General features: G+C 41.1%; 2 protein-coding genes across 5 annotated transcripts in view; one reads left to right on the top strand and one right to left on the bottom strand.

The window, feature by feature from the left end:
* LOC128706512 (NADH-quinone oxidoreductase subunit B) overlaps positions 1-20844 on the top strand; it is a 26301-nt gene extending 5457 nt beyond the window's left edge. Inside the window, exons 2-4 of the mRNA XM_053801402.2 lie at positions 1005-1201; positions 6535-6726; positions 20339-20844. Coding sequence (XP_053657377.1) covers positions 1005-1201; positions 6535-6726; positions 20339-20560 — 611 coding nt within the window. The 3' untranslated portion in view covers positions 20561-20844. The remainder of the gene's footprint in view (positions 1-1004; positions 1202-6534; positions 6727-20338) is intronic.
* A 13285-nt stretch (positions 20845-34129) lies between these two features.
* Chrac-14 (DNA polymerase epsilon subunit 3 Chrac-14) lies at positions 34130-65347 on the bottom strand. 4 transcript variants are annotated; one of them, XM_053801405.2, is made up of 3 exons: positions 65248-65347; positions 56254-56538; positions 34130-34427 (listed from the first exon to the last, which is right to left on the bottom strand). In XM_053801405.2, exons 2-3 carry the CDS (start codon positions 56522-56524, stop codon positions 34252-34254), a joined length of 447 nt encoding a protein of 148 aa, XP_053657380.1. In that variant the 5' UTR covers positions 56525-56538; positions 65248-65347; the 3' UTR covers positions 34130-34251. The 4 variants fall into 4 exon arrangements, with proteins under 4 accessions (XP_053657380.1, XP_053657378.1, XP_053657379.1 ...); XM_053801403.2 differs by having other exon boundaries at positions 65252-65343; XM_053801404.2 differs by lacking the exon at positions 65248-65347 and adding an exon at positions 65053-65203.
* Between the last annotated feature and the right edge of the window lie 6742 nt (positions 65348-72089).

Raw genomic sequence — 72089 nt, 5'->3', positions numbered from 1 at the left:
AATCAGTAACATAGCTCTATGTAGGAGTGAAGGGGGGTCAAAGATATAAATAGAATAAAATTAATTCAGTGAATATGATAACAAATGTATGTAGTACATGTATATAAAAAATAATTGGGTTAAAGTTCGGTCATATAAAATAAATTCTCAATACAGTCTTTTTTACAATATTAGGTAACATTCAAAATTATTACTCAGATTCTCGATGCAATGACTCTTCCAGGTAACAAAATTTAGTTCAATATATTGTAGTATCAATGCTTTTATGGAGGAACCAAAGCAAAACAGTAAAGGCTAATTACACAGAGAGAAGTTGTAAATGATTTGACTGCAGGCTCTTTTATTACACATCCTTTGTTCTTTAATTGGCATAGAACTTTTATAGATGTTCAGTCAAGCATGAGGGATAAATGTAAAGCAAGTGAGAGGCTCTTGATCCAAGGAATTGGACCTCTCCTCCAGCCTTGGATTGAACTTGATTGCCTCCTATTTTCCCAGGTGCTGTATGGAGTCTATGGGTTTAGCACTTCATGTTAACCCTTAAACTGTCCAAACGTAGATCTACGTTGACGTGCATAGCACTCTGACCTTTATTTTCTCCATTTGACAGCATGTAGAATTGGACATAGATCTATGTTCAAAGCACTATGCACATGAATGTAGATCTACGTTTGGACAGTTTAAGGGTTAAATATAATAATAATTCATCAGTAATAATAATAATAAATCTTTATTTCTACTAGTACATGTACAGGGTATACAGGCCTAGCTGACAGCAATGACTTACTACTAGATAGAAAACCCCTTGAATTGGGAATTGAACCCAGACTCTCAGCGTGTGAAATGAGAGATTTTGCCACCAAGCCGCAAGCCACCAAATTCTCTAGAACTGATAGATCCTAGTCATAATACATTTTGAATAGAAAGAGGTTGGTAAATATTATTTCCAAATTAGTGTGTTGTTAAAAATGAAACAGAGGTTAACGTAAGTTATGTGTACACAGTTTGGCATAGAAGTGTGCCTCAGGTGGCACGAGCTGTGAATGGAGCTGTTGTAGTTTCTGCCCGACATCAGAGTGCTGCTGCTTCCTCCAGCCCTGCTCCTGTGAAGTATAAGCCTTATTCACCTTTCCAGAACACTTCCAATGTTGCAGAATATGCAGTGGCTAGACTTGATGACTTAATTAACTGGGGACGCAAGGTTAGTAACTTTCAGAAGTAGAACTATGCTTATATTGTCTTATCAACTTAAATTATTTTAACATATGCAAAGTGTCTTGGCATGCATTGACCATTTTTTGAAGGCTTGCCTAGCCTTGCCTAGTAATTACCTGTTTGTAATTTCAGTACAGGTTGGCCATTGCTAATCTGGCATCGTTGGGACCTGTAGTGTGCTGGATTAGTGGGTTTGCAGGATTACAGAGTGGTTAGGTTAGAATACACTTAATAAAGTTAACCAAGCTGAGCTGTTTCATATACTATTTTGGCCTTTCTTTGATTAGTTTATCCTGCAGCATGTAAATGTTCATTATTTCTTGTTCATTTATAAAACTGCATTGCTCAAGACCTTTTAGCAGTTCATCTGTCAACTGACAGGTGAACTGCACAATTTCTGAGTCAGTATAATGATGAAATTTGAGTCAGTATAATGATGAAATTTGAGCCAGTATAATGATGAAATTTGAAATTATGCTAGCCAAAATTAGTACCGGATTACTGATGGAACCGGATAACTGATTTCCGAATTAGTGATGGCCAACCTGTACCTATTTAAAATTTAGCTACAGAAGCAGAGTTAAACATGTGTCCCCAGACCCCACAACCAAAGGGGCTTGGCCCCATTTACTCTTCTGGAAATCTTTGGATATTTGCTGCTACTTGGGAATTTTCAGAAATGACATACAGTGAGGCTTAACATGCATGTAAATCTCTTCTGGTGATGGACATGTGAGGTGGTGATGAACAGTTAACCAAGCTTCGGTCTTCAGTTTTTGATAGTATTATTATTTTGCTTCATGATTTATGATGCAGGTTCACTGAGAGTACTAACTTATATAGGGAAGGGCCCTGCTTTATGGCATTTCACCTTACGACATTCCGCTAATACGGACATTTCAGGTCATGACCAAAACTCGCTATACGGCTTCCCCCACCTGACTTTCTAATATGGTCACCGTACCTCACCCAGTTTGTTTACATTCTCCGTGAGCTCCGTGTCTCTCCATTATGTCTGGAAACTTTACAAAATTTCAAGTCAAGTTATTTTATGTATTGTACATACAGTGGACCCTCAGCACATGCATCGGATAACGCCAAAATCGGATAATGCCTCGCTTTGGCATAAAAAAATTGGCTTGGATAACACCTAAAAACTTGGTTAGAAGCTTTCGTCCCAAACGTGTCCGCACGGCTCCCTAGGCGAGCCTGGCCACTCAGTCCGTGTACCAGCTAGTGTGCCATTGTTTACAAAGCCAGTGAGGACGATTCCGGACGTATGTGCGATATATTTTGTTTTATTACATTGTTTTTGGTGCTTGTAACTGCTAAATAAGCCACCATGGGCCCCAAGAAAGCTTCTAGTGCCAGCCCTATGGTAAAGAATGTGAGAAACACACATAATTTAAGAAAAAGTTTGTAGAAAAATACGAAAGTGATGGTGGTAGAGGGTGGTAGTGATGGTGGTAGAGGGTGGTAGCAATGGTGGTAAGAGGGTGGTAGCAATTGTGATGGTGGTAGTGATGGTGGTAGAGGGTGGTGGTAGAAGGTGGTGGTAGAGGGTGGTAGTGGTTGTGATGGTGGTATGGTATGATAAGGCATGGTGAGGCTGCCAGTTCTGACAAAAAAAAGCGGCTGAAAAATATGTGCAGGACTTTAAGGGGTATATAGAGGCTGAAAAATTAAAACCCCAACAAGTGTTCAATTGTGATGAAACAGGCCTGTTTAAGAAGAAAATGCCAAACAGGACCTACATTACTCAGGAGGAAAAGGCACTCCCAGGACACAAGCCAGAAAAGGACTTGTTACCTGAAGTCTTAATGGAAGGAGATTCCCCTTCCAAACAATAGAACACCTTCATCCTCTGCCCTCCTCCTATCTCATCACTTATCAACAAGTCCACAATAAAGGTAAGTATGATGTTATTATTGTTTTATTCTTCATGTATCATTGTGTAGGGAAATGTATATTTCATGTAAAAAAATTATTTTGTTTAATACTTTTGGGTGTCTGGAACGAATTAATTGGATTTCCAATATTTCTTATGTGGAAAATTAATTCGGTTAAAGCCTAGCTCTCTGGAATGGATTAAAGGTGTTAACTGAGGGTCCACTGTACTCTGATAATTAAGTGTACCTGTACCTAAATAAACTTACACACTGTGCTGGCATACAGGTATACATTAAAATCACTATGTCTTGAGGATGCCACATTAGTAATGATAGTAATAATAGTATGCAATAATAATCACATTGAGGTGCATTAAACTTTTTTTTTTTTCAACAAATCAACCGTCTCCCACCAAGGCAGGGTGACCCAAAAAGAGAGAAAAAAAAAATCCCCCAGAAGAAAATACTTTCATCATCATTCAACACTTTCACCTCACTCATACATAATCACTGTTTTTGCAGAGGCACCCAGATAAAACAGTTTAGAAGCATATACAGTGGAACCCCGAGTTTTGGCCGCCCTGAGTATCGGCCACTAAGAGTTTTGACCACTTTGTCTTGAGTTTTGGCCAGTGCCCCATGTTTCGGCCGGCGTACCAGACCTGTCCGCCTGCCCGCGGAGGCGTCATGAGCCAGTCTAGCTTTGTTTATCCTTGAGTGAACATTACCCTGCATGCTCATCCAAACATTTCACAATAAATTCATTGTGTTTAGTGCTTGTTTATTGATTGTGACTGTGAAATAAGCCACTTTGGGCCCAAAGAAACTTCATAGTGGCAGCCCTTTGGTAAAGAAAGTGAGAAACACAATAGAATTGAAGAAAGAAATTGTTGCAAAGTACCAAAGTGGAGGAGGAAGAGAGGGGAGAATGTGCCTTCTTCAGTGATTCGGTGATTCTGTGATACGTACGATACTAAAGCAACATGAGTCGATAAAGGCTATTGTACCAGCCAGCGATAAAGTGTAGCATTAACAGTGTAGCAACAAGTTAAGCGATTAATTGACAGAAAAAGGACAGCACGAAACTGACTCCTCCAATGTTGTTGGAGTTATATAGGGCTACCTCCTCCTCCCATCTCCTCCTCCTCCTGTCTCCTCCTCCTCCTCCCATCTCCTCCTCCTCCTCCCATCTCCTCCTCCTCCCATCTCCTCCTCCTCCTCCCATCTCCTCCTCCTCCCATCTCCTCCTCCTCCCATCTCCTCCTCCTCCCATCTCCTCCTCCTCCCATCTCCTCCTCCTCCCACCTCCTCTTCCTCCCACCTCCTCTTCCTCCCACCTCCTCTTCCTCCTACCTCCTCCTACCTCCTCCTTCCTCCTCCTCCTTCCTCCTCCTCCTTCCTCCTCCTCCTACCTCCTCCTCCTACCTCCTCCTCCTCCTCCACCCTCCACCTCCTACCTCCTCCTCCTTCTTCCTTCCTCCACCTCCTCCCTCCTCCATCCTCCTCCTCCGTCCTCCTCCTCCTCCACCCTCCTCCTCCATCCTCCTCCTCCACCCTCCTCCTCCTCCTCCTCATCCTACCTCCTCATCCCACCTCCTCCTCTTCCTACCTCTTCCCCCTCCTACCTCCTCCTCCTCTACCCTCATCCACCTCCACCCTGTTCCTCCACCACCCTCTTCCTCCTACTTCCTCCTCCTCCACCCTCCTCCTCCCACCTCCTCCTCCTCCCACCTCTTCCTCCTCCTCATCCCACCTCTTCCTCCTCCTCACCCCACCTCCTCGTCTTCCCACCTCCTCCTCCTCCTACCTCCTCCTCCTCCTCCTCCTACCTCCTCCTCCTCCTACCTCCTCCTCCTCCTACCTCCTCTTCCTCCTACCTCTTCTTCCTCCTACCTCTTCCTCCTACCTCTTTCTCCTACCTCTTCTTCCTCCTACCTCTTCTTCCTCCTACCTCTTCTTCCTCCTACCTCTTCTTCCTCCTACCTCCTCTTCCTCCTACCTCCTCTTCCTCCTACCTCCTCTTCCTCCTACCTCCTCCTCCTCCTACCTCCTCCTCCTCCTACCTCCTCCTCCTCCTACCTACCTCCTCCTCCTCCTCCTACCTACCTCCTCCTCCTCCCTCCTCCTCCTCCTCCTCCTCCCTCCTCCTCCTCCTCCTACCTCCTCCTCCTACCTCCTCCTCCTCCACCTCCTACCTCCTCCTCCTCCTCCTCCTCCTCCTCCTCCTACCTCCTCCTCCTTCCTCCTCCTACCTCCTCCTCCTCCTCCTACCTCCTCCTCCTCCTACCTTCTCCTCCTCCTCCTCCTCCTCCTACCTCCTCGTCCTCCTCCTCTTACCTCCCCCTCCTCCTCCTCCCCCTCCTTCCCCTCCCCCTCCTTCCCCTCCTCCTCCTCCCTCCTCCTCCTCCCTCCTCCTCCTCCTCCCTCCTCCTCCTACCTCCTCCTCCCTCCTCCTCCTCCCACCTCCTCCTCCCTCCTCTCCTCCCTCCTCCTCCTACCTCCCTCCTCCTCCTACCTCCCTCCTCCTCCTACCTCCCTCCTCCTCCTACCTCCCTCCTCCTCCTACCTCCCTCCTCCTCCTACCTCCCTCCTCCTCCTACCTCCCTCCTCCTCCTACCTCCCTCCTCCTCCTACCTCCCTCCTCCTCCTACCTCCCTCCTCCTCCTATCTCCCTCCTCCTCCTACCTCCCTCCTCCTCCTACCTCCCTCCTCCTCCTACCTCCCTCCTCCTCCTACCTCCTCCTCCTACCTCCTCCTCCTACCTCCTCCTCCTCTACCTCCTCCTCCTCTACCTCCTCCTCCTCTACCTCCTCCTCCTCCTCCTCCTCCTACCTCTTCCTCCTCCTACCTCCTCCTCCTCCTACTACCTCCTCCTACCTCCTCCTACCACCTCCTACCACCTACCTCCTCCTCCTCCTACCTCCTCCTCCTCCTACCTCCTCCTACCACCACCTACCTACTCTTCCTCTTCCTCTTCCTCCCAACTCCTGCCTCCTCTTCCTTCTCTCTTATTATTATTATTATTATTATTTCTATTATTAATGATAAAAGAGGTTTTGTGTGTGTGTGAGGGACTTGGACTTCCAGCAAACATACGTGAGCGTGTTAGGAGTGAATGGATACAAATGGTTTTTAGGACTTGATGTACTGTTGGAGTGTGAACAAAGTAACATTTATGAAAGGATTCTGGGAAACTGCCAGGCCGGACCTGAGTCCTGGAGATGGGAAGTACAGTGCCTGCACTCTGAAAGAGGGGTGTTAATGTGCACCTCTGGCAAAACAGTAATGGAGTGAATGATGAAAGTTTTTCTTTTTTGGGCCACCCTGCCTTGGTGGAAAGTGGCCTATGTGTTAATAAAAATTTTTTTTTAACATTTGCATATTTCTGTATTATATTTGCCTATTTACTATATTTATTCATATATTCTAGGGTTCATTGTGGCCATTGACCTTTGGTTTGGCCTGTTGTGCAGTAGAGATGATGCAGTGCGCAGCTTCCCGGTATGATATAGATCGGTTTGGAATTGTGTTTCGAGCCTCTCCCCGTCAGGCAGATGTTATAATTGTGGCAGGAACACTTACCAACAAGATGGCACCAGCCTTAAGAAAAGTCTATGATCAGGTTTGTTTTTTCACTTTTTTTTTTCATATTCTTAATTTGTTACCTCATTCCTTGAGGAGATAGCCACATGTGTTACATCAGTCCTAGGTGAGACAGCCACATGTGTTGCATCAGTCCTTGGTCAGACAGCCACATGTGTTGCATCAGTCCTTGGTCAGACAGCCAAATGTGTTGCATCAGTCCTTGGTGAGAGCCACATGTGTTGCATCAGTCCTTGGTGAGAGCCACATGTGTTGCATCAGTCCTTGGTGAGAGCCACATGTGTTGCATTAGTCCTAGGTGAGACAGCCAAATGTGTTGTATCAGTCCTTGGTGAGAGCCAAATGTGTTGCATCAGTTCTTGGTGAGACAGCCACATGTGTTGTATCTGTCCTTGATTGAATTAACCAGTGTAGAATTTATAAAGGATTCTGCTTAATCTGCTTTCAAGGAAAAACCATTTAACATTTTTACTGATTTTTCTTTTACATTACTTAGGAATCAGTGTAATTTTATTCATATTTAACCCTTTCAGGGTTTCCGACGTACTAGTATGGATGACAAGAAACAGATGATTGCTGATGTTATGAATGAAAAGAAGTTGGATGTCCTGGCCCTAAGCGAAACAAAGCTGAAGGGGGTAGGGGAGTTTCGGTGGGGAGGAAATGGGATTAAATCTGGAGTATCTGAGAGAGTTAGAGCTAGGGAAGGGGTAGCAGTAATGTTGAAGGATCAGTTATGGAAGGAGAAAAGAGAATATGAATGTGTAAACTCAAGGATTATGTGGATTAAAGTAAAGGTTGGATGCGAAAAGTGGGTCATAATAAGCGTGTATGCACCTGGAGAATAGAGGAATGTAGAGGAGAGAGAGATTTTGGGAGATGTTAAGTGAATGTATAGGAATCTTTGAACCAAGTGAGAGAATAATTGTGGTAGGGGACCTGACTATGCTGCTCAGTTCTATTCACCGTATTACAGAATGGATATAAATGCTCTGGAAAACGTACAGAGGAGGATGACAAAGATGATCCCATGTATCAAAAATCTTCCCAATGAGGATAGACTGAGGGCCCTGAATCTGCACTCTCTCGAAAGGCGTAGAATTAGGGGGGATATGATTGAGGTGTATAAATGGAAAACAGGAATAAATAAAGGGGATGTAAATAGCGTGCTGAAAATTTCCAGCCAAGATAGGACTCGCAGCAATGGTTTCAAGTTGGAAAAATTCAGATTCAGAAAGGATATAGGAAAGCACTGGTTTGGTAATAGAGTTGTGGATGAGTGGAACAAACTCCCGAGTACAGTTATTCAGGCTAAAACGTTGTGTAGTTTAAAAATAGGTTAGATAAATACATGAGTGGGTGTGGGTGGGTGTGAGTTGGACCTGACTAACTTGTGCAGTCTGGTGCAGTGCTCCATCCTTGAGTGGAGATGATCAGACTGGGTGGGTCATTGGTCTAATCTGGAGGGGGACATGGACCTGCTTCGCATGGGTCAGTAGGCCTGTTGCAGTGTTTCTTCTTTCTTATGTTCTTATGTTCTTAAAGTAGGAGAAACTTTTAGAGAGGGTGTGGTAGGTAAGTTTGGGTGCCAGGTGTAGGTTTGGGTGCCAGGTGTAAATGATAATGGGAGCCCTTTGATTGAACTTTGTATAGAAAGGGGTTTAGTTATAGGTAATACATATTTTAAGAAAAAGAGGATAAATAAGTATACAAGATACGATGTAGGGCGAATTGACAGTAGTTTGTTGGATTATGTATTGGTAGATAAAAGACTGTTGAATAGATATATCAGATCACTTTTTAGTTGTAGCTACACTGAGAGTAAAAGGTAGATGGGATACAAGGAGAATAGAAGCATCAGGGAAGAGAGAGGTGAAGGTTTATAAACTAAAAGAGGAGGCAGTTAGGGTAAGATACAAACAGCTATTGGAGGATAGATGGGCTAATGAGAGCATAAGCAATGGGGTCGAAGAGGTATGGGGTAGGTTTAAAAATGTAGTGTTAAAGTGTTCAGTAGAAGTTTGTGGTTACAGGAAAGTGGGTGCGGGAGGGAAAAGGAGCGATTGGTGGAATGATGATGTAAAGAGGAGAATGATGATGTAAGGGAGAAAAAGTTAGCATATGAGAAGTTTTTACAAAATAGAAGTGATGCAAGGAGGGAAGAGTATATGGAGAAAAAGAGAGATGTTAAGAGAGTGGTGAAGTAATGTAAAAAGAGAGCAAATGAGAGAGTGGGTGAGATGTTATCAACAAATTTTGTTGAAAATAAGAAAAAGTTTTGGAGTGAGATTAACAAGTTAAGGAAGCCTAGAGAACAAATGGATTTGTCAGTTAAAAATAGGAGAGGAGAGTTATTAACCCATAAACGGTCCAAGCAGATCTACGTTCACATGTGTAATGCTCCAAAAGTAGGTCAAAGTTTTTTTTACACATTTTCAAATGTAAAAAAAAAAAAAGATTTGCTTTTTTTACATACTTTCAAATGTTGAAAAAACGTATATATACGTTTGGACTGTTTACGGGTTAAATGGAGAGTTAGAGGTATTGGGAAGATGGAAGGAATATTTTGAGGAATTGTTAAATGTTATTGAAGATAGGGAAGCTGTGATTTCATGTATAGGGCAAGGAGGAATAACATTTTGTTGGAGTGAGGAAGAGCCAGTTGTGAGTGTGGGGGAAGTTCGTGAGGCAGTAGGTAAAATGAAAGGGGGTAAAGCAGGTGGTATTCATACGATAAAGATAGAAATGTTAAAAACAGTTTTGGAATGGTTGGTGCTATTATTTAATAAATGTATGTAAGAGGGTACGGTACCTAGGGAATGGCAGAGAGCATGCATAGTTCGTTTGTATAAAGGCAAAGTGGACAAGAAAGAATGAAAAATTATATGGGAATAAGACTGGTGAGTATATCTGGTGAAGTGCATGGTAGAGTTATTATTGAAAGAATTAAAAGTAAGACAGAGAATAGGATAGCAGATGAACAAGGAGGCTTTAGGAAAGGTAGGAGGTGTGTGGACCAGGTGTTTACAGTGTAACACATAAGTGAACAGTATTTAGATAAGGCTAAAGGTTTTTATGGCATTTATGGATTTGGAAAAGGCGTATGACAGGGTGGATAGGCGGGCAATGTGGCAGATGTTGCAGGTGTATGGTGTAGGAGGTAGGTTACTGAAAGCAGTGAAGAGTTTTTACGAGGATAGTGAGGCTCAAGTTAGAGTATGTAGGAAAGAGGGAGTAAAAGTAGGCCTTAGACAAGGATGTGTGATGTCATCGTGGTTGTTTAATATATTTATAGATTGTGTTGTAAGAGAAGTAAATGCGAGGGTCTTGGCAAGAGGCGTGGAGTTAAAAGATAAAGAATCACACATAAAGTGGGAGTTGTCACAGTTGCTCTTTGCTGATGACACTGTGCTCTTGGGAGATTCTGAAGAGAAGTTGCAGAGGTTGGTGGATGAATTTGGTAGGGTATGCAAAAGAAGAAAATTGAAAGTGAATACAGGAAAGAGTAAGGTTATGAGGATAAAAAGATTAGGTGATGAAAGATTGGATATCAAATTGGAGGGAGAGAGTATGGAGGAGGTGAATGTATTCAGCTATTTGAGAGTGGACGTGTCAGTGGATGGGTCTATGAAAGATGAGGTGAATCATAGAATTGATGAGGGGAAAAGGGTGAGCAGTGCACTTAGGAGTCTGTGGAGACAAAGAACTTTGTCCTTGGAGGCAAAGAGGGGAATGTATGAGAGTATAGTTTTACCAACGCTCTTATATGGGTGTGAAGCATGGGTGATGAATGTTGCAGCAAGGAGAAGGCTGGAGGCAGTGAAGATGTCATGTCAGAGGGCAATGTGTGGTGTGAATATAATGCAGAGAATTCGTAGTTTGGAAGTTAAGAGGAGGTGCGGGATTGCCAAAACTGTTGTCCAGAGGGCTGAGGAAGGGCTGTTGAGGTGGTTTGGACATGTAGAGAGAATGGAATGAAACAGAATGACTTCAAGAGTGTATCAGTCTGTAGTGGAAGGAAGGCGAGGTAGGGGTCGGCCTAGGAAAGGTTGGACGGAGGGGGTAAAGGAGGTTTTGTGTGTGAGGGGCTTGGACTTCCAGCGGGCATGTGTGAGCGTGTTTGATAGGAGTGAATGGAGACAAATGGCTTTTAATACTTGACGTGCTGTTGGAGTGTGAGCAAAGTAACATTTATGAAGGGATTCAAGGAAACCGGCAGGCCGGACTTGAGTCCTGGAGATGGGAAGTACAGTGCCTGCACTCTGAAGGAGGGGTGTTAATGTTGCATTTTAAAAACTGTAGTGTAAAGCACCCTTCTGGCAAGACAGTGATGGAGTGAATGATAGTGAAAGTTTTTCTTTTTCGGGCCACCCTGCCTTCGTGGGAATTGGCCATTGTGTTAATAATAATAATAAAAAAAATAGTACGGCTTACGCACCAGGGTTATTGACGTACTAGTACGCGTAAATTCTGGCGCCTTCAAATCTAGCGAGAGAAAGCTTGTAGGCCTACATATGAAAGAAAGGGTCTATGTGGCCAGTGTGCACAGTATAAAAAAAATCCTGCAGCACACAGTGTGTAATGAGAGAAAAACTTTGACCATGTTTTTGGTTTAAAACAGTGACTTTGCAGAAATGTTTGATTTTTGCCAAAGTTCAAAACTAAATAAATCATGCCACATGTCCAATATACGTCAACTGGTGAGTCTAACATTCTTCCACAAATGTGCTGATATTATTTATACCATTTCTACACTAATGCAGTAATCTGCATAACAGTAAATCTTCTATTTTTTGTGAGAGTAAAAATTCAAAGTGGAAAGCCAAAGAAATGTAAGAGGGGCCTGGGGAAGTGACTAATGAACAGAGAAAATATTATTTTAGTGCCAGGAATGTCTGTCTTGTTTATTCTGGACCCTATTTTAAAATTGGCATCTTCTGAAATTTGTGTGAAATTGGCAAATGGGTGGTTTCTTGTACTCATTGATAGAAAAAATGGAGTTCTAGCGAAATAATTATGATTTTTGTCGACTAGTACACTGGAATTGGCTGAAAATAGGGCTCAAAGTGGGCGAAATCGCCGATGCTTAAACATCGTCGAGACCGCTAACTTCGCGAGAGTATAATTCCGTAAGTTTTCCATCAAATTTCGTACTTTTGGTGTCATTATGATCGGGAAAAGATTCTCTATCATTTCATAGGAAAAATAATTTTTTTTTTTCCGAAAAATTTTCAACCCTGAGAACAAGTTTAGGAGTGGGCCTCTCGACCCTGAAAGAGTTAAGTACTATGAATAATAAAGGGAAAAGGATGATGATGATAAGCTTATTATTCATTCCAAATACGGTAAACCCTCGATATAAAGGACTTTTAATATTATGGGTAAAATCCACTGGGTAAATTGTACTTTTAATATATTTATTTTCAATACTAGTGCATTATATCTGTAAATTGTGTTAAGTACTATATTAGTTATATAGTAGAGTACTTTTGTGCACTTTATTACTATTTTTTAATGTTATTCTGATATAATGAACACCCCTATGTTGAGGGTTTACCGTATTATATGCTTAGAATTTTCTTAGTGTATGTATATGCTCATTTAGTCTGCGCAATTACTATAATATTAAGAGTCCATAAGTTGATTGCTTACCAAGGTCTTGTGAGCCATGTTTGAGATTGAGTTAATCCTCTCACGTATTGCACTTGCAACATAGTATATTTGTTAAAAATGTGTAATTAACCACATAAATCACTACTACAGGTAAACCACCAATTTTCCGGTACCCTTGGTTCCTAAGCCTTATTGGAATATCGATTTTGCTGGACCAACAGAGGTCACATAATAATAATTCAGTAATACACCTCTGACACACTAATTACTATATACAGTATACCCATGTATTTAATTTTTTGCTATATATCTTGTGGATAAATCTACCCCAGTTTTTGAGTGCAGGTTAGGTAGGGCAGAGCTGGCAGGGCAAGGCAGGCAGGGTAGGCAGACCACAGCTGGTAAGATAGGCAGACCATAGCAGGCAGGGCAAGTTCTATATTGTAGTGTTTTCACCTAAGACATGTACGTATGAGATAAGAACATAAGAACATAAGAACATAAGAAAGGAGGAACACTGCAGCAGGCCTGTTGGCCCATACTAGGCAGGTCCTTTAGAATTCATCCCACTAACAAAACATTTGCCCAACCCAATTTTCAATGCCACCCAAGAAACAAGCTCCGATGTGCAAGTCCCACTCAAATCCAACCCCTCCCACTCATGTACTTATCCAACCTAAATTTGAAACTACCCAAAGTCCTAGCCTCAATAACCCAACTAGGTAGACTGTTCCACTCATCAACTACCCTATTTCCAAACCAATACTTTCCTATGTCCTTTCTAAATCTAAACTTATCTAATTTAAATCCATTACTGCGGGTTCTCTCTTGGAGAGATATCCTCAAGACCTTGTTAATATCCCCCCTATTAATACCTATCTTCCACTTATACACCTCGATCAGGTCTCCCCTCATTCTTCGTCTAACAAGTGAATGTAACTTAAGAGTCTTCAATCTTTCTTCATAAGGAAGATTTCTAATGCTATGTATTAATTTAGTCATCCTACGCTGAATGTTTTCCACCCCCATCCATGAGATGGGGGTGGATGGGGCGGGGAGTTGGGAGGAGGGTACCTCTTTCAACTGTCTCAACTAGTGTAGTACACGTGATAAGAATGAGGTGATTGTGAATGTTATGAATGAAAAGAAGCTGTATGTCCTAGCTCTAAGCAAAACAAAGCTGAAGGGAGGTAGAGGATTTTCATTGGGGGTGAAAATACATAGGACTAGGTCAGGTGTATCTGAGAGTATTAGAACTAAGGAAAGCATAGCAATAATACTGCATGATCAGCTATGGAAGGAAAAGATGAAATATAACTATAAATTCAAGGGTTATGTGGATTAAAATAAGGGTGGGATACAAAAAGTAGGTTATATTAACCCTTTCAGGGTTTTCGACGTACCAGTACGGCTTATGCACCAGGGTTATTGACGTACTAGAGCGCCTAAATTCTAGCGCCTTCAAATCTAGCGAGAGAGAGCTGGTAGGCCTACATATGAAAGAATGGGTCTATGTGGTTAGTGTGTGCAGTATAAAAAAAAATCCTGCAGCACACAGTGCATAATGAAGAAAAAAAAAACTTTGTGTTATTGGATTAAAACAGCGATTTGCACTGTATTTGCGTATGGTATTTATGGTTGTATTCTAGTTTTCCTGGTCTCATTTTATAGAATGGAAGACATATTACAGAAATTGAAATAATTTTGATTGGTTTCACAGTGAAAAGTACCTTGAAATTGAGCTCAAAGTAGCAGATATGTTCAATTTTTACCAAAGTTCAAAAGTAAACAAATCATGCCAAGCGTCCAATACATGTCAACTGGTGAGTCTAATATTCTTTCATAAGTGCGCTGATATTATTTATGCCATTTCTACACTAATGCAGTAGTCTGCATAACAGTAAATCTTCTATTTTTTGTAAGAATAAAAATTCAAAGTGGAAAGCAAAAGAAATATAAGAGGGGGCCTGGGGACGTGACTAACAAACAGAGAACTTGTTATTTTAGTGCCAGGAATGTCTGTCTTGTTTATTCTGGACCCTATTTGAAAATTGGCATCTTCTGAAATTTGTGTGAAATTGGCAAAATTGCCAATTTCTAACCACTTTATTGGATAGTTGAAATTGGTAAATGGGTGGTTTCTTGTACTCATTCGATAGAAAAAAATCGAGTTCTAGCGAAATAAATATAATTTTTGTCGGCTAGTATACAGGAATTGGCCGAAAATAGGGCTCAAAGTGGGCGAAATCGCCAATGCGTAAACATCGGCGAGACCGCTAACTTTACGAGAGCATAATTCTGTAAGTTTTCCATCAGATTTCATACTTTTGGTGTCATTATGATCGGGAAAAGATTCTCTATCATTTCGTAAGAAATTTTTTTTTTTTTTCCAAAAAATTCTCGACCCTGAGAACAAGTTTAGGAGAGGGCCTCTCGACCCTGAAAGGGTTAAGAGAGGAGTGTAGAGGAGAGAGATTTTGGAAAATGTTAAGCAAGTATTAGGCAATTTTGAATCAAGTGAGAAAATAATTTTTGTGGGGGACTTCAGTGCAAAAGTGGGAGAATCTGTAGTAGAAGGTGTAGTAGAGAAGTTTGGGGTGCTAGGGGTAAGCAATAATAGGGGTCCTTAATTGAACTCTGTACAGAAAGAGGTTTGATAGTAGGTAGTACATATTTTAAGGAAAAAAGGATAAATAAGTACACAAGATATGATATAGGGCTTGTAATTCCAACAGTGTGTTAGACTACGTATTAGATATGAGGTTGAATATAGGAGGGTAGGTGCAGGAGGGAAGAGGAGCAATTGGTGGAATGACAGAGTAGAGTGGTAAGGGAGAAAAACCAGCATTGAGAGATTTTACAAAGTAGAAATAATATAAGGAGGGTGAAGTATATGGAGAGGTGAAGAGAGTGGCAAGGAAGTGTAAAAAAGCAAATGAGAGAGTGGGTGAGATTTTGTCAACAAATTTTGCTGAGAATACAAAAAGTTAAAGGAAGAGGAGGTGTATGGTAGAGTTCTAATTGAAAGAATTAAATTTAAGACAGTAGGATTGCAGATTAACAAAGAGAAGGGTAGGAGATACGTAGACCAAGTGTTTACATTGAAGCATGTAAGTGAACAATATTTGGATAAAGTTAAGGATGTTTTCATTACATTTATGGATTCAGAAAAGTACTTAAAGCAGGTAAGAGTTTTTATGAGAATAATGAGGCTCAGGTTAGGGTATGTAGGAGAGGAGGAGATTATTTTCCAGTAAAAGTAGGTATTAGATGGGGGGGGTGTGATGTCACCATGGTTGTTTAACATATTTATAGATGGGATTGTGTTATGGAGGGGTGGGATTAGAATATAATACAAAGTGAGAGTTGTCACAATTTCTTTTGGATGATGACACTGTGCTTTTGGGAGATTCTGAGAGAAGTTGCAGAGGTTGGTAGATGAAGGAAATTAAAAGTGAACTTAGGAAAGAGCAGAGTGATGAGAATAACAAAAATTTTCATAAAAGATTGGATATCAGATTGGAAGGAGGGAATATGGAGGAAATGAATATGTTCATGTATGTTCATATATTTTTTCCAGCAAGCGTGCATGAGTGTGTTAGATAGGAATGAATGGAGACGAATGGAATTTGGGACCTGACGAGCTGTTGGAGTGTGAGTAGGGTATATAGTGAAGGGATTCAAGGAAACCAGTTATTTTTATATAACTGGACTTGAGTCCTGGAAATGGGAAGTACAATGCCTGCACTTTAAAAGGAGGGGTTTGGGATATTGGCAGTTTGGAGGGATATGTTGTGTATCTTTATCGTATATGCTTCTAAACTGTTGTATTCTGAGCACCTCTGCAAAAAACAGTGATTATGTGTGAGGTGAAGGTGTTGAATGATGATGAAAGTATTTTCTTTTTGGGGATTTTCTTTCTTTTTGGGTCACGCTGCTTCGGTGGGAGACGGCTGACTTGTTTAAAAAAAAAAAAAAAAAAAAATGGGCCTATGAAAAATGAGATGAACCATAGAATTAATGAGGGGTAAAAATTGGTGCTGCATTGAAACAAAGAATATTATCCATGGACACGAAAAAGGGACTGCATCAGAATATAGTGGTAGCAACACTTTTATGGGTGTGAAGCATGGGTTTTAAATGTTGCAGTGAGGAGGAAGCAGAAGACAGTGCAGATGTCATGTCTGAGGGCAATATGTGGTGTGAATATTATGTAGAGAATTTGTAGTTTGAAAATGAGAATGTGTGGTTACTAAGAGTATTATTCAGTGCTGAGGAGGGGTTACTGAGGTGGTTTGGATATTTAGAGGTGATGGAACAAAAGAAGATGACTTGGATGGTATATAAATCTGTAGTGAAGGGAAGGAGGGGTTGGGATCATCCTGAGAAAGGATGGAGGGATGAGGTAAAGGAGCTTTTTGTATGTTAGGGGCTTGGACATTGTGTGAGTATTAGATAGGAGTGAATTGAAGCTAGTGGTTTTTATGAAGATATACTGTTGGAGTGTGACATGGTAATATTTATGGAGGGACTTGGTTAGCCAGACTTGAAACCTGGAGATAGGAAGTACAGTGCCTGCACTCTGCAGGAGGGGTGAGAATTTTGAAGTTTGGAGCGACATCTGAGCTGACACTGATGACGTGAGTGATGTTGAAAATTTGTTCTCTTTTTTAGGTCACCCTACCTGGGTGGGAAATGTTTGGTGCGTTAACCCTTCTGTGGTCCGTGCCATAGTACTGTGGCTTTGAGCTCAGGATCAATGCTATGGAACTGTGATGAGTTCAGCTTACTCAGATAAGCTGTGAGTGATAAATTTTGGCCAAGACATGAGAGAATGGGTCTATGCAGTGAGTGAGCACAATTTTTTTTTTTTTTTTTTTTTTTTTCAACAAGTCGGCCGTCTCCCACCGAGGCAGGGTGACCCAAAAAAGAAAGAAAATCCCCAAAAAGAAAATACTTTCATCATCATTCAACACTTTCACCACACTCGCACATTATCACTGTTTTTGCAGAGGTGCTCAGAATACAACAGTCTAGAAGCATAAACATATAAAGATACACAACATATCCCTCCAAACTGCCAATATCCCAAACCCCTCCTTTAAAGTGCAGGCATTGTACTTCCCATTTCCAGGACTCAAGTCCGACTATATGAAAATAACCGGTTTCCCTGAATCCCTTCACTAAATATTACCCTGCTCACACTCCAACAGATCGTCAGGTCCCAAGTACCATTCGTCTCCATTCACTCCTATCTAACACGCTCACGCACGCTTGCTGGAAGTCCAAGCCCCTTACCCACAAAACCTCCTTTACCCCCTCTCTCCAACCCTTTCGAGGACGACCCCTACCCCGCCTTCCTTCCCCTATAGATTTATATGCTTTCCATGTCATTCTACTGTGATCCATTCTCTCTAAATGACCAAACCACCTCAACAACCCCTCTTCTGCCCTCTGACTAATACTTTTATTAACTCCACACCTTCTCCTAATTTCCACACTCCGAATTTTCTGCATAATATTTACACCACACATTGCCCTTAAACAGGACATCTCCGCTGCCTCCAACCGTCTCCTCGCTGCTGCATTTACCACCCAAGCTTCACACCCATATAAGAGTGTTGGTACTACTATACTTTCATACATTCCCTTCTTTGCCTCCATAGATAACGTTTTTTGACTCCACATATACCTCAACGCACCACTCACCTTTTTTCCCTCATCAATTCTATGATTAACCTCATCCTTCATAAATCCATCTGCCGACACATCAACTCCCAAGTATCTGAAAACATTCACTTCTTCCATACTCCTCCTCCCCAATTTGATATCCAATTTTTCTTTATCTAAATCATTTGACACCCTCATCACCTTACTCTTTTCTATGTTCACTTTCAACTTTCTACCTTTACACACATTCCCAAACTCATCCACTAACCTTTGCAATTTTTCTTTAGAATCTCCCATAAGCACAGTATCATCAGCAAAAAGTAACTGTGTCAATTCCCATTTTGAATTTGATTCCCCATAATTTAATCCCACCCCTCTCCCAAACACCCTAGCATTTACTTCCTTTACAACCCCATCTATAAATATATTAAACAACCATGGTGACATTACACATCCCTGTCTAAGACCTACTTTTACCGGGAAGTAGTCTCCCTCTCTTCTACACACCCTAACCTGAGCCTCACTATCCTCATAAAAACTCTTTACAGCATTTAATAACTTACCACCTATTCCATATACTTGCAACATCTGCCACATTGCTCCTCTATCCACTCTATCATATGCCTTTTCTAAATCCATAAATGCAATAAAAACTTCCCTATCTTTATCTAAATACTGTTCACATATATGCTTCAATGTAAACACCTGATCTACACATCCCCTACCCACTCTAAAACCTCCTTGCTCATCCGCAATCCTACATTCTGTCTTACCTCTAATTCTTTCAATTATAACCCTACCGTACACTTTTCCTGGTATACTCAGTAAGCTTATTCCTCTATAATTTTTACAGTCTCTTTTGTCCCCTTTCCCTTTATATAAAGGGACTATACATGCTCTCTGCCAATCCAATATATAAAGAAAATTCCTGTCACGTGCAGTGCATGATTGGGAAAACAAAACTGTGACTATGTGTATGGCTTAAAATAGCAACTTAGCAGTGTATTTTCGGATGATTGTTATGGTTTTATTCTCAGTTTCTTGGTTTTGTTTGATAGAATGGAAGGTACGTTACAGAAATAGAGATTATTTTGATTGGTCTCGGGACTGGAAGTAGCTTGAAATTGACCTCAAATTGCAGTAATATTCAGTTTGTCAATATTCCAGAGGACACTAATCACTTCACTCATCTAATACATGTCCAACTGGCTGGTCTAATATGTTTTCACAAATACACTGACAATATTTATACATTTATTACAGTAATGCAGTAGTCTGCATAACAGTAAATCTAATTTTTGTGGGATTCAAAATTCAAAATGGAAAACAAGCATAATATAGGAGAGGCCTGGGAACATAAATAATGAACAGAGGAAATGTTGTTTTAGTGCTAGGAGTGCTGACATTGTTTATTCTGGGCCTGATTTTTAAGTTGGCAGTTTTTAATTTTGTGTGAAATTGGTCAAATTACCAATTTCTGATCACTTTATTGGGTAGATGAAATTTTTAATTGGGTAGTTTCTTGTGCTCAATCATTAGAGTGAAAGGCATACTTGTGATTTAGCTAAGAATTTAGTGGACATGGACAGTGGAATTGGCCTAAAATAGAACTCAAAATGGGTGAAATTGCTGGTGCATAAATTACACAGAGACCACTGACTTTGCACCAGTGTAAATCTGTAATTTTTTCATCAACTTTTGTACTTTTGTTGCTGTTACTTTTGGGAAAATATTTTCTTCCACTTCATATGACCTGTGTGCTAGAAATTTAAGTACCTGTTGGAAGTAGTTAAGTGTTGGGTAAAAGGTATGTGTGTAGAGTACCTAATGATGTTAATTAAAAAAGAGCTATCAGTCCCTCTTTTCCTCTCACCTTCCATGCCTCTCTCTGTCCATTCCCTTTTCTGTTTCATGTACCTGAAGTCACAAAATATGCATAGAGAATTTCTTAATATTGTCCAAAAATTACTGTATAGTACTTTTTTTTTTTTTTACGTCTGCTGTTTCCCCACCAAGGCATGGTTACCCAAAAAGGAACATAGTACTTTTCACTACTAATAAAATGACATTGGTGAATCTTTTTCCATAAAAGCAGTTGTAATTAGTTTATTCTCCACATAAGTTCTGGTCTTGCAGCTGGAATGCCATATTAGCTTTTTGTGTAAATGCTGTTTCTTAAAGATTTTCTTCTATAATGAGAGGTGCTTTAAGGCCAAGGAATTGGACTTATCCTTTCTTAGCATCAAACCTGATTACCTGCCAATCCCCCAGGTGCTGTATGACCCTGAGGGGGTTTAGTGCTTCCCCCATAAGTGTAATAATAATTCAGTATATTTTTTTTTATCCAGATGCCTGAACCAAGATGGGTCATTTCCATGGGGTCATGTGCTAATGGTGGTGGATATTACCACTACTCCTACTCAGTAGTGCGAGGCTGTGATCGTATCATCCCGGTAGACCTGTACGTACCAGGTTGCCCACCAACAGCTGAAGCTCTTCTTTATTCTCTCTTGCAACTACAACGTAAAATCAAGAAGATGAAGACACTCCAAATGTGGTACAGAAAGTAATTCATGGCTAGGTTCATTCATAATCTGTTACCCAGTAACTCAGTTTTGAAACAAGGTATTCAGGAAATAAGTGTTGATGTTTTATTTAATTTATAGTGTAAACATATTCATAATATAGTCTTTACTTCTGATTTAAAAGCTATATTTCAAGTCAGCTGTTCATCAGTAAATTAAACAGGAAAATGATTTCTTTTCCCATATCTTTTGTACATATCAGAATTACAAAATTTCTTGTTTCTATATAATGGCAACACAATGTATTGTAAATAAAATATACATTATAACTTTTACACTTAAATATCCTTTGATTTTTAAACTGTGCTCAACATACCCATATGCACAAGTTTTCGTACCTTCACATATGCCATCTGCCTACATTTTTGACTTCTTCACAACTTTGGGTCTTCATCTATTTGTACATTTGAAAAATTCTAAGGCTGTGAGGGTCTACACACTGCATCATGGTTAACTACATGGGTGATGACTATGTGGCTGACAAACTAGTACACCAAGCTGGGATAAGTTAATGAAATCAGGAGCTAGTGTTCACCACCAGCTTCTCTACCGGCGAAAACGGTGTGCAAATGGCATGAAGATGAAGATAACTTGCTCATTTCAAATTTATTACAATTTCATGATATTAATAGTGGAATTCAGGAACAAACTACACTAAGTATCTTTAATTTAATTTAGGGTCTTGGCAAGAGGTGTGGAGTTAAAAAATAAAGAAAGAAACACAAAGTGGGAGTTGTCACAGTTGCTCTTTACTGATGACACTGTGCTTTTGGGAGATTCTGAAGAGAAGTTGCAGAGGTTGGTGGATGAGTCTGGTAGGGTATGTAAAATAAGAAAACTGAGAGTGAATATAGGGAAGAGTGAGGTGATGAGGATAGAAAAATTAAGTAACGAAAGACTGGATATCAGGTTGGAGGAAGAGATTATGGAGGAGGTGATTGTATTCAGATGTTTAGGAGTGGACATGTCAGCAGATGGGTCTGTGAAAGATGAGGTGAATCATAGAATTGACGAGGGGAAAAAAGGCAAGTGGTGCACTGAGGAGTCTGTGGAAACTAAGAGGGGCATATATGAGAGTATAGTTATACCAATGCTCTTATATGGGAGTGAAGCATGGGTGGTGAATGTTGCAACAAGGAGAAGGCTGGAGGCAGCTTAGATGTAGTGTCTGAGGGCAATGTGTGGCATGAATATAATCCAGAGAATTCGTAGTTTGGAAATTAGGAGGAGGTGTGGGATTACCAAAACAATTATCCAGAGGGCTGAGGAGGGGTTGTTGAGGTGGTTCGAACATGTAGAGAGGATGGAACAAACTAGAATGACTTCGAGAGCATATAAATCTGTAGTGGAGGGAAGGCGGGGTAGAGGTCGGCCTAGGAAAGGTTGGTGGGAGGGGGTATAGGTGGTTTTTTGTGCGAGGGGCTTGGGCTTCCAGCAAGTGTGCGTGAGTGTGTTTGATATGAGCGAATGGAGACAAATGGTTTTTAGGACTTTACGTGCTGTTGGAGTGTGTGCAGGGTAATATTTATGAAGAGATTCAGGGAAACTGGCAGGCTGGACTTGAGTCCTGGAGATGGGAAGTACAGTGCCTGCACTCTGAAGGAGGGGTGTTAATGTTGCGTGCCTCTGGAAAGACAGTGATGGAGTGAATGATGGTGAGTTTTTGTTTTTTGGGCCACTGTACCTTGATGGGAAATGGCCGATGTGTTACTAAAAAATAAAAGACTAAGAAAGTACCATAAACATAATTAGAAAACTAATATATGTGGTTCACAACTCTCTACTCTACTACCAGCAGACAGGATTACTGGGACTTCTGTGCCAGTCTTGGAATGTGGATATCTCTTGTATGTGCATTGGTGACAAATTTCCCTGGTCTCTCTGGCATGCTTGTCCTCATCTTATTCTGCCACCTGGGCACATTACAGGAAGGGGAACCATATCAGCTCCATTTTTTCACACTATGGATGTTTATTTAATAGTTTTGTTGGGAAGGTGGTTACTGAATTCAGTGTAGGTGTCCCACTCTGCAAGGGCTTAGGCAAAGGTCCACCTGGTCTTAAGAGGAACTTTTAGTTGTTATTTCTATTTGCAAAGGGATCTGTTCAATTTTCTTTCATCGCCCCCTTCAGGGAAGGTTCCTTGATGTTGGTGAGGGGCTCTTGATTTAGGGAATTGGATCTGTGCTCCAGTTCCTCGAATTAAGCCAGAATGCCTTCCACATCCCCCCCCCCAGGTGCTGTATAATCCTACGGGTTTAGCGTTTCCCCTTGATTATAATAATTCTTTCATCGCCTAGCTTTGGGTAATGTTTCTTCCCTTTTCATCTGGAAGCAAGGTTTGATATGGTGTAAGCTGTTAATGGATTACCACCTGCTGCAAATGTCTGATCAGCTAAGTTGTGATGGCTATTTAGGCTTGTGGGCCACTAGTAGCAACAGCCTGGTTGAGTAGGTACTCAAGAATTATTACATTTAGGGGTAAGTACTAAATCTGTCGGGGTTCATACAGTGCCTTGGGAATGGGAGACAATCAGGTATGATCCAAGGATAGAAATCAAAGTCCAATTCCTTGGATCAAGAGTCACCACTATCAAGGAACCTTTGTGGGAGATAATCAACAAAGAAACCTAGCTTCCTTGATGGGTTTCAAGGGTTCTGCCCTTAAAACCAGTCTCTTACAACCTATATACTGTATATATTAACCATAGTAACATCACACATCCTCCTGTAAAAGGGCTACTTTTACTAGAAAATAATCTCCCTCCTACACATCCTAACCTGACCCTCACTATTCTCAAGAAAACTGTCGATAAAGAAGAAAAACTAAAGTTAATTTTCAAGAGAGAGAATCTGATCACCAATATCATAAGTTCTAGAGAAGTAATGTGTTTACAACTGAGACCTGAAAGCATTAACAGATTGATGACTCAAGAGATACAGGCATGATGCTCAATCAGTCTGAAAAGTTGTGCAAGACAGGTATACAATACCGACAAGATGAAAGTTAAGACACTTGTGCAACATCTGGTTATCTTTATTGTAAACGTTTCGCCATCCAGTGGCTTTATCAATACAAATTCTTGGACATAATTAGAAAACAGAAGAACTATATACAAAAGATGAGGTAATCAGTCCCTCAGCCTTGGAGGTGGTGTTTACAACACCGTGGTTGTAGATTCTGAAGCACAGGTAAGGAGACTGGCGCTTATATAGGCGTCAGTGAAGAGAGACGTGTAGCAGACGAGGGCATAGTCACAGGTAGGCGGGATTCCCCAGTGGAAGTATAAGCCTATATAAGCGCCAGTCTCCTTACCTGTGCTTCAGAATCTCTACAACCACGGTGTTGTAAACACCACCTCCAAGGCTGAGGGACTGATTACCTCATCTTTTGTATATAGTTCTTGTTTTCTAATTATGTCCAAGAATTTGTATTGATAAAGCCACTGGATGGCGAAACGTTTACAATAAAGATAACCAGATGTTGCACAAGTGTCTTAACTTTCCAAGTTCTGTTTACATGAAGATTACCTGCGTGTGATTTCAAGTCACCTTTCTCCACTGACTGGTTTTGGAAGGCCTGGGCCTCCCAGTTGCTAACCTGAGCAATGAGTATGCTCATGCTAGCTGCATGCAATCCACCCCTCAGGGGAGGTTCCTTGATGCTGGTGAGGGTCTCTTGATCTAGGAAATTTGAACTGTGTTCATGTTTCCTGAATCGAGCCTGAATGCCTTCCATTCCCCCCCCCCCTCACAGGCACTGCATAATCCCTATGGGTTTAGTGCACCCCATAATAATAATACATGCAATCCAACACATATACCACAGGCTGGCTTATCAGGAATTGACTTGAGAAACTTATTGAGACTGAGTTCTCTTTTGAAAACAGCTATCAGTACTTTCCCTTATACGTACATGAAGGGAGAATTTTGAAAAGTCTAGGTTCCTTTACACACACCGAGTTACCCCTTAATTAATATATGCATTGCACCCCTGCTTTTCACTGTGGGTATTTTGCATTATTTGCCAAGCCTGTTGCTTTCATAGGGAGTGAATTTGGTGCGCAGATTTGGGACCACTTCTCCAGAATTTTCAGGAGTAAACTACAATGCATCTTTGTCACCTACATCCAAGATAAAGAGTTTGAGGGACAAAAAGTGTTTCCAGTACAGTAAAACCTCAATTTAATGGTTAATAGGAAGTTACTTGAAAGACATTTCTGGGGGTTAATGCCCCTGCAGCCTGGTCCAAAACCAGGCTGCCTGGAGGATCAAAGCCTGATCAACCAGGCTGTTAGTTCTGGCTGCATCCAGTCCAGCACTGATTTGAAGAACCTGTCCAGGTTCCTGTTGACCATCAGAGGCGTGTCAGCAGTTCCCCATATTAACAGAGGGAGGACACTGAAGAGTCGGAGACCTCTTAACACTTGATAAGTTCTCTTTTAGTGCAATTTCTGCATTCCTGCTTTTTAGTGGTGGTATTTTGCACAATCTACCAAGTCTCTTGTCATACAGAGTGATTTCTCTCTCAAGGGAGGTTCTTTGATACTGGTGAGGGACTCTTGATCTAGGGAACTGAATCTGTGCTCCAGTTCCCTGAATTGAGCCTGAATGCACAGGTGCTGTATAATCCCTATGCGTTTAGTGCTCCCCCACAATAATAAAAATAACAACGGTGATTGTAGTGTCCTGGTTTGAACCAGTCCTTCCAGGATTTGCCAGGTATAAATTATGTACCTTTCTCGCCTGGTAGGCAATGCTCTCGCATCACACACTGAGCGTCTGTGGTTCAATCCCCAGCCAGGTGGAAACATTGGGCATGTTTCCTTACACCTGCTGTCTCTGATCACCTAGCAAGTAGGTACCTGGGCGTTAGCCGACTGGTGTGGGTCGTATCCTGGGAGACAAGACTGAAGGACCCCAATGGAAATAAGACAGACAGGCCTCAATGACACAATGACTTTGTGTTATCCTGGGTGGCTATCCCTCTGGGTTAAAAATCCAAACAAAATCTTATGTTCCAAGGAATACAGTGGAAGGGACTTGAAGAGTGCCCAGTAGTTCAGGTGCTTAGCTGAGTGCATACGAGCAGTGAAGATTTTCTGTATGTTTTCCAACACAGCAGTCTTGCCTTCCTTTAAGGGGGCCACTATCAGTATACAATGATCCTAGCCTGCAGAGAACATATGACTTAAATTTTTAACTGTGTCCAGTTTACTGGTATGCAAGTGATAACTTACGTGTCCAATGTACTAATGTGTACAATTTTTTGTGGCTTCAAAAACACCACCTGCCAATATTTTTTTGACATTAGCATGACTGTTTGGGTTTCCTACAACCTCATCATGCTTTTGAAATAAATCTAGTCACCAGCAAATATTAGATGTTTTTTTAAGTGCTTGTTAATTATTAAGGTTTTTAGGTTGTCCTGTCTAACACACTCAGCAAGCATACATGAGCGCATTAGATAGGAACGAGTGGGGGCAAATGGTTTTTATGGCTTGATGTGCTGTTGGAGTGTGAGCAATGTAACATTTATGAAGGGATTCAGGGAAACCAGTTAGCAGACTTGAGCCCTGGAGGTGGGAAGCACAGTGCCTGTGCTTTGAAGGAGGGGTGGAGATATGCTGCAGTTTTTGAACTCTAGTGTAGGCATGCTTCTGGCAAGAGTGGTGGAGCAAATGACAGCGAAAGTGTTTCTTCCTTTTCGGCTCACCCTGCCTTGGTGGAAAACGGCCAATGTATTAACAAAAAATAAATAAAAGGATGAAACTTAAATTATAATGGAGGTTGTCAGAGTAGGCTAGTATGATAAAATATAAACTTATGTACGATCTTTATACTGTGAGGTGTAAAATATAACCATGAAATAGTGGAAAAATATGAAGATAACTAGGATTCAACTTATTAATTGCAATGTTAATTTATAATATATAAAAGAGGAACTTTTAAAATGTGCAGTGTAAAAGTATACTAATGAAATAGTACACAAAATTATAAAGATAGGTAGGGTTAATGAAAACATGTATAAAAAACTACAGTAAGAAGGGAGGCAATCATGTTCAATCCAAGGAAGGAGAGCAGAGATCCATTTCCTTAGATCAAGAGCCCCTCCCTTCACCAGCATCAAAGAACCTCCCTTGAGTGGGGGGAGGGGGAGGAATTGTGTAGGAGATACCTCCAGAAACCTAGAGTCGAAGAACATATAAATGTATGCCAGAAGGACAAAATTAAAAATGCAGGCACATTACATCGAAACACCGAGAACTATCTAATGAATTTCTCAAAGACAAGATTTACAATGAAAGAAAATGATCACTGAAGAGATTATCTTTAAATTATTATTATTATTATCAAGGGGGAAGCGCTAAACCCGGAGGATTATACAGCGATGGGGGGGATGTGGAAGGCATTCAGGCTTAATTCGGGGAACTGGAGCACAGATCTAATTCCCTAAATCAAGAGCCCCTCACCAACATCAAGGAACCTTCCTTGAGGGGATTATCTTTAAAATTGGCAAGAATATCCACCATCAATACAGTTTCTTGATATTCTGGATCATACACAATCTCAGAAGGCTTAGGAAAGCTTATTCTCCTTAAACCTGACTTTGCTATGACTTAGCTTCACCTCAAGTGGCTAGTCACATGTGACCACTCTTTTGCACCAGGACCTCTCTTCAACCCTATATACAATATATGTGCATGTTGCTATTCTCTGTATAATAGTCCCTGGTGGATGAATTATTATTGTATTTAGACAGTGCTAAACCCATGGTGGGTTATAGAGCACCTGGCAAATGGGATTCTGTCAGGTTTGATCCAAGGAAGGGGAGGACATGTCCAATTCCTTGGATCAAGAATCTGTCACCCTTAAGGGATGTAATGCCTTCATAAATTAAATGTCATAACCTACACATTGTGTGGGTTATGACATTAGTTTTGCTGCTTAACCCTTAACCCTTTCAGGGTTTGGCCGTACTAGTATGGCTTACGCACCAGGGTTTTTGACATACTAGTACGCCTAAATTCTAGCGCCCTCGAATCTAGTGAGAGAAAGCTGGTAGGCCTACATATGAAAGAATGGGTCTATGTGGCCAGTGTGCGCAGTATAAAAAAAATCCTGCAGCACACAGTGCGTAATGAGAAAAAAAAAACTTTGTGTTTTTGGATTAAAACAGCGACTCTGCACTGTATTTTCGTATGGTATTTATTGTTGTGTTCTAGTTTTCTTGGTCTCATTCTGTAGGATGGAAGACATATTACAGAAATTGAGATGATTTTGACTGATTTTACAATGAAAAGTACCTTGAAATTGAGCTCAAAGTAGCAGAAGTGTTCGATTTTTGCCAAAGTTCAAAAGTACATGTAAACAAATCATGCTAAGTGTCCAATACACGTCAACTGGTGAGTCTAATATTCTTTCACAAGTGAGCCGATATTATTTATACCATTTTTTACACAAATGCAGTAGTCTGCATAACAGTTAAATCTTCTATTTTCTGTGAGAATAAAAAATTCAAAGTGGAAAGCAAAAGAATGTAAGAGGGGCATTGGGACATGACTAATGAACAGAGGAAATGTCATTTTAGTGCCAGGAATGTCTTTCTTGTTTATTCTGGACCCTATTTGGAAATTGGCATCTTCTGAAATTTGTGTGAAATTGGCAAAATTGCTAAATTCTGACCACTGTATTGGATAGTTGAAATCGGTAAATGGGTGGTTTCTTGCACTCATTCGATAGAAAAAATGGAGTTCAACAAAATATTCATGATTTTTGTCAAATAGTACAGTGGAATTGGCCAAAAATAGGGCTCAAAGTGGGCAAAATTGCCGATGCGTAAACATCGTCGAGACCGCTAACTTCGCGAGAGCAAAATTCCGTAAGTTTTCCATCAAATTTCATACTTTTAGTGTCATTATGATCAGGAAAAGATTCGCTCTTTTCATAAGAAAAAACAATTTTTTTTTTTAAATTTGTGTAGACAGCCTGTACTGTCTGCACAGACAGTCCATGCTGTCTGCCAGCTTAGTTCATATTTCGCGCCACTCAGGTGCTGCCATCTATAGGCCTTGCCTTTCAGTATGCCCAGACTTGCCTCGCTCTCACTCACACAGCGGCCTGGCATCAAGACACAAGTACTCTCATCTCTCTCTCGTGGGATGGCCCTGCCCGGGCCATGGGCACAAACACACAAGCCTGTGAAACCCACAACGACTTATCAATAAAGTAAGAAGCCTCCGAAGACGTATATCATTTAACTACCCGCTCTACAGTCTACCAAATAACCCCATTAATATTGGTACCAGCGGTGGTCGCAGCGTTGTGTTTACCCTGGAGAGAGGAAGGAGAGGTATGAAGTCACCTTCACTTCATCACCCTACACAAGAAGCATCCGTCTCTCAACGAGTTATCCTGATGTCGTGTCTGCACGTTTGAGCATCCAGACACAGGTACAAGCAGGATCCAGCCGAAATTTGCCGAAATTCTCCGAGAATTGTGAGTGGCGTCCCAGCGTCTCACGCTACAGTGTCCCACGCTGTTTCTCAAGTCACGTGTTCAGCGTCACTTGTATGTTGCTGTTGTTGTTCAGCTCAGCACAGCTGTTTCAGCAAGCCAGAGGTGAGTTTTGTGGTGATTTCTGCGTCCAGTGTGAGCTTCTCCACGTGTTTGTGGGTGGGGGAGGAGAGGAGAGGAAGTGGCTGTTCCTCACCTTGCCCATGCCCGCCCTGCCATACACGCGCACGCTCCTCGCCGCCAGCCTACCATACACCACTCACCACTGCCCACTCCCTCTGCTGTGTTTTCTGCTGTTTTTCGTATGAATTCATTGCCAGTGCTGTGTATCCGAGTGCCCGAGGCCACTCGAAGCTACGTGGATCACGACGTCATGTGGGTGTGGCCGATGTCACGTAGACCTACAAGCCACGTGAGTTACCAGATGTCCCAAGGCCTCATGCTGTGGTCTGCTGCCCGCATCACATCGACGCCACCCACGATGCTGCCCGACTTCATGACGTCACGATGTCTGCCTGACGTCACCCGAGATGTCTGCTGACGTCACCCACGATGCTGCCCGACTTCATGACGTCACGATGTCTGCCTGACGTCACCTCGAGATGTCTGCTGACGTCACCTCACGATGTCTGCTGACGTCACCTCACGATGTCTGCTGACGTCACCTCACGATGTCTGCCTGACGTCACCTCGAGATGTCTGCTGACGTCACAGTGCTGCTGACGTCACCTTGCGACATCACGCCTGACATCACATGATGTCACATCGAGTGTTCTAGTAATTATTTCAGTATTGTCGAGAAGATTGAGAGAAGATATATGTCGTGTGTTAATTAATTCCTCTCAGTCAGTGTTCTCACATTTTAGTATGTCTTAGTCAGTTTTATGCGCAGAAAAGCATCATTTGCTGTTTAAGCCATGTTGTACCGTATGTACAGCGGTGTGTTTGTAAGTTTTCCGTGTGTCCAGTGAGGTCTGTGGTCAGACCCTTGAATTGTACCACTAAGTCACCCGCCTGACCAGTGTTTGACAGCTGATTTCTCAGCCCTGAGCGTATGAGCCCCCTTGTACAGAAAGCTTTTATGCTCGTCGCTCGTGATGTTCTGTAGAATCGTACCTGCTACGATTCCCATCGAGATTTGTTTCACTTCACCTCCAGACCTTCAGAGTGCAGTTATATGTAGAGAAACAAGTCTGGGGACGCTTAGACTACCCTCTGCTATAACTCCACTGTCGAGAGATGATACTCGTCAAGCCGCAGCCAGCCCTGTCGGCAGGCGCTGTGTCAGCCTCGTGTCACAAGCTTCAGTGAGCAGCCTGCACAAAGAAGATGTCACTTTGACTGCTAGCTCTCTCACTGCAGTCTGGTGTATGATGTTACGACTCCCAGATGTTTCGCCCAGTCGTCTCTGCCACGACTCGCTCCACGCTCGCCGGCAGTGACAGCCCAGCGACAGTACCAGTCGAGAAGTGTCCTGAGTCGCTTGCCAGAAGTCCTGCCCAGTTGCCGAGTTTTGTCGACGCCTCACTTGAGGGCACCAGCATGTCGTGCCCCAGGTTGAGTGAAAACCTGCAGCGACTCCTACGATGTCTGCTTCACCGTTCCAGAGGAGACCGTACCCTGTTACGTCACAGCTCAGCCGCAGCGATGTCTCCCGTGTTGCAGTATCTGTCCAGACGCAGGAAGGCGTGCAGTGATACACTTCGATGCTCACTGCCTTTGACCACGATGTTTAGCACACCCCACATGTTTTTTTTCTTCCCTCCCTGTAGGAAGTTTTTTTTTCCATGTCCATATGTATATATATGTTTTTATTTTTGTGTTCTGTGCCCTGTTCCTCGAGAGACCGAAATTTAACTACATTTGTGCTCGGACGACAGGTGGCCCAAGGGGTAGGAGCCTGTACTGTCTCACAGACAGTCCATGCTGTCTGCCAGCTTAGTTCATTTTTCCCCACCGGTGTGCCACTATGGCCCCCATTTGTTCCCCAGATTTGCCTGCCCTCCCCCACAGCCTAAGTAGGTTACAAAACAACATTAAAATTCTGTGAAGAGTATGCAGTAGTGGAGGTGAGATGAGCTGGAATTAGGTGGAGTTTATTTTTTCAGTTTGCTTTATCATGTTTGGGGCTACAGTCAGTGATCAGACTACCTGGAGGATAATCCAGGGGTCAGTGTCCCTGTGGTCTGTTCCATGACAAGGCCTCATAGTGGATCAGTGCCTGATCAAACAATCTGTTACAGCTGACCATACACAATCCAACATATGAACCAGAGACCAGATGGTAAGGTACTGACTTTAGGTACATGTCCAGTTCCCTCTTGAAGACAGATATGGGTCTATTGGTAATAATACCCTTTATGTATGATAGGATGCTGTTGAACAGTTCTGAGCCCCTGAAATTTATTGTGTTTTCTCTCAGTATACTCATGGCACCTTTGCTTTGTAACTGAGGGTATACCTTTTTAACTGAAGGTATGCCCCCACTGCTTTGTCCAAGACCAGGCCTTGGGTATGTTGCACTGTTTGCCAAGTCTTTTGCTTTCATAGGTAATGATTTGCTGAGTGCAGATTTGGGACCAGTTCCTCTACTTTTTTTCCACTGATGTACCTTTTTCACCTGCATTCCAAGGAGTACAAGTCAAGGGACTTCAAATGTTCCCAGTAATTGAGGTGCTTTACTGCACTTGTATGTGCAGTGAAGGTTTTCTGTATTAGAGTCGGACTATAAAGAAGGCTGGTTATCATGAATAAAAGCTGTGATTTACAGTAGAAAACCTTAAGTTGCATGATCACAACTTGCATTTTCAACATTATGTGATTTAAACCATACCATGGGCGGGATTTGAATCCGCGGTCAGAGAGTTTCAAAACTCTGGAGTTTTGAGACTCTCTGACCGTGGGTTCAAATCCCGCCCATGGTATGGTTTGTTTGCAATCATGTCATTACGATTTCGTGAGTTATGTGATTTAAATGTACAATTTTCATTTCTAACGAAAGTGCACCCATTTCCATTAAGACATGGAGACACATTCATTTCCATTGGTGGCATGCATTTCTGTTAATGAACGCAAGTGCAGAATTAATTTCCATTGGTGGCACGTATTTCCATTTACGAGGGCCGCAGAGGCAAGCCTGAGACCTCCCCAAAACACATTAGGCAACTCAGTCTTAGCATTGTGGGAGGGTGATGCTAACAAAGCAAGGATGACTAACCCTTAACTATACCCAACATACTAGTATTCAACTAATGATTATGTGTCCAATGTACTGATATGCAAAGCTTTTTGTACCTTTAAATTAGCCACCTGTCAACATTTTTTATGGCAGCACAACTCTTTGGGTCTTCTACGACCTTTTCATACCTTGCTCTACACAATGCATCATGGTTAACTACACAGGTCATGACCATGAGTCTTGTGTACAGGCATACCTCACTAATATGGCAGGTAAGGTCCCAGATCACCACTGTAAAGCGAATATCGCCTTTAAGCAAATCACAGACTTTTTTCAATTGCCAGTGCATATTAAAGCCCAAAAACATGTTTACATTATCAGTTATTAAGTGCACAATAGCACAAGACCCAAAAAATGATGCAAAAGTAAAAATAATAAATAATTTTTTTTTTAAATTTCCAAAAACCATCTTAAGAGCAAGGCAAGCGCCAAAAATAATAAACATGAATATGATTGAAAAGTGTCATATTAGCGAAGCGCTCTAAAGCACTGTATTAACCCTTTGAGGGTCGACAGGCCCTCTCCGAAACTCGTTCTCAGGGTCGGCCAAATTTAAAAAAAAAAAAAATTATTTTCTCTTATGAAAAGATAGAGAATCTTTTCCCGATCATAAAGACACCAAAAGTTTGAAATTTGATAGAAAACTTACGGAATTATGCTCTCGCAAAGTTAGCGGTCTCGGCGATATTTACGCATCGGCGATTTTGCCCACTTTGAGCCCCATTTTCGGCCAATTTCACTGTACTAGTCGACAAAAAACATGAATATTTCGCTAGAACTCCATTTTTTCTATCGAATGGGTGCAAGAAACCACCCATTTATAAATTCAACTATCCAGTACAGTGGTCAGAATTTAGCAATTTTGCCAATTTCACACAAATTTCAAAAGATGCCAATTTCCGAATAGGGTCCAGAATAAACAAGAAAGACATTCCTGGCACTAAAATGACATTTCCTCTAGTCATTAGTCACGTCTCAAGGGCCCTCTTATATCCTTTTGCTTTCCACTTTGAATTTTTATTCTCACAAAAAATATAAGATTTACTGTTATGCAGACTACTGCATTAGTGTAAAAAATGGTATAAATATTATTGGTGCACTTGTAAAAGAATATTAGACTCACCAGTTGACGTGTATTGCACGCTTGGCACGATTTGTTTACTTTTGAAGTTTGGTAAAAATCGAACATTTCTGCTACTTGAGCTCAATTTCAGGGCACCTTTCATTGTAAAACCAGTCAAAATCATCTCAATTTCTGTAATATGTCTTCCATTCTATAAAATGAGACCAAGAAAACTAGAATACAACAATAAATACCATACGAAAATACACTGCAAAGTCGCTGATTTATTAAAAAAAAAATGATCAAAGTTTTTTTTTTCTCATTATGCACTGTGTGCTGCAGGATTTTTTTTAGACTGTGCACACTGACCACATAGACCCATTCTTTCACATGAAGGCCTACCAGCTTTCTCCCACTAGATTTGAGGCCGCTAGAATTTATGAGTACTAGTACGTCAAAAACCCCTACGCGTAAAACGTACTAGTACGACCAAAACCCTCAAAGGGTTAATGAGGTATGCCTATATTTTACAATAAAAATAGTAACAAGATTTAGTTCTCTACTATCTAACAAATCATTTTATTACTGTAAATTAACATCTTCAAGGTCCTCAAAAGAACAACCCTGATGAGCAGATAACTCATGTAAGGCTGTAACAAAATAACAAAAAGCTTTAGAATTGATAATCCTTAAACGTTCCGGCAATCTAGGGCCACAAGGCTCAATTAAATACTGGATTACAAGTTTCCTATATTTAGCACTGATCAATTAATAAAAATAATGTATATTAAAAATAAAATGCATAGGTTTGTAGTTTAATAGTTTCTAACTTCATACTTTTTTTTACTCAGTCTGTTACCTATACATTCTGTAGCTCAACACCATTTTCTTTTCCAGTCTCTGTAATATCCATTATAGTCACCCCTGTGTTACCTTCTTCGGTAAAACTTGTGTTCTTGTCTGCCACTTCAGTTTTCTTGGCTTTAGCTTTGGCTTCTTTTTGTTCCTTTTTACTTTGCTGAGACTTCTTATGCACTGTAAAAGAAAGCAAGGTAAAATGAAAAAAAATCACATGTGTGTGTGCGTGTGTGGGAAAATTCAGCAATTTCCTACCACAAAATGTGAAATTAGTCTCAGATTTATTACACATAAAACATTTGTCTGTTGGGCTTTGTTTGCGTGTAACAACTATTTGGCGGCAAAAAAAAAAAGACGCAAAGCTCTGTCCTTGCCTAATCACACATGAGATATAAAGTCAATACAGTTCTGACTTACAATGCTCATACATTACCCTCAGACACGACATCATCATTCCCTCCAGCCTCCTCCTTGCTGCAACATTCACAACCCATGCCTCACACCCATATAAGAGCATTGGCACCACAATACTCTCATACATTCCCCTTTTTGTCTCCCTGGGTAATGTCCTTTGTCTTCACAGGTGCCTCAATGCACCACTCAACATTTTATCCTAATCAATTCTATGGTTCAGCTTGTCTTTCATAGACCTATTTGCTGACAAGGAATGGTTTTTATGACTTGACATGCTGTTGGAGCATGAGTAAAGTAACATTTATGAAGGGATTCAGGTAAACAGGTTAGTCAGACTTGAGTCCTCGAGGTGGGAAATACAGTGTCTATACTCTGAAGGAGGGGTAAGGATATGTTGCAGTTCTCCATAGGGAGAACTGCAACGTCTCTGGCAAGACAGTGATAGAGTGTGAGTTGATGAAAGAGTTTCTTTTTTCAGGTCACCCCTCCTCGGTGGGATACAGCCAGTGTGTTGAAAGAAAGAAATGTATGAAAGAGGGGAAGGTACCTAGGGATAGGTGGAGAGCATGTATAGTCCCTTTATATAAAGAGAAGGGGGACAAAAGAGATTGTAAAAATTATAGAGGAATAAGTTTACCGAGTCCTAGGTAGTAGGTTGGTAGACAGCAACCACCCAGGGAGGTACTACCGTCCTGCCAAGTGAATGTACAACAAAAGCCTGTAATTATTTTACATGATGGTAGGATTGCTGGTCTCCATTTTTCTGTCTCGTAAACATGCAAGATTTCAGGTACGTCTTGCTACTTCTTCTTACACTTAGGTCACACTACACATACATGTACAAGCACATATATATGTACACACCCCTCTGGGCTATCTTCTAATTTCTTACTAGTTCTTGTTCTTGTTTATTTCCTGTTCTCTCCATGGGGAAGTGGAACAGAATTCTTCCTCCATAAGCCATGCGTGTTGTAAGAGGGGACTAAAATGCCGGGAGCAAGGGGCTAGTAACCCCTTCTCCTGTATATATTACTAAATGTAAAAGGAGAAGCTTTTGTTTTTCCTTTTGGGCCACCCAGCCTCGGTGAGATGCGGCCGGTGTGTTGAAAGAAGAAGTTTACTGAGTATACCAGGAAAAGTGCACGGTAGGGGTATTATTGAAAGAATTAGAGGAAAGACAGAATGCAGGACTGCGGATGACAAGGAGGTTTTAGAGTGGGTAGGGGATGTGTAGATCAAGTGTTTACATTGAAGCTATGTGAACAGTATTTAGATAAAGGAAGGAAAGTTTTTATTGCATTTATGAATTTAGAAAAGACATATCTTCATAGATCTAAACTTACTCCCTGTTCAGTACATCCACACTTACTACTGTGCAATCTACATCTACAGGACCTTAAATTCCAATATTAACCTTGACCTAAAACGCTTTCTTGATAGTTGCGACAGAACCCACAGGCACAACACCAGACACAAACATCTCTATGACATTCCCCGTGTCCGACTAAACCTTTACAAAAATTCAATGTAATGTATGTCAAAGGCCCTAAAATCTGGAACACCCTACCTGAAAATTCTAAAACTGCAGACACATTCATCACCTTCAAAACTACCATCAGAAAACATCTTATCTCCCTGATACACCCTGTCAACTAATTACATGAATACCACCTGGTGGTTAACACTTACACTCACTCACCCATTTGACCATAAACAGAAATATCAATCTCAATCTCAAAATAATGAATCTTAACTAGTCATAAGTTGGCCTGTGATACTCCAATACTGAAACTATGTATAGTGCCAAAACAAAAGCATTCACATTGCTAAACTCACAAACTAGTATTTAGTCACTTAGCCATAATACCAACTAACCTCATAATTTTGTAATATTTTAAACTTAAGATTTAATTTAAGTCTGCCCGAAATGCCTAGCCATGCTAGGTGTTCTAGTGGTACACTCTGTAATTATTATTTTACTACATGTAAACCACACAATAACCAAATTCTGTAAACTCAGCACTGTAATCTTTATAGAGAATAAATTTTGAATTGAATTGAATATGATAGAGTGGATAGGGGAGCAATGTGGCAGATGTTGCAAGTACAGTGGACCCCCGCATAACGATATTATTTCAATTCAGAAGTCTGTTTGGGTGCTGTTATAGACCGAATTTGTTCCCATAAGAGATATTGTGAATTAGATTAGTCCGTTTCAGACCCCCAAAAATACACCTACAAAAGCACTTACAAAAATACACTTACATAATTGGTTGAGTTGGGAGCTGATCTTTATGCGGGGGTCCACTGTAGTACAGTGGACCCCCGCTTAACGATTTATTTATTTATACACACTCATCTGAGTTTTCTTTGATTTTATCTTAATAGTTCTTGATCTTATTACTTTTCCTTTTATATCCATGGGGAAGTGGAATAAGAATCTTTCCTCCGAAGCCATGCATGTTGTAAAAGTCAACTAAAATGCCGGGAACAATGGGGTAGTAACCCCTTTTCCTGTAATAATTACTAAAAAGAATAAGAAGAAAATTGTCAAAGTGGGATGTCTGAATGTGCGTGGATGTTGTGCAAATAATAAGAAAGAGATGATTGTGGATGTTATGAATGAGAAGAAGCTGGATATCCTGGTTTTAAGTGAAACAAAGCTGAAGGGGGTGGGAGAGTTTCAGTGGAGAGGAATAAATGGGATTAGGTCAGGGGTTTCAAATAGAGTTAGAGCTAAAGAAGGAGTAGCAATAATGTTGAAGGAAAAGCTATGGCAGGAAAAGAGGGACTATAAATGTATTAATTCAAGGATTATGTGGAGTAAAATAAAGGTTGGATGTGAAAAGTGGGTTATAGTAAGCGTATATGCACCTGGAGAAGAGAGAAGTGTAGAGGAGAGAGAGAGAGATTTTGGGAAATGTCGAGTGAATTCGTGGGGAGTTTTGAACCAAGTGTGAGAGTAATGGTGGTTGGGGATTTCAATGCTTAAGTGGGCAAAAATGTTGTGGAGGGAGTAGTAGGTAAATTTGGGGTGCCAGGGGTAAATGTAAATGGGGAGCTTTTAATTGAGCTATGTGTAGAAAGAGGTTTGGTAATAAGTAATACATATTTTATGAAGAAGAGGATAAATAAATATACAAGGTATGAAGTAAAGGGTGTGATAAAAGAGTAAAAGTTAGCTTATGAGAGGTTTTTACAAAGCAGAAGTGTTTTAAGAAGAGTAGAGTATATGGAGAGTAAAAGAAAAGTGAAGAGAGTGGTGAGAGAGTGCAAAAGGAGAGTAGATTATAGAGTGGGAGAGGCACTGTCAAGAAATTTTAATGAAAATAAAGAAAAATTTTTGGAGTTAAAAAAGTTAAGAAAGCCTAGAGAACGAATGGATCTGTCAGTTAAAAACAGAGTAGGGAAGTTAGTAGATGGGGAGATGGAGGTTTTGGGTAGATGGCGAGAATATTTTGAGGAACTTTTAAATGTTGACGAAGAAAGGGAAGCATTAATTTCATGCACTGGCCAGGGAGGTATACCATCTTTTAGGAGTGAAGAAAAACAGGATGTGAGTGTGGGTGAGGTGCGTGAGGCATTACGTAGAATGAAAGGGGGTAAAGCAGCTGGAACTGACGGGATCATGAAAGAAATGTTAAAAGCAGGGTGGGATATAGTGTTGGAGTGGTTGGTATTTTTGTTTAATAAATGTACGAAAGAGGGGAAGGTACCTAGGGATTGGCAAAGAGCATGTATAGTCCCTTTATATAAAGGGAAGGGGGACAAAAGAGATTGTAAAAATTATAGAGGAATAAGTTTACTGAGTATACCAGAAGAAGACAGTGATGGAGTGAATAAGGGTGAAAGTTTTTCTTTTTTGGGTCACCCTGCCTTGGTGGGAATCGGCCAGTGTGTTAATAACAATAAAAATACCAGAAAAAGTGTACGGTGGGGTTATAATTGAAAGGATTAGAGGTAGGACAGAATGTAGGATTCTGGATGAGCAAGGTTTCAGAGTGGGTAGAGGATGTGTAGATCAAGTGTTTACATTGAAGCATATATGTGAACAGTATTTAGATAAAGGTAGGGAAGTTTTCATTGCATTTATGGATTTAGAAAAGGCATATGATAGAGTGGATAGGGGAGCAATGTGGCAGATGTTGCAAGTACATCTGTATATGGAATAGGTGGTAAGTTAATAAATGCTGTAAAGAGTTTTTATGAGGATAGTGAGGCTCAGGTTAGGGTGTGTAGAAGAGAGGGAGACTACTCAGTAAAAGTAGGTCTTAGACAGGGATGTGTAATGTCACCATGGTTGTTTAATATATTTATAGATGGGGTTGTGAAAGAAGTAAATGCTAGGGTGTTCAGGAGAGGGGTGGGATTAAATTATGGGGAATTAAATACAAAATGGGAATTGACACAGTTGCTTTTTGCTGATGATACTGTGCTTATGGGAGATTCTAAAGAAAAATTGCAAAGGTTAGTGGATGAGTTTGGGAGTGTGTTTAAAGGTAGAATGATGAAAGTGAACATAGAAAAGAGTAAGGTGATGAGGGTATCAAATGATTTAGATAAAGAAAAATTGGATATTAAGTTGGGGACGAGGAGTATGGAAGAAGTGAATGTTTTCAGATACTTGGGAGTTGACGTGTCAGTGGATGGATTTATGAAGGATGAGGTTAATCATAGAATTGATGAGGAAAAAAAGGTGAGTGGTGCGTTGAGGTATATGTGGAGACAAAAAACGTTATCTATGGAGGCAAAGAAGGGAATGTATGAAAGTATAGTAGTACCAACACTCTTATATGGGTGTGAAGCTTGGGTTGTGAATGCAGCAGCAAGGAGGTGGTTGGAGGCAGTGGAGATGTCCTGTCTAAGGGGCAATGTGTGGTGTAAATATTATGCAGAAAATTCGGAGTGTGGAAATTAGGAGAAGGTGTGGAGTTAATAAAAGTATTAGTCAGAGGGCTGAAGAGGGGTTGTTGAGGTGGTTTGGTCATTTAGAGAGAATGGCTCAAAGTAGAATGACATGGAGAGAGTATAAATCTGTAGGGGAAGGAAGGCAGGGTAGGGGTCATCCTTGAAAAGGTTGGAAGGAAGGGGTTTACCTGGAGTTTACCTGGAGAGAGTTCCGGGGGTCAACGCCCCCGCGGCCCGGTCTGAGACCAGGCCTCCTGATGGATCAGAGCCTGATCAACCAGGCTGTTGCTGCTGGCTGCACGCAAACCAACATACGAGCCACAGCCCGGCTGATCCGGAACTGACTTTAGGTGCTTGTCCAGTGCCAGCTTGAAGACTGCCAGGGGTCTGTTGGTAATCCCCCTTATGTGTGCTGGGAGGCAGTTGAACAGTCTCGGGCCCCTGACACTTATTGTATGGTCTCTTAACGTGCTAGTGACACCCCTGCTTTTCATTGGGGGGATGGTGCATCGTCTGCCAAGTCTTTTGCTTTCGTAGTGGGTGATTTTCGTGTGCAAGTTCGGTACTAGTCCCTCTAGGATTTTCCAGGTGTATATAATCATGTATCTCTCCCTCCTGCGTTCCAGGGAATACAGGTTTAGGAACCTCAAGTGCTCCCAATAATTGAGGTGTTTTATCTCCGTTATGCGCGCCGTGAAAGTTCTCTGTACATTTTCTAGGTCGGCAATTTCACCTGCCTTGAAAGGTGCTGTTAGTGTGCAGCAATATTCCAGCCTAGATAGAACAAGTGACCTGACGAGTGTCATCATGGGCTTGGCCTCCCTAGTTTTGAAGGTTCTCATTATCCATCCTGTCATTTTTCTAGCAGATGCGATTGATACAATGTTATGGTCCTTGAAGGTGAGATCCTCCGACATGATCACTCCCAGGTCTTTGACGTTGGTGTTTCGCTCTATTTTGTGGCCAGAATTTGTTTTGTACTCTGATGAAGATTTAATTTCCTCATGTTTACCATATCTGAGTAATTGAAATTTCTCATCATTGAACTTCATATTGTTTTCTGCAGCCCACTGAAAGATTTGGTTGATGTCTGCCTGGAGCTTTGCAGTGTCTGCAATGGAAGACACTGTCATGCAGATTCGGGTGTCATCTGCAAAGGAAGACACGGTGCTGTGGCTGACAGCCTTGTCTATGTCGGATATAAGGATGAGGAACAAGATGGGAGCGAGTACTGTGCCTTGTGGAACAGAGCTTTTCACCGTAGCTGCCTCGGACTTTACTCTGTTGACGACTACTCTCTGTGTTCTGTTAGTGAGGAAATTATAGATCCATCGACCGACTTTTCCTGTTATTCCTTTAGCACGCATTTTGTGCGCTATTACGCCATGGTCACACTTGTCGAAGGCTTTTGCAAAGTCTGTATATATTACATCTGCATTCTTTTTGTCTTCTAGTGCATTTAGGACCTTGTCGTAGTGGTCCAATAGTTGAGACAGACAGGAGCGACCTGTTCTAAACCCATGTTGCCCTGGGTTGTGTAACTGATGGGTTTCTAGATGCATGGTGATCTTGCTTCTTAGGACCCTTTCAAAGATTTTTATGATATGGGATGTTAGTGCTATTGGTCTGTAGTTCTTTGCTGTTGCTTTACTGCCCCCTTTGTGGAGTGGGGCTATGTCTGTTGTTTTTAGTAACTGTGGGACGACCCCCGTGTCCATGCTCCCTCTCCATAGGATGGAAAAGGCTCGTGATAGGGGCTTCTTGCAGTTCTTGATGAACACAGAGTTCCATGAGTCTGGCCCTGGGGCAGAGTGCATGGGCATGTCATTTATCGCCTGTTCGAAGTCATTTGGCGTCAGGATAACATCGGATAGGCTTGTGTTAATCAAATTTTGTGGCTCTCTCATAAAAAATTCATTTTGATCTTCGACTCTCAGTCTGGTTAGCGGCTTGCTAAAAACTGAGTCATATTGGGACTTGAGTAGCTCACTCATTTCCTTGTTGTCATCTGTGTAGGACCCATCTTGTTTAAGTAGGGGCCCAATACTGGACGTTGTTCTCGATTTTGATTTGGCATAGGAGAAGAAATACTTTGGGTTTCTTTCGATTTCATTTATGGCTTTTAGTTCTTCCCGCGATTCCTGACTCCTAAAGGATTCTTTTAGCTTAAGTTCGATGCTTGCTATTTCTCTGACCAGTGTCTCCCTACGCATTTCAGATATATTGACCTCTTTTAGCCGCTCTGTTATTCTTTTCCGTCGCCTGTAAAGGGAGCGCCTGTCTCTTTCTGTTTTACATCTACTCCTTTTTCTTAGAGGAATAAGCCTTGTGCATACATCGAGTGCTACCGAGTTAATCTGTTCTAGGCATAAGTTGGGGTCTGTGTTGCTTAGTATATCTTCCCAGCTTATATCGGTTAGGACTTGGTTTACTTGGTCCCACTTTATGTTTTTGTTATTGAAGTTGAATTTGGTGAATGCTCCCTCGTGACTAATCTCATTATGTCGGTCTGGGGCTCCGCGCATACATGACTGAACCTCAATTATGTTGTGATCTGAGTATATTGTTTTTGATATGGTGATATTTCTTATCAGATCATCATTGTTAGTGAAGATGAGGTCTAGTGTATTCTCCAGTCTAGTAGGCTCTATTATTTGCTGGTTTAAATTGAATTTTGTGCAGAGATTTAAAAGCTCGCGTGAGTGTGAGTTTTCATCAGAGCTGCCTCCTGGTGTTATTACTGCAACAATATTATTTGCTATATTCCTCCATTTTAGGTGCCTTAAGTTGAAATCCCCCAGGAGCAAGATGTTGGGTGCAGGAGCTGGAAGGTTTTCCAGACAGTGGTCAATTTTTAACAGCTGTTCCTGGAATTGCTGGGATGTTGCATCCGGAGGCTTGTAGACTATCACAATGACTAGGTTTTGGTTCTCGACCTTTACTGCTAAAACTTCCACTACATCATTTGAGGCATTTAGCAGTTCTGTGCAAACAAGTGACTCTGCAATGTACAGGCCAACCCCCCCCCTTTTGCCTGTTCACTCTGTCACATCTGTATAGGTTGTAACCTGGGATCCATATTTCGTTGTCCAAGTGATCCTTTATGTGGGTCTCAGTGAAAGCCGCGAACATTGCCTTTGCCTCTGCAAGCAGTCCACGGATGAAAGGTATTTTGTTGTTTGTTGCTGGCTTTAGACCCTGTATATTTGCAAAGAAGAATGTTATCGGACTGGTGGTATTGTTGGTACTGGGGGGGGATTTTTTTTCCGGCATTAGTATCTGTATCTGTTGGTTTGGGTAAGGGAGGTTTTGTGGGCGAGGGGCTTGGACTTCCAGCAGGCGTGCATGAGCGTGTTTGACAGGAGTGAATGGAGACGAATGGTATTTGGGACCTGACGATCTGTTGGAATGTGAGCAGGGTAATATTTAGTGAAGGGATACAGGGACACTGGTTATTTTTGTATAGCCGAACTTGAGTCCTGGAAATTTGAAGTACAATGCCTGCACTCTAAAGGAGGGGTTCGGGATATTAGCAGTTTGGAGGGATATGTCGTGTGTCTTTATATGTACAGTGGACCCTCAACCAGCGATGGCATCGATTAACGATAAATCTGACTAGCGATTCATTTAAACGCAAAAATTTTGCCTCGACTAGCTCTTAAAAACCCGACCAGCGCTATTCGTTCCGTACCATACGCGTCCACTTTGGCCTGAGCACGCCTCACTTGTCCCTTTGGTGCCAGTGTTTACAAGCCAGCCAGCCACTGCGGTCGCTTCCAAACATACAACTGGAACATTTCATATTATCACAGCCTTTTTAGTGATTGCACCTGCAAAATAAGTCACCATGGGCCCCAAGAAAGCTTCTAGTGCCAACCCTACAGCAAAAAGGGTTAGAATTACTATGGAGATGAAGAAAGAGATCATTGATAAATATGAAAGTGGAGTGCATCTCTCTGAGCTGGTCAGGTTGTATAATAAACCCCAATCAACCATCGCTACTATTGTGGCCAAGAAATTGGCAATCAAGGAAGCTGTTCTTGCCAAAGGTGCAACTATGTTTTCGAAACTGAGATCGCAAGTACTCGAAGATGTTGAGAGACTGTTATTAGTGTGGATAAACGAGAAACAGATAGCAGGAGACAGCATCTCTCAAGCGATCATATGTGAAAAGGCTAGGAAGTTGCATGATGATTTAATTAAAAAAATGCCAGCAACTAGTGATGTGAGTGAATTTAATGCCAGCAAAGGTTGGTTTGAGAGATTTAAGAAGCTTAGTGGCATTCATAGTGTGATAAGGCATGGTGAGGCTGCCAGTTCGGACCACAAATCGGCTGAAAAATATGTGCTATGGAGGGCAAACAGTAAGGCATGGGTCACTAGGGACCTTTTCTATGACTGGTTACACCATGCATTTGCCCCCGATGTGAAAAATTACCTAATTGCAAAGAAATTAGACCTTAAGTGCCTCCTGGTATTAGACAATGCCCCTGGTCATCCTACAGATGTGGCAGAGCGACTTTCTAGGGACATGAGCTTCATTAAGGTGAAGTTTTTGCCTCCTAATACCACTCCTCTCCTGCAGCCCATGGACCAGCAGGTTATTTCCAACTTCAAGAAACTGTACACAAAAGCTATGTTTGAAAGGTGCTTTGTAGTGACCTCAGAAACTCAACTGACTCTAAGAGAGTTTTGCAAAGATCATTTTACCATCCTCAATTGTGTAAACATTATAGGTAAGGCATGGGAGGAAGTGACTAAGAGGACATTGAACTCTGCTTGGAAAAAACTGTGGCCAGAATGTGTAGACAAAAGGGATTTTGAAGGGTTTGAGGCTAACCCTGAGAATCCTATGCCAGTTGAGGAATCCATTGTGGCACTGGGGAAGTCCTTGGGGTTGGAGGTTAGTGGGGAGGATGTGGAAGAGTTGGTGGTGGAGGACAGTGAAGAACTAACCACTGATGAGCTGCTAGATCATCTAGAACAGCAAGAGGGCAGACCTGAGGAAACTGCTTCGGAGGAGGGGAGAGAGAAATTGAAGAAGTTGCCTACTTCTAAGATTAAGGAAATCTGTGCAATGTGGCTTAAAGTGCAAAGCTTTATGGATGATAATCACCCTGACACAGCTACTGCAAGCCGTGTTGGCAACCTGTACACTGACAATGTTGTGAACCACTTTAGGAAAGTCATAAAGGAACGAGAGGTACAGGCCTCTATGGACAGATATGTTGTGTGACAGAAGTCCAGTGACTCTCAAGCTGGTCCTAGTGGCATTAAAAGAACAAGGGAAGTAACCCCAGAAAAAGACTTTCTGCCTCAAGTGCTAATGGAAGGGGATTCCCCTTCTAAACAGTAAGAAGATAACGCTCTCCCCTCCTCCCATCCCATCAATCATCACCAGATCTTCAATAAAGGTAAGTGTCATGTAACTGTGAATGTAATCTTCAGTTTGTGTGTATTAAAATTAATATTTCATGTGGTAAAATGTTTTTTTTTCAATACTTTTGGGTGTCTTGCACGGATTAATTTGATTTCCATTATTTCTTATGGGGAAAATTAACTTGACTAACGATGAGCTCTCAGGAATGGATTAATATCGCTGGTTGAGGGTCCACTGTATATGCTTCTAAACTGTTGTGTTCTGAGCACCTCTGCAAAAACAGTGATTATGTGTGAGTGAGGTGAAAGTGTTGAATGATGATGAAAGCATTTTCTTTTTGGGGATTTTCTTTCTTTTTGGGTCACCCTGCCTCAGTGGGAGATGGCCGACTTGTTAAGAAAAATAAAAAAATATATATACAGTGGACCCCTGCTTAACGATCACCTCCCAATGCGACCAATTATGTAAGTGTATTTATGTAAGTGCGTTTGTACGTGTATTTTTGGGGATCTGAAATGGACTAATCTACTTCACAATATTCCTTATGGGAACAAATTCGGCCAGTACTGGCACCTGAAGATACTTCTGGAATGAAGAAATACCGTTAACCGGGGGTCCACTGTATATATATATATATATATATATATATATATATATATATATATATATATATATATATATATATATATATATATATATATATATATAATATATATAATATATATATATATATATATATATATATACAGTGGACACCCGGTTAACGATATTTTTTCATTCCAGAAGTATGTTCAGGTGCCAGTACTGACCGAATTTGTTCCCATAAGGAATATTGTGAAGTAGATTAGTCTATTTCAGACCCCCAAACATACACGTACAAACGCACTTACATAAATACACTTACATAATTGGTCAGATTGGGAGGTGATCGTTAAGCGGGGGTCCACTGTATTATTATTATTATTATTATTATTTTTTTTTTTTATTATCACACTGGCCGATTCCCACCAAGGCAGGGTGGCCCGAAAAAGAAAAACTTTCACCATCATTCACTCCATCACTGTCTTGCCAGAAGGGTGCTTTACACTACAGTTTTTAAACTGCAACATTAACACCCCTCCTTCAGAGTGCAGGCACTGTACTTCCCATCTCCAGGACTCAAGTCCGGCCTGCCGGTTTCCCTGAACCCCTTCATAAATGTTACTTTGCTCACACTCCAACAGCACGTCAAGTATTAAAAACCATTTGTCTCCATTCATTCCTATCAACCACGCTCACATACGCCTGCTGGAAGTCCAAGCCCCTCACACACAAAACCTCCTTTACCCCCTCCCTCCAACCTTTCCTAGGCCGACCCCTACCCCGCCTTCCTTCCACTACAGACTGATACACTCTTGAAGTCAGTCTGTTTCGCTCCATTCTCTCTACATGTCCGAACCACCTCAACAACCCTTCCTCAGCCCTCTGGACAACAGTTTTGGTAATCCCGCACATCCTCCTAACTTCCAAACTACGAATTCTCTGCATTATATTCACACCACACATTGCCCTCAGACATGACATCTCCACTGCCTCCAGCCTTCTCCTCGCTGCAACATTCATCACCCATGCTTCACACCCATATAGGAGCGTTGGTAAAACTATACTCTCATACATTCCCCTCTTTGCCTCCAAGGACAAAGTTCTGTCTCCACAGACTCCTAAGTGCACCACTCACCCTTTTCCCCTCATCAATTCTACGATTCACCTCATCCTTCATAGACCCATCTGCTGACACGTCCACTCCCAAATATCTGAATACATTCACCTCCTCAATACTCTCTCCCTCCAATCTGATATCCAATCTTTCATCACCTAATCTTTTTGTTATCCTCAAAACCTTACTCTTTCCTGTATTCACTTTTAATTTTCTTCTTTTGCACACCCTACCAAATTCATCCACCAATCTCTGCAACTTCTCTTCAGAATCTCCCAAGAGCACAGTGTCATCAGCAAAGAGCAACTGTGACAACTCCCACTTTATGTGTGATTCTTTATCTTTTAACTCCACGCCTCTTGTCAAGACCCTCGCATTTACTTCTCTTACAACCCCATCTATAAATATATTAAACAACCACGGTGACATCACACATCCTTGTCTAAGGCCTACTTTTACTGGGAAATAATTTCCCTCTTTCCTACATACTCTAACTTGAGCCTCACTATCCTCATAAAAACTCTTCACTGCTTTCAGTAACCTACCTCCTACACCATACACCTGCAACATCTGCCACATTGCCCCCCTATCCACCCTGTCATATGCCTTTTCCAAATCCATAAATGCCACAAAGACCTCTTTAGCCTTATCTAAATACTGTTCACTTATATGTTTCACTGTAAACACCTGGTCCACACACCCCCTACCTTTCCTAAAGCCTCCTTGTTCAACTGCTATCCTATTCTCCGTCTTACTCTTAATTCTTTCAATAATAACTCTACCATACACTTTACCAGGTATACTCAACAGACTTATCCCCCTATAATTTTTGCACTCTCTTTTGTCCCCTTTGCCTTTATACAAAGGAACTATGCATGCTCTCTGCCAATCCCTAGGTACCTTACCCTCTTCCATACATTTATTAAATAATTGCACCAACCACTCCAAAACTATATCCCCACCTGCTTTTAACATTTCTATCTTTATCCCATCAATCCCGGCTGCCTTACCCCCTTTCATTTTACCTACTGCCTCACGAACTTCCCCCACACTCACAACTGGCTCTTCCTCACTCCTACAAGATGTTATTCCTCCTTGCCCTATACAGGAAATCACAGCTTCCCTATCATATATACATACATACATACATACATACATACATACATACATACATACATATATATATATATATATATATATATATATATATATATATATATATATATATATACAGTGGACCCCCGGTTAACGATATTTTTTCACTCCAGAAGTATGTTCAGGTGCCAGTACTGACCGAATTTGTTCCCATAAGGAATATTGTGAAGTAGATTAGTCCATTTCAGACCCCCAAACATACACGTACAAACGCACTTACATAAATACACTTACATAATTGGTCGCATTCGGAGGTGATCGTTATGCGGGGGTCCACTGTATATATATACAGTGGACCCTCAACCAGCGATATTAATCCGTTCCTGAGAGCTCATCGTTAGTCAAAATAATCGTTAGTCAAGTTAATTTTCCCCATAAGAAATAATGGAAATCAAATTAATCCGTGCAAGACACCCAAAAGTATTGAAAAAAAAAATTTTACCACATGAAATATTAATTTTAATACACACAAACTGAAGATTACATGCACAGTTACATGACACTTACCTTTATTGAAGATCTGGTGATGATTGATGGGATGGGAGGAGGGGAGAGCATTATCTTCTTACTGTTTAGAAGGGGAATCCCCTTCCATTAGCACTTGAGGCAGCAAGTCTTTTTCTGGGGTTACTTCCCTTGTTCTTTTAATGCCACTAGGACCAGCTTGAGAGTCACTGGACTTCTGTCGCACAACATATCTGTCCATAGAGGCCTGTACCTCTCGTTCCTTTATGACTTTCCTAAAGTGGTTCACAACATTGTCAGTGTACAGGTTGCCAACACGGCTTGCAGTAGCTGTGTCAGGGTGATTATCATCCATAAAGCTTTGCACTTTAAGCCACATTGCACAGATTTCCTTAATCTTAGAAGTAGGCAACTTCTTCAATTTCTCTCTCCCCTCCTCTGAAGCAGTTTCCTCAGGTCTGCCCTCTTGCTGTTCAAGATGATCTAGCAGCTCATCAGTGGTTAGTTCTTCACTGTCCTCCACCACCAACTCTTCCACATCCTCCCCACTAACCTCCAACCCCAAGGACTTCCCCAATGCCACAATGGATTCCTCAACTGGCATAGGATTCTCAGGGTTAGCCTCAAACCCTTCAAAATCCCTTTTGTCTACACATTCTGGCCACAGTTTTTTCCAAGCAGAGTTCAATGTCCTCTTAGTCACTTCCTCCCAAGCCTTACCTACAATGTTTACACAATTGAGGATGGTAAAATGATCTTTGCAAAACTCTCTTAGAGTCAGTTGAGTTTCTGAGGTCACTACAAAGCACCTTTCAAACATAGCTTTTGTGTACAGTTTCTTGAAGTTGGAAATAACCTGCTGGTCCATGGGCTGCAGGAGAGGAGTGGTATTAGGAGGCAAAAACTTCACCTTAATGAAGCTCATGTCCCTAGAAAGTCGCTCTGCCACATCTGTAGGATGACCAGGGGCATTGTCTAATACCAGGAGGCACTTAAGGTCTAATTTCTTTGCAATTAGGTAATTTTTCACATCGGGGGCAAATGCATGGTGTAACCAGTCATAGAAAAAGTCCCTAGTGACCCATGCCTTACTGTTTGCCCTCCACAGCACACTCAAATTAGCCTTGAGGACATTGTTTTTCCTGAACACTCTGGGGGTTTCAGAGTGATACACCAATAAAGGCTTCACTTTGCAATCACCACTAGCATTGGCACACATCAACAAAGTAAGCCTGTCTTTCATAGGCTTATGTCCTGGGAGTGCCTTTTCCTCCTGAGTAATGTACGTCCTGCTTGGCATTTTCTTCCAAAACAGGCCTGTTTCGTCACAATTAAACACTTGTTCAGGTTTCAGTCCTTCACTGTCTATGTACTCCTTGAAGTCCTGCACATATTTTTCAGCCGATCTGTGGTCCAAACTGGCAGCCTCACCATGCCTTATCACACTATGAATGCCACTACGCTTCTTAAATCTCTGAAACCAACCTTTGCTGGCCTTAAATTCTCTCACATCACTAGTTGCTGGCATTTTTTTAATTAAATCGTCATGCAACTTCCTAGCCTTTTCACATATGATCACTTGAGAGATGCTGTCTCCTGCTATCTGTTTCTCGTTTATCCACACCAATAACAGTCTCTCAACATCTTCGAGTACTTGCGATCTCAGTTTCGAAAACATAGTTGCATCTTTGGCAAGAACAGCTTCCTTGATTGCCGTTTTCTTGGCCACAATAGTAGCGATGGTTGATTGGGGTTTATTATACAACCTGACCAGCTCAGAGATACGCACTCCACTTTCATATTTATCAATGATCTCTTTCTTCATCTCCATAGTAATTCTCACCCTTTTTGCTGTAGGGTTGGCACTAGAAGCTTTCTTGGGGCCCATGGTGACTTATTTTGCAGGTGCAATCACTAAAAAGGCTGTGATAATATGAAATGTTCCAGTTGTATGTTTGGAAGCGACCGCAGTGGCTGGCTGGCTTGTAAACACTGGCACCAAAGGGACAAGTGAGGCGCGCTCAGGCCAAAGTGGACGCGTATGGTACGGAACGAATCGCGCTGGTCGGGTTTTTAAGAGCTAGTCGAGGCAAAATTTTTGCGTTTAAATGAATCGCTAGTCAGATTTATCGTTAATTGATGCCATCGCTGGTTGAGGGTCCACTGTATATATATATGTATATATATATGTATATATATATGTATATATATATGTATATATATATGTGTATATATATATATATGTATATACAGTGGACCCCCGCTTAACGATCACCTCCAAATGCGACCAATTATGTAAGTGTATTTATGTAAGTGCGTTGGTACGTGTATGTTTGGGGTCTGAAATGGACTAATCTACTTCACAATATTCCTTATGGGAAAAAATTCGGTCAGTACTGGCACCTGAACATACTACTGGAATGAAAAAAGTTTGTTAACTGGGGGTCCACTGTATATATATATGTATATATATATATATATATGTATATATATATATATATTTATATATATATATATACATATATATATACATATATATAATCATATACATATATATATATATTTATATATATATATATATATATATATATATATATTTATTTATTTTTTTTTTTTTTCAACAAGTCGGCCGTCTCCCACCGAGGCAGGGTGACCCAAAAAAGAAAGAAAATCCCCAAAAAGAAAATACTTTCATCATCATTCAACACTTTCACCACACTCGCACATTATCACTGTTTTTGCAGAGGTGCTCAGAATACAACAGTCTAGAAGCATAAACATATAAAGATACACAACATATCCCTCCAAACTGCCAATATCCCAAACCCCTCCTTTAAAGTGCAGGCATTGTACTTCCCATTTCCAGGACTCAAGTCCGACTATATGAAAATAACCGGTTTCCCTGAATCCCTTCACTAAATATTACCCTGCTCACACTCCAACAGATCGTCAGGTCCCAAGTACCATTCGTCTCCATTCACTCCTATCTAACACGCTCACGCACGCTTGCTGGAAGTCCAAGCCCCTTACCCACAAAACCTCCTTTACCCCCTCTCTCCAACCCTTTCGAGGACGACCCCTACCCCGCCTTCCTTCCCCTATAGATTTATATGCTTTCCATGTCATTCTACTGTGATCCATTCTCTCTAAATGACCAAACCACCTCAACAACCCCTCTTCTGCCCTCTGACTAATACTTTTATTAACTCCACACCTTCTCCTAATTTCCACACTCCGAATTTTCTGCATAATATTTACACCACACATTGCCCTTAAACAGGACATCTCCGCTGCCTCCAACCGTCTCCTCGCTGCTGCATTTACCACCCAAGCTTCACACCCATATAAGAGTGTTGGTACTACTATACTTTCATACATTCCCTTCTTTGCCTCCATAGATAACGTTTTTTGACTCCACATATACCTCAACGCACCACTCACCTTTTTTCCCTCATCAATTCTATGATTAACCTCATCCTTCATAAATCCATCCGCCGACACGTCAACTCCCAAGTATCTGAAAACATTCACTTCTTCCATACTCCTCCTCCCCAATTTGATATCCAATTTTTCTTTATCTAAATCATTTGACACCCTCATCACCTTACTCTTTTCTAATGTTCACTTTCAACTTTCTACCTTTACACACATTCCCAAACTCATCCACTAACCTTTGCAATTTTTCTTTAGAATCTCCCATAAGCACAGTATCATCAGCAAAAAGTAACTGTGTCAATTCCCATTTTGAATTTGATTCCCCATAATTTAATCCCACCCCTCTCCCAAACACCCTAGCATTTACTTCCTTTACAACCCCATCTATAAATATATTAAACAACCATGGTGACATTACACATCCCTGTCTAAGACCTACTTTTACCGGGAAGTAGTCTCCCTCTCTTCTACACACCCTAACCTGAGCCTCACTATCCTCATAAAAACTCTTTACAGCATTTAATAACTTACCACCTATTCCATATACTTGCAACATCTGCCACATTGCTCCTCTATCCACTCTATCATATGCCTTTTCTAAATCCATAAATGCAATAAAAACTTCCCTATCTTTATCTAAATACTGTTCACATATATGCTTCAATGTAAACACCTGATCTACACATCCCCTACCCACTCTAAAACCTCCTTGCTCATCCGCAATCCTACATTCTGTCTTACCTCTAATTCTTTCAATTATAACCCTACCGTACACTTTTCCTGGTATACTCAGTAAGCTTATTCCTCTATAATTTTTACAGTCTCTTTTGTCCCCTTTCCCTTTATATAAAGGGACTATACATGCTCTCTGCCAATCCCTAGGTACCTTCCCCTCTTTCATACATTTATTAAACAAAAGTACCAACCACTCCAACACTATATCCCCCCCTGCTTTTAACATTTCTGTCATGATCCCATCAGTTCCAGCTGCTTTACCCCCTTTCATTTTACGTAATGCCTCACGTACCTCCCCCACACTTACATTCTGCTCTTCTTCACTCCTAAAAGATGGTATACCTCCCTGACCAGTGCATGAAATTACTGCCTCTGTTTCTTCCTTAACATTTAAAAGTTCCTCAAAATATTCTCGCCATCTACCCAATACCTCCATCTCCCCATCTACTAACTCCCCTACTCTGTTTTTAACTGACAAATCCATATTTTCCCTAGGCTTTCTTAACTTGTTTAACTCACTCCAAAATTTTTTCTTATTTTCATTAAAATTTCTTGACAGTGCCTCTCCCACTCTATCATCTGCTCTCCTTTTGCACTCTCTCACCACTCTCTTTACCTTTCTTTTACTCTCCATATACTCTGCTCTTCTTATAACACTTCTGCTTTGTAAAAACCTCTCATAAGCTACCTTTTTCTCTTTTATCACACCCTTTACTTCATCATTCCACCAATCACTCCTCTTTCCTCCTGCCCCCACCCTCCTATAACCACAAACTTCTGCCCCACATTCTAATACTGCATTTTTAAAACTATTCCAACCCTCTTCAACCCCCCCACTACTCATCTTTGCACTAGCCCACCTTTCTGCCAATAGTCGCCTATATCTCACCCGAACTTCCTCCTCCCTTAGTTTATACACTTTCACTTCCCTCTTACTTGTTGTTGCCACCTTCCTCTTTTCCCATCTACCTCTTACTCTAACTGTAGCTACAACTAAATAATGATCCGATATATCAGTTGCCCCTCTATAAACATGTACATCCTGGAGCCTACCCATCAACCTTTTATCCACCAATACATAATCTAATAAACTACTTTCATTACGTGCTACATCATACCTTGTATATTTATTTATCCTCTTTTTCATAAAATATGTATTACTTATTACCAAATTTCTTTCTACACATAGCTCAATTAAAGGCTCCCCATTTACATTTACCCCTGGCACCCCAAATTTACCTACTACTCCCTCCATAACATTTTTACCCACTTTAGCATTAAAATCCCCAACCACCATTACTCTCACACTTGATTCAAAACTCCCCACGCATTCACTCAACATTTCCCAAAATCTCTCTCTCTCCTCTACACTTCTCTCTTCTCCAGGTGCATACACGCTTATTATAACCCACTTTTCACATCCAATCTTTATTTTACTCCACATAATCCTTGAATTAATACATTTATAGTCCCTCTTTTCCTGCCATAGCTTATCCTTCAACATTATTGCTACTCCTTCTTTAGCTCTAACTCTATTTGAAACCCCTGACCTAATCCCATTTATTCCTCTCCACTGAAACTCTCCCACCCCCTTCAGCTTTGTTTCACTTAAAGCCAGGACATCCAGCTTCTTCTCATTTATAACATCCACAATCATCTCTTTCTTATCATCTGCACAACATCCACGCACATTCAGACTTCCCACTTTGACAATTTTCTTCTTCTTATTCTTTTTAGTAATCTTTACAGGAAAAGGGGTTACTAGCCCATTGTTCCCGGCATTTTAGTTGACTTTTACAACACGCATGGCTTACGGAGGAAAGATTCTTATTCCACTTCCCCATGGATATAAAAGGAAAATTAATAAGACCAAGAACTATTAAGATAAAATCAAAGAAAACTCAGATGAGTGTGTATAAATAAATGTGTACATGTATGTGTAGTGTGACCTAAGTGTAAGTAGAAGTAGCAAGACATGCCTGTAATCTTGCATATTTATGAGACAGACAAAAGACATCAGCAATCCTACCATCATGTAAAACAATCACAGGCTTCGTTTTACACTCACTTGGCAGGACGGTAGTACCTCCCTGGGTGGTTGCTGTCTACCAACCTACTATATATATATATATATATATATATATATATATATATATATATATATATATATATATATATATATATATATATATATATATATATATATATATTTATATATATTTATATATATATATTTATTTATTTTTTAACAAGTCGGCCATCTCCCACCGAGGCAGGGTGACCCAAAAAAAGAAAGAAAATCCCAAAAAGAAAATACTTTCATCATCATATATATATTTTTAAAGTGCTGATCATCTCCCACTCAGGAAAGATGACTAAAAATAAAAAAAAATTTCACCATCATTCATACTATCACTGTCTTACCAGAGTCTACAGATACAACAGTCCAGAAGTCCCTCTAAACAGCAAATATCCCAACTCCTCCTTTAGACTTCAGGCACTGTACCTCCCACCTACTGGACTCAAATCCAGCTAACCGGTGTCCTTGAATCTCCTTCCAAAATATTACCTTGCTTACACTCCAACATCTGTTTCCATTCCTATCTAACATGCTTACGCATGCCTGTTGTATGTTCACACCCTTGCATATATATTGGAGTATGCAGCTCACCTGGCCAAGCACATCAGGAAACTAGAGACTGCTCCTGGAGCTAAGGGGGATGTCCCATGAGGAGAGGTTAAGAGAACTCGACCTGATGACACTGGAGGACAGGAGGGACAGGGAAGACACAATAATGACATAAAAAATACTGTGAGGAATCGAGAAGGTGGACAAAGACAGGATGTTCTAGAGATGAGACACAGCAACAAGGGGTTATAATTGGAAGTTGAAGACTCAGATCAGTCACAGGGATGTTAGGAAGTATTTCTTCAACCACAGATTTGTCAAGAAGTGGAATAGTCTGCGAAGTGAAGTAGTGGAGGCAGGTACCACACATAGCCTTAAGAAGAGGTATGATAAAGCTCATGGAGCAGAGAGACAGGGGACCTAGTAGAGACCAGTGAAGAGGCAGGGCCAGGAACTATGAACTGACCCCTGCAACCACAACTAGTTGAGTACACACACACACACACACACACACACATGTGTGTGTGTGTGATGAGTCCTATGATGACCTGGATATAGGCACTTGTACTAGTCCTGTATGTCATGAGTCTTCATTCAACTTTCTTGTATAATGCTCCTACTCTTGACATGACACGGTTGATGAATAAAACAACTCCATATCCATGGTACCCATACCCCTTTCCAGACTTTTTACAAGAGGAAAGCAACAAACAGCATTGATGAGCATATATTCCACTATAAATTATTTGAACAGCACTAAGATTTTGTCTTGTATATTTCACCAAGAAAATTTCCCCTTAGGAGTTTAATGTTCATTTCCATAGAATGGATCCAAAGTTCAGAATGCTTCTGCTCCAAATTGAATGTAACTTTTGATGTTCTACTATGTTATGAAAAAGCTTTTTATTTCCATTATCTGTGTGTAACATAACAGCAATGCTTAACCTATTTAAGATGGTGCTATGAGGCAAAACCATTGCTTATTGTTTAGCAGGGAAAAAATTTGAAAATTCAAGACACAAAAAAATGACAAACATTACAAACAAAGAAATACATCATGATGATGATTTCTCAGGATAAGACATTACAGGTACAGTATGCAGGATCTAATAAAATGAAGACACACCAAAGTGAACATATGGCATAAACTCCACTTTCTACTGTAACTCCAACATTACAATCCTACCTTCTAAGCTTTCTTGCAATGGTTCAATAAATTTTTCAAATTCCATCTCTTTCATGGCAGTAAAAACATCCTGTGCACTGACTGTCTTCTTTTTGTTCTTCTGAGCTAAGCTGTTGGCTGTAGAAGTGGTGTAAAGAACAAATACTGAAGCAGCCTTAGCAATAGCACTTCGAGCCTCCTTAGCCACTGCCACACCTTCAGGCAGTGTATCTTTAATAATGCGTGTAATTACTGCATTTGGCAGATTCAGGTCTTCAGGTCGTTCTGCCATATTAAATAAATTTTCTGAAAAACAAAAAAAATATGAGTGATATTTTTAACGTTCAAATTTATTATAGATTAGCAACAGCTTATAGAATATAAGTGCATAAAAGTGATTCAGTAGCATGTGAAATTATTTCTGAACACAGAGATCATCTTCTACCAAAGTAGGGTAATGCAAAAAAGGAGACACATTCACCATCATTCATTCAGTAGCTGTTTTGCCAGAACTGTGAAAATACACAATGCAAAATTCCTATGTGACATAAGCAACATGAATAAGTGGCTGTCTTCAAGAGTGAGCTTAAGTTCCTCTAGTCAGTTCTTGATTAACCCTGTGGTTTGTATGTTGGACTGTGTGTAGCTAGCAATACCAGCCTGACTGATCAAGCCTTGCTCCACCAGAAGGCCTGGTCTGGGACCAGGCCGCAGGGGCACTGATGCTGTACATCCCACTGGCTTTCAGACTGCTGTTTATTTTGTACAGTAATTTTGAAATAAGTATTTGTGGTTTGTTTGTTTAAACTTCTCTACGTTATTCTGCATCTACGGCTTCTCTAAACACATCAGACTATCAAGGCCCCTGTGTTAACCTTATTTGGGTTGCCTCTACCTATAGTTCCACCATTATAATTATGCATTATATGACATATGCAATAGTTTCAAGCATACATTAGGTTAGGCTAGGTAAGAGTCATCGGGAGCCAGGTCAAGTGTTTCCTGACGTGGGTCTTATTTGTACGATGATCCACCATTGGAACTTTTGGTCATCAGACTGAGGCCTCTCGCCAGCTTACCGAGTCACTCCTTTAATAATTAAAGTTATAATTATAACCACATTGTAAAAAATACATTGCTTGTAAATTATATATAAGATACAAAATTATTATTACATTCATGGGGGAGGACTGAACCTGTAAGTCTATTAAAGTGTAAATACACATAATTACAATTATCATAAATAGTTTAACCCTTCTAGCTCTGATGGACTTTCAGGTTCCCAGCTTTTTTTCTATAACCATAGCAATGTACTGGTAACAGTTGGAAGCCATAGAAAACTGGTGGGACCTTCACTACCTTCTAAAAACCTACTTGATTGTGAATCTGGTAACTTTGGCAGCTCTCTGCCTCACACAACATATCAACAAATGAGAATGAACCAATATGCCTTTTACAATTCAGGGCTAAAAGGATTAACATATGTGAAAATTACTTAGAATAACCCCCCCAAAAAACCAAAATGACTCATTTCCATTGGGGCCCTTGTAATATCTTATTATTTAAAGCCTAGCAGTAAGTTACAGTATGACTCAATCAGGATTATAACCTTAAAAGTTAAAACAGCTAAGTGACTCAACTGTGTGAAAATAATTACAATTAAAGGAGATACAATAGGAATAAGGTAAACTGAGTTACATATCTACATTAAACATTAAAAAGAGAATCAGCTTACAATGAGTGTTAGCTATAAAAGAAATCACTATCCTCCCTTTCTGTAGCTTCATACACAATGTACTTCTTCCTGAACTGGCTCATATTAGGACAGGCTTTGACATGTGCAGGCAATCTGTTCCACTCCTTTACTGCTGTACAATAAAAGGGGTTTGAAGCCTGACCATCTGTGAGAACTACAAAATTGTGTTCACTTTCCCTAGTACCATACTGGTTTTGGTTCCCAACCTTGACAAACTTGGCAGCAAGATATTATGCACACTGCTTTTGCGCAATTTTAAAAACGTAATTTATCTTCAGTTGCTTTATTCTGTCACCAGCATTCAACATATCCAGTTGTCATAATTCATCCTGACCTACATGCTCTCTTGGATTCAGGTCCAGGATGAATCTCACTGATCTTCCAAGTGTATCACAACAACTTATGCCTATTCTCATTGCTGACAACATGACTTTTGTCATCTCCCACCTGAATCTAGCCTCACTCAACACTATTGTTAATGAAGAACTTGTAAAAACAGCAACCTGGTTGACTGTCAATAAACTTACACTTAATACAGACAAAACCTTTTACATTATGCTTAGGAATAGAGTGAGGTTCAACTAAACATTATGCTTAACAACATCCTTATTGCTAAACATAATGAGGGAAAATTCCTGGGTCTGCACCTTGATAGCAACCTGAAATTCAACACTCATATACAACACATAACAAAAAAAAAAGTTTCTGAAACAGTTGGCATCCTCTCAAAGATACATTATTATGTACCACAAACAGCACTACTTACACTAAACTATTCACTGATCTACACCTACCTCACCTATGCTATTTCTGCCTGGAGTTCCACAGTGACAAATCACCTAAAACCAATAAGAACACAACAAAAAGCCACAGTGTGAATGATTACACAATTCACTGCTAGACAACATTTCCCCCCGCCCCACTCTTCAAGACCTAAACCTAATCACTATACAAAACATTCACTCATACTATTGTGCAACCTACATTTACAGAACAATCAGTTCTAATATAAATCCTGACCTGAAATGCTTTCTTGACAGTTGCAATAGGATTCATAGGCACAACACTAGGCACAAAAACCTCTATGACATTCCCCATATCAGGCTAAATCTTTTCAAAAACTCGTACGTAAAACGGCCCAAAATCTGGAACTTTCTGCCAGAAATCTCTAGAATCACTGGCTCAGCTAGCATTTTTAAAACTACTACAGTTAAAAAACACCTTATCTCCTTAACCTATCCAAGCCCATCATAAATACATTTGTAAGAACTATACATGCATTTGCTCAACACCTATAACTTCTATATCTATAACTTCCTAACAAATAGAACACAAAGAGTAATAGTAAACAGAGTAAAGTCTGAGGCAGCTACGGTAAAAAGCTCTGTTCCACAAGGCACAGTACTCTCTCCCATCCTATTCCCCATCCTCATATCTGATATAGACAGAGATGTAAGCCACAGCTCTGTGTCTTCCTTTGCAGATGACACCCAAATTGCCATGACAATGTCCTCCATCAAAGACACTGCAAGACTCCAAGCGGACATCAACCAAATCTTCAAATTGGCCACTCAAAACAATATGAAGTTCAATGAAAAGAAATTTCAACTACTACTCAGATATGGAAACTTGAGGAAATTAAAACTGTATCAGGGTATACAACAAATTCTAACTATACAATAGAGCAAAAAAGTAATGTGAAGGACCTGGGAGTGATAATGTCAGAGGATCTCACCTTCAAAGACAACAACAATGTACAGTGGACCCTCAGTTAGCGACGTCATCGGATAACGTAAAAATCGGATAACGATACGTTTTTGCATCACAATATTAGCTCAGTTAACGACAAAGAACTCGGTTAAAGCCATTCGTCCCGAACATGTCCGCGTGGCCCGAGCGGCCCGACCACTCCATGTACAGCCAGTGTGCCACTGTTTACAAGCCAGTAAGGATGATTCCACACGTACATGTGATACATTTTGTATTATTCCATTGTTTTTAGTGCTTGTAACTGCTAAATAAACCACCATGGGCCCAAAGAAAGCTTCTAGTGCCAACTCTTTGGTAAAGAGAACATAAGAAAGAAGGAACACTGCAGTAGGCCTACTGACCCATGCAAAGCAGGTCCATGTCCCCCCTCCCCCAAATTAGCCCAATGACCCACCTAATCACGTCACTTCCACTTAAGGAAGGAGCACCGCATCAGACCTAGTAGCACAAGCTAGTCAGGTCCAACTCACACCCACCCACACCCACTTATGTATTTATCTAACCTATTTTTAAAGCTACACAATGTTTTAGCCTCAATAACTGTACTCGGCAGTTTGTTCCACTCATCCGCAACTCTATTACCAAACCAGTGCTTTCCTATATCCTTCCTGAATCTGAATTTTTCCAACTTGAAACCATTGCTGCGAGTCCTGTCTTGGCGGGAAATTTTCAGCACGCTATTTAAACCCCCTTTATTTATTCCTGTTTTCCATTTATACACCTCGATCATATCCCCCCTAATTCTACGGCTTTCAAGAGAATGCAGATTCAGGGCCCTCAGTCTATCCTCATAGGGAAGATTCCTGATACATGGGATCATCTTTGTCATCCTCCTCTGTACGTTTTCTAGTGCATTATATCCATTCTGTAATACGGTGACCAGAACTGCGCAGCACAATCCAAATGAGACCTAACCAAGGATACATTGAGTTGAAGAACAACCTGAGGACTTCTATTATTTATACTTCTAGATATGAAGCCAAGGATTCTGTTAGCTTTATTGCAAACACTAATGCACTGTTGCCTTGGTTTTAGATTACTGCTTACCAGAACTCCTAAATCCTTTTTGCAATCAGTAGTATTAAGATCTATATTATTTAGTTTATACAGTGGACCCCTGCCTTACAATATTAATCCATTCCTAAGAGCTCATCGTAAGCCGAAACCATCATTAGCCGAATTAATCCTCCCCACAAGAAATAATGGAAATCATACTAATCTGCTCCTGACACCCCAATGAAAAAAAAAAAAAATTACCACATGAAATATCAATTTTAATACAAACTGAAGAAGATATGCACAATTACTACTCTACTAAGAATAGAATACATGATACTTACCTTCATCGAAGATCCGGTGATGAATGATGGGATGGGAGGAGGGGAGATGTGGAAGTTATTGTCTAGAAGAGGAATCCCCTTCCATTAGGACCCGAGGTAGCAAGTCCCCTTTCGGGGCCACCTCCCCTCCTCTCCCAATGCCACCAGGACCAGCCCGAGAGCCACCGGACCTCTGTCGCACAACAAATCCCTCCATAGAGCTCTGTACCTCCCGCTCCCCCAAGACTTTCCTAAAATGGGCCACAACACTGTCATTGTACAGGCTGCCAACACGGCTTGCAGCAGCTGTGTCAGGGTGATCTCCATCCGCAAAGGTTTGAAGTTCAACCCACTTTGCACACATTTCCTTAATCTCTTTTTTCAATTCCATGCTAATTCTCACGCTTTCCACCACAGGGACGGCACCAGAAGCCCTCCTCGGGTCCACAGTGACCTATTTTGCAGTTACAAGCATCAAAAACACTGGGATAATGTGAAATGCATCGAATGCATGTGTAGATGCGACCGCACCGGCTGGCTTATAAACTCTGGCACCGAGGCCACACGTGGGACACGACCCGGACGAATCACGTAAGGCAAGTTCTCCATCATGAGGTGAGGCAAAATTTTTGCATTCAAATGCCTCGTATGGTGGATTCAACGTAACGCGATGTGTTCGTAAGGCGGGGGTGAGAAACACTATAGAATTCAAGAAAAAGTTGGTAGAAAGATATGAAAGTGGTGGTGGTAGAGGGTGGTAGTGATGGTGGTACAGCAGCCAGGGTACTTCCCCACATACCAGCCAGGGTACTTCCCCACATACCAGCCAGGGTACTTCCCCATATACCAGCCAGGGCACTTCCCCACATACCAGCCAGGGTACTTCCCCACATACCAGCCAGGGTACTTCCCCACACACCAGCCAGGGTACTTTTCCACATACCAGCCAGGGTACTTTTCCACATACCAGCCAGGGTACTTTTCCACATACCAGCCAGGGTACTTCCCCACACACCAGCCAGGGTACTTCCCCACACACATTATTTGATCTGAGTGGGACTTGTGAATGAGTGAATAGAATTATCAAAGCTTATTGCTTGGGAAGCACTGAAAACTGGGTTGGGCAAATCCGATTCTGTTAGTGGGATGGTTTGTGAAGGACCTGCCTAGTATGGGCCAACAGACCTGCTGCAGTCTTCCTGCAAACATTTATGGATGAACATCACCCTGACACAGCTGTTGCAGGCCGTGATGGCAACATCTGCAATGACAATGTTGTGTCCCAATTTAGGGAAATTTTAAAGAGATGCCAAAAACAAAGTTCTCTGGACAGATATTTAGTGCCACAGGTGTGCAGTGACTCTCAAGCTGGTCCTAGTGGCATTAAAAAACAAAGAAGGGAAGTAACCCCAGAAAAGGACTTGGTACCCGAAGTCTGTATGGAAGGGGATTCCCCTTCCAAACAATAGTACACCTCCATCCTCTCCCCTCCTCCTGTCTCATCACTCATTAATAAGTTTTCATTAAAGGTAAGTGTCATTTTAGTATTGTTTATTCTGCATGTCTCACCGTTTTCTGTGTAGGGAAATGTATATTTCATGTAAAAAAATGATTTTGTTTAATACTTTTGGGTGTCTGGAATGGATTAATTGGATTTCCATTATTTATGGAGAAAATTAATTCGGATAACGACAGAATTGGTTAAAGACGAGCTCTCTAGAACGGATTAATGTCGTTAACTGAGGGTCCACTGTATCTACCTCATCTGCTAGAAAAATTATAGGAAGGATAATAAGAGCTTTCAAAACTAGGGACACCAAGCCCATGATGATTCCCTTCAAATCGCTTGTTTAATTTAGGCTGGTATACTGCTGTACACGAACTGTCCCCTTCAAGACAGGCCAAACTGCTGACCTGGAGAGTGTACAAAGAACTTTCACGGGACACATGACTATGATAAAGCACCTAAATTACTGGGAATGGTTAAGTCCCTTGATTTGTATTCCCTGGAATGCAGGCAAGAGAGATGCACGATAATATACTCTTGGAAAATCCTAGAGGTATTAGTACCAAACTTACACACGAAAATCACTCCCTATGAAAGCAAAAGACTCGGCAGGAGATGCAACATTCCCCCAAAGGACCCCAAAGGACCCCAATGGAAATAAGTCACTCAGTCTGACTTTTTTGGGTTATCCTAGGTTCTCTACACATATGCTGCTATGTATGATAATTCTATGTAACTGTATTTGTGTATACCTGAATAAACTTGCTTGCTTACTTACTTACTAATGAAAAGCAGGGGTGCCACGAGTACACTGAGAGATAACACAATAAGTATCAGGGGCCCAAGACTGTTCAACTGCCTCCCAGCATACATAAGGAGGATTACCAACAGACCCCTGGCTATCTTCAAGAAGGCGCTGGACAGGCACCTAGTCAATATCTGACCAACCGGGCTGTGGTTCGTATGTCAGTTTGCGTACAGCCAGCAGTAATAGCCTGGTTGATCAGACCCTGAGCCACCCTGAGGCCTGGTCTCAGATCGGGCCGCAGGGGCACTGACTCCCGAAACCCTCTCCAGGTATACTCAAGGTATATCAAGACCATAGGTAAAACTTTATAATCAATATATACTTACTCTCAATATCTGTATTCATTTCAGATGTTAATCACTCCACTGTGTCCACCTAAGGTTAATAATCAAAATTGTACATATTCTCTACAAGACTTCTTAAAGCCATATAGCATGACCTAAAATAATATTCACTTCTCTTATATTCACTGTAACTCATCTAATGACCATATGTACCATTATTGCCTTATTAATTTTAAGTTAGTTTTAAGTTTGCCCGAAATGCTCTACATAAAAAGTTTTTTTTGGCACGTACACTCAACTATTAAATCAAATAAAAAGTCAAAATGTTTATTTCCTTGTAAAGCTTACGCTGTGTGGTTTACATGTTATAAGATATTAATAACAAAGAAGGCTTAGGCATTTCGTACAAACTTGTATCATGTCGAAATAAAATATTATTATTATTATTATTTTGTTCTGGGTGATTTGTTCTGTGGCTTGGTTGGCAACGCTCTCGCCTCACACACCGAGTGTCCGTGATATGATCCCCGACATGAGTGGAAATATTGGATATGTTTCCTTACACCCGCTGTTCCTGTTCACCTAGCAGTAAGTAGGTACCTGGGTGTGAAGTTAACTAGCGTGGGTTGCATCCTGGGGGACAAGACTGATGAACCCCAGTGGAAACAAGACAGAGTACCATGAAGAGCCAGAATAATCTATATGACAGTGTATAAGAGCTAGACACAGGGTCCTGTGAGCCTCAGTAGGTACCCACTGTGTCTGTCTTCTACACGAACTTTAGCCTGGCGTCTGTATAGCCCTTGTGGTTTAGCGCTTCTTTTTGATTATAATAATTTAGCCTGGCGTTCATTTTTTTTTTACTACATTGATCCCTATCAATTTTCCTGCAGTGCTGTATGACCCTAGTGGGTTTAGCGCTTGGTTTTGATGATAATAATAATAACAGTAATAATAATAGTAATAATAATACCAATTTTCCTGACGTTTGGGACAAACGGGATTCCCAATATTTATCACTGATACTAAATAGGTTTATTTAGGCACAGATACACATAAGTACAAATATCATAGTGCAAATTACCCAGAATAACCACAAAAAAGTCAAAGTGATTTATTTCCATTAGCGTCCTTGTAATACCTCATCATTTAAAACTTTTTAAAATTAAAACAGACAAGTAGCTTAACCCAAATTATTATTATTATTATAATCAAAAAGAAGCGCTAAGCCACAAGGACTATACAGCAGCTTAACCCAAAACAGTAAATTTAGTGTAATTTTGACGTAGAGGCTCACTGTACTTGCATTAACACCTTCTTGTGCTACATAATAAGTACTAAAAGTCTATAATATAATAATGCAAGTGTTAACTTACTTAAGATAAAGAGAGGAAGTGATCAGCTGATGTAAACACTTCCCGCCAACATTTATAATAAAGATAATGAATGTTTACTCATATTTAATACATAATGGAGCTATAATGTTAAAATATCTCAAATTTTAATGAACAATAGGCATTTTGTGTATTCTTTGTGAAGAAAAGTTTCAAAAAGTTGTAAAAATACAATACCAACTTCAGTTGTTGTTGTTGTTGGTTATTAAAGGCCATGAGGGAGTGAGCCGTACTGAACCCTGCCTGACAATAAACCATTATTCCTAGTATATCTCCTTTTTGTTCTTTAAATAATAAGTTATTACGAGGACCCCAATGGAAATAAGTCACTTTGTCTCACTTTTTTTGGGTTATCCTGAGTAATCCACACATGCTGGTATGTATGATAATTTATGTAACTGTATTTATGTGAACCTGTAACTAAATAAACTTACTATGCTCAATAAACAAGTTTATTCAGTTACAGGTTCACATAAATACAGTTATATAAATTATCTTACATAGGAGCATATGTGTGGATTACCCATGATAACCCCCAAACAAAAGTCAAAGTGATTTATTTCCATTGGGGTTGTGAAAACTTGTCTGGACTGCCTCCAAGTGAGTAGCCTACCCTGGCAAACTCTGTTGACACCGAGCTCTGAGGTCGGTACCTCAGCCTCACAAGTGGCTTATAGGACAGATTTTCACAAATGATTGATGTTGCAAGAAACTCGCCTGCATGCACGTATAAAGGACTAACTTACTTGGTGTTGCAGCATATATCCTGATCTTCAACCTTCCTAAGCTTAGCCCTTTTGGACTTCCCCTCGGAAACCACGTGCAACCAGGAGCCTTAATTCCTGCAATATTCAATCGATATTAGTGACCTGCCTGCACCTCAGAAATTCCTATATCCAAGAGGGTGTGTATCCCCTAGTATAACTATGCAGACAAGGACACTAGCTTCTAGACTGACAAGAGACGCTGGTACGTACTGGACATGCACTGCCAGCTGCACACAGGCCTACAGATCAACTCACTCACAATTTTCCCCAGACACTGGCCAGAAATCCTACGGAAAGATACCAGTGTTTCCTGCAGTGGCTTAGTTAAGAACAATTTAACGAGCATTGCAGTACTAACTTTTTAAGTGAGACATGCCAGAGGTTTACCTATAAACATTGTAAGTTTGTGCTAGTAGTGTTAAGTGCTGCAGATTTGTTGTAACTATTTGCACGAGTGGATTTCACTGACTTAGGACATTGTGCGACCATCAATACCTACATAGGCTTAAAATGAGTGAGGAATGTCTGGCCTGCTGGGTGACCTTGAAAATGGCACTATAAGACCCGCATGCCACTTACACCCATACTGCGTGTGTCTAGTGAGGTGAATGTCCCTTCCTCGACTTTCCTATTCACCGGTATCCCTTAACTCGTCGCCATTATCTACATATGGGATAAGGGCGAGTTTAGCTGATCCAGGCTAAACAGCGCTCCAAGCCAGCCAGTGAATGCCAAGTTACAGAATGCCTTTGTGAACGTTCTACAGTGTTCCGGCCGTACCTTCGGTGTTGTGAGAACTAGTTCTTAAGTAGTGAAAATTTGTCTGTCATTCCAAGACACGTGTGCTAGATGTGTTAAGTGCTGCGGGTCTGGAGTAATTAACAAGTAGTACAGTGTTGGTAACTCTCGAGACGACTGTGGGCCCAGTGAATGACCTTGAAAATCGCACTGCGACCCGCAGGCCACTACACCCATATTGCCTGTGTCTAGCGAGGTGAATATCCCTTCCTTGTCCCTTCTCTCTTATGGAATAAAGGCGGTTTCACTGACCCAAAAGTAACAGACTAACTCTTCCATCTCAAGCAGCTGAACTAAAAGTGACCTATGGATGTGAACGAAGTAAATGATGGTGAAGGCGAATTCGTACGTTTTAGAAGTAAGGAAGCTTTGAAAAAAGAAAGAGGATTTCAAAGGAGACTTGCTGCAAGAAACAACGAGAGCAACAACAACCATTGCAGAACGGTTAGGCTTGATTTCCCTGCTAACACTGAGTTTGAGGTCAAGTTTAGATGGTTTTACGAAGCTTCATTAGACAACCCAGAAAAAAACCTTCGGATTCGCTTTCGTCATGATGAGGATAATTACGTTTTTGTTACTAACGACCCAACATTCATAGAAAAACTTCTTACTCATAAATATGCTAACATCCAACTCCAAGCTGCCCCACCAAGATCACCTAAAGTACTTATTGTTATCCACAATGTCAATAAGTACATGGATCCTAAATTCCTGTTGTCAGATCAAGTTGCAAACCCTCGTCGACTTCCAAATGATCTGATATTGGCTGAGTGGATTGGTCAAGGGACTCCACCATCATATATCTACTCTCGTGCAGCGCTTAACAGGAGTTACAAAATAGCTTTGTACAAAGCACCTCACCGTAGATGCTACAAGTGTCAGCGTTGGGGTCACATTGCTTGGAAATGCTCATCTAAGTCACACTGGTGTGCAGTGTGTGCCAAGGCCCATCCTTCTCACCAGTGCTATGATATGATCAAGAAACACCAGACCGTTGCATTAGAATGTATCAATTGTAAGACTCCAGGAGTCACAGCTGCTCATGCTGACTGCAGAGCGAAAGCTGCCCACATCGCCAGCCGCAGAGCTCCCGCCTCACCCATCACCCCCCATGATGAGGCAATAGGCCTACCAGATACTTCATGTCTGAATACTGACCCTTGCCTGAACTCAGACAATATGGTTGAGCGAGTCACTCTGGGAGTACATCAACAGAGCACGATCACGTCTGCTATCAACACTAGTAATGCTGCTGGTGTTGACACCATCTGTCTGGCTGAGTCAGCTGTCAGTCAGCCACCTGACTCATCTGATCGGGACTTCATACTTCCTGATGACGCTAGTCTTGCTGGGGTGGTACACAACATGCAGCTGCGCATAACAGTACTGGAGAAGCAACAATGGTGTTTGAAACAACAACTTGAGCACCACGAGGAAAAACTTACAGAGGTTGCAAATGAGTACATCAACCCACAGATAGTCAGCCATTATGAAAATGAGTGTGGTGATGATGAACAAACTGATGATTGCAGTGGTGTTAATAATCACAAAAACGATGAATCTGATAGTGGTGTTTACAATCACAGTGAAGATGATAAGGGCAGTGAAGACCATCATGATAGTCAACCTGATGAGTGTAATGTATTGATAGATACTGAGTGTGGAGATGACCCGGTTGTTGATAATGGTGTATGTATCACTGGTCATAATGATGAGGGAAGTGATACATGTGATGATAGTGATGAGTGTAATAAAAGCGGAGAGTTGAGTGCGAGGGATAGTGTCACCTTCCATACATTCACAGACAAAGAGCGCAGTGACCTCTGTGTACAAAGACTCCCAAGAGGTCTCACTAATGGAAGTGCACTTAGGAGACTCATGGATAAGGATAATACTGATGATATTGATATTGATTATGTCTGTTTGTTATTTAGTAAGTTTTTTCATTTTGCTGAGAAATTGAAAACTATCCCTGGACTTTTATAATGGAACCAAACTCGTATAAACTATCCATTTTAAGTTGGAATATTGCGTCACTTAGAAAAAGATTTTCTGACCTGCATCATAAAGTAACCACTGAATCCATTGATATTGTGTGTCTACAAGAGTGCAGAGTCCCTGAAAAATCCCAACCCCCTAAATTGCCATCGTTTGTTGCATATAACCTCAAATCTACTAATTCTTGTGTTCTATATATTAAAAAATCACTTCCCCATCAACTTCTTGCACATAAGAAAACAGAGGGGCTACAGTATCATGGTGTTAGGATTTATATTGGGAACTCTGCTCTCAACATATTTAACTTGTACGCTCCTGCTGATAAGTTTAATTACTTGGAGCTCCCAACTTGTGCTCAGTCTGAACCTACTCTCATTATTGGTGATTATAATGCAAGACACAAAAGCATTGGAAACTCTCAGTTTGGTAATCGTAATGGCAATCAACTGTTGTCACTCTTAAACAGTCATGATAATGTGCAAATTGTAGGTGACCTTGAACCCACACATATCTATGGAGGTGTCCTTGATCTGTGTCTTGGCTTCAACATTACTTCTACCAGCTGTGAGTCTTCCATTGTAACAGATATAGCGTCTGATCATTTCCCAAGGCTAACCTCTCTAGATATTGGTAATACTATTCTCCCTGGTGGGATATTCAAACGGAAACGTCTTAATGTTTCCCCTGATCAACATGATGACTTTGTTGCACATGTGACTGACTGGTATAATTCCTATGAGTGTACCTCTGTCGAGACTTTTAACAATGACCTTGTGAGCAGTATTCAGAACTTCTTAGAGCCGCCTCTGAAACCTCCTACTACTCTAAATCCAAATGACTTCCATAATAATCATAAGTCTTATAAAAATCATACCTATTACAATGATTCTAAACTTCGAACATTGAAACGTACTGCTCGCAGACTAGGCCTAGCCTATAGAAACCATCGTACCCCTGAAATGCTGAGCCTCTTCCAAACTGCCCTTGCTGCTGCCAGAGAGCGTATGACAGAGCTGCGGCAAACAGACTGGGAACAATTTGTCAATGGTCTCAATGCTCACACCCCACTTAGCCGGGCATGGAGGGACATAAATAGAATTAAGGGTAACAGAACTGGGCAGATCGCGCACCCTCATCCCTTGCATAGGGCGAATGAGTTAGTCAGTGCTTGGGCTGCTACATCTAGCTATGACAGTCTTCCCAGTACCACACAGGAGAAATTAATGGACAAATATGATGCAAGGGAGAGACTTGTTTGCTTTATGCTCAGCAAGGCAGATGACTGCAACATTCCTTTCACTAATTATGAACTTGATGCAGCACTAACTAAGGGCAACTCCACGTCGCCTGGTGAGGATGGTATTACTTACAACATACTCAGATTGCTGTGTCGAGTACCAGGTAATCCTTTACTTGAATTATATAACATGAGTTATGTCACTGGGGAGCTCCCTAAATCATGGACCAATAGCCTCATTATTCCCATTCCAAAGCCCAATCAACAAAACTCATTTCGCCCAATATCCCTTACTAGCTGCTTGTGTAGAACATTTGAAAGGATGATTCTTAATCGTCTTATGCACAGAATTAAGGAATTCTTGTCACCCCGGTTGCATGGCTTCATGCATGGAAGGAGTGTGCATCATTGCATTACCACCTTTCTCACTCTGCACACTGACAGCTCATACACTACGTTCCTTGACCTTAAATCCGCTTTTGATGTAGCCAACAGACATGTAATCATTAGTGAACTTGCCAGAATGGATGTTGGAGGATGGCTTCTCCGCTGGATTAAAGGTTACCTGTCCAACAGAAAGTCGTCTGTGTTGTTCCAGGGACATAGAAGTGTAACTAAAGATTTTGAATTAGGAACCCCACAGGGAGGTGTGCTTAGTCCCACCCTTTTCAACATTTTGATTAATGCCTTACTTAATGCCATGCCTAGCCAGCCCCATCATTATATGGTTAGTTTTGCTGATGACATAATGATTCACACTACCGGATTCTCCAACACCCAAAACATTCTTAATCATGTTTTAGCCTCGTGTCAGGACCTGGGGTTAATAATCTCAGGGGATAAAACAAAGATACTCAACAGGCGTCCTCCTCGGCAGAGAGGCACAGTTCGTCAGATCCAGTTGCATGATGGGTCTCTTCTAGAATATGTAAGCAGATACAGGTATCTATGCTTTGAGGTTCCACTACTTGGACCTGTTGTAACGAGACTTTGTCGCCAATACAAAGAAAGGCTGAGAGCACTTAGAGTTGTGGCAGGTTTTCATCCCAGGTATGGTGCTAATGTTAAAATTGTGAAAATGATGTATCTTGCTTATATTAGATCATTGGTTGATTATGCAGCGCCACTACTTGCACTCGTGTCTGACTGGAAGCTTGGAGGGCTGGAAAAACTGCAAAACGAAGCAATGAGGATCATCCTAGGATGCCCTCGTACTGCCAAAATTTTAAATATGCGGAAAGAACTTAATATTCCAAGCATTAGAGATCGTGTTACTGAAAGAAATATCCTTATTGGGGTCAATATGCTTAGGCTAGCCCATTCAAACCCATGCACAGAAGCCCTCCAAACTTTCCTCAGCACTGGTGAACATCCTTCCAGATGGATCGAAAAAACTGGAACCGACCTCCGCATGAACCAGCTACATGATCTATATCAAGTTGGACAACAGAGACATTTCCCTGCTCCATGGGATATTACCCCATTCCAAACTACCATTCCTCCATTTCCCCCCAAAACTCTTCTTAAATCACAACCAAAGCTTCGTCTTGAAGCCAAACATGATGCCTTAAGCTGTATTGATAACTTAGTCACACAGAACAATCTTTCACAAATTATTTACGTCGATGGTTCTGTTCACCAGTCCACTGGTGCAACTGGTAGTGCTGCTGTTGTCACACAGAGTGATGGCTCTCATAAAGAAATTGGAGCACGCATCAATAACTGGGCCTCTACCCTTCAAACAGAACTGTTTGCCATACTCCTTGCACTCAAATGTGTCCATGTATCTAAGGTTGACACTTTAATTGTAACTGATTCTCTGTCATCCATAAATGCTCTCAACTCATTAAGTATAAATTGTGGCATGCTTTTGTCAGAAGCCAGACATAGATATGGTAAGATTGTGGACAGTGGAGTCAGAGTGCACATGCTGTGGATTCCATCTCACATTGGTCTTCAGATGCATGATAGAACTGATAAATTGGCTAAGCTGTGTGCTTTCAAAGAGGGGGTAGATTACAATCTTGGGTTGTCAGTTAGCAGTTTGAGAACAATAATACGAAAAGAACTTCAAATGAACTTTATTGACTTAAGACTTAGGGAGATTGACACAAGTCAGTCCATCTATCATCATTCCATCATGCAGGAGGAGCCACATGTCTATGGTGCATCCAACAAGATAAGCAGACTCTTGGATGTCACTACTGCCCGGCTCCGGC

This window comes from Cherax quadricarinatus, unplaced genomic scaffold (assembly GCF_038502225.1).
Source record: "Cherax quadricarinatus isolate ZL_2023a unplaced genomic scaffold, ASM3850222v1 Contig432, whole genome shotgun sequence".
Classification (NCBI taxonomy): Eukaryota; Metazoa; Arthropoda; class Malacostraca; order Decapoda; family Parastacidae; genus Cherax; species Cherax quadricarinatus.
The sequence above is the reverse complement of the archived record's forward strand: the minus strand, read 5'-3'. Positions and strand labels throughout refer to the sequence as shown.

Bases quoted from the DNA above. Each gene is read 5' to 3' on its own strand.
- Chrac-14 (XM_053801405.2), bottom strand. From the start codon at position 56,524: ATGGCAGAACGACCTGAAGACCTGAATCTGCCAAATGCAGTAATTACA. The intron at 34,428-56,253 runs GTAGGATTGTAA...TTTCTTTTACAG, and splicing joins ATTGCAAGAAAGCTTAGAAG to TGCATAAGAAGTCTCAGCAA.